General features: G+C 39.9%; 2 pseudogenes; both read right to left on the bottom strand.

Moving 5' to 3' along the window:
• Positions 1 to 36,929: 36,929 nt before the first annotated feature.
• LOC140596389 (abnormal spindle-like microcephaly-associated protein homolog pseudogene) lies at positions 36,930 to 38,942 on the bottom strand (annotated as a pseudogene).
• On the bottom strand, positions 38,363 to 40,904 carry LOC140596430 (abnormal spindle-like microcephaly-associated protein homolog pseudogene; annotated as a pseudogene).
• Positions 40,905 to 72,089: the final 31,185 nt, after the last annotated feature.

Here is a 72,089-nt window from a genome sequence, read left to right as displayed (position 1 = left end):
ACCAATACATTTTGGGGAGAGACCAAGCTTGGCCCTAAGGGTAGTTTCTGCCACTATGATAGATGGCACTGAATACTTTTGCTTATAAATTGCAGCATTGGGAAGAACAAAAACAATACGAGGATCAGTGCTAGGAACAGTAAAAGTTGTTTTCTATAGGAGCTTTAGTCTGATTGTCACATGAGCTTTAAGAACGAGCACATGAATGTAAGACCACGACAACTGACTTTCTGATCACTTAAGCATCTAATCCAAGAATGAGCCATTGGGCTTCAAACATGAATGATCGTGTCTAGAGTTTACTTCCTATAGGGAATAGCTTATACCAGCCCCTCAAGTAGGTGAGGGGGACTGGGTATGTATGTGCTGAAACAAAGGCAAACACTGGAGGCCTTCAGCTGAAGCTTTCAACACTACCTTCCCTGGCCATCAGCTTAGCTGTGTGGCTGTTACCAAAAGCAACACTGCTTGATGCCCTGTTTTAGATCTTTTCTCTTTCGGGTAAGTGAGGAGCCTTCTGAAAGCAGTGTTTTTGCCACAAGCTGGTGAAAAGATACCCTGTCCCTCTTTACCTTCATGCGGAGTCTAGCATTCCCCTTCCCCTGGGGAGTTCTAATATTTCTGGTTGTCTACACAATGGACTTCTTGGATCAATTAACCAAATGGCTAATGAATCTACCTACCAAGGCACTAAGTGTAAGGGATACATCTGTGAACAAGATGGACAAGGCTTCTGCTCTAGTGTGAAGGGAAGCCTAAGAGGGCAACATGACTTAATGGGGTTGGGAGGAGTAGGCTTTGGTTAGCTGTAACACCTTTCCCCTCAAAATCTTCCCTTTGCCTCTATACAAGTTGTATAAACTCAATAAATCTTAGCTGGGGTAGACCCCTTCCACTCCAAGTCTGCTGCTTCTACAGTAATGACTGATGCCATTCTAATTCACTTGCAATCAAACCTGAGCTCTGGCAACACTCTTGAGCAGAAGCAATTTTCCTTTGGCTTTTCCTACCTAGTTCTCCACATGTGACACTTGAAGAAAGGTTTTGCCTTAAAGATGAGACATTAGTTCTATCAATAGCCAGCATCAAATATTTTACTGTATTTCAGCAAAACTTTTTATTCCATGGTCTCTACTGGATTCCCCCCTAATCAGGCTCTAAGATAGAAGACTTTGAGACAAGGGCTTTGAGTGGGAAGAAATGCTGGCAAAGAAATTGGGGAGGTGATCTAGAAAGATGTGACAGCAAGCAGGACGCGGAGGTTCCTAATAAACCAGTTGCTATGCGGATAAATGAGACTAATCCTCCAGAAAAGTTTTAGGAATTAGTATAAAACAGACTTCAGAATTATCCTGGACTGAGAAATATGGGTTATGTATACTCCTGACACTTATTAGTCACTTAGAGTACCTCTGGTGAGCTGTTAATTCTAAGCTTACCATGTTAGACAACATGGGTTCTGCAGCCCAAGGGCTGCCTCCAAAGAAGATGCAGGATTCAGGATGTCAGCCCAGGGTGCATAGAACTTGACATGAGGATTCAAGGAACATGGTGGAGGATTGACCATGTATTTCCACTAAGGATTGAAGTAGTAGGTATTAAAAAGGCCTCTTTATATATTGCCCACAATGCAGAGTAGGAGCTGATACTAGTGGATTGTAGAGCTAGAGGTGGATTTTTGTCCTTTTGCATTAAAATGGTATCTTTAGAGGGAGGGGAAGACTCAAGTGTTAGCATCTTCCTCAGATGAAGAGGGGTGAGTAGTAGAATTGGCCTTGTTCTGTCTTGAATCAAGCAAGCGCTTCATGGAAATCTCTTGAAAGCCTAATCTCAGTCTCAGATATGTAGGAACCATAAGAAATACCTGGTCAACCTTCAGGCCTGCTTGATTCTTTGCTCAAGCATACTAAGAGAACAAGGAGCACGAACACTATTTTGAGAAATAGGACCAAAGTACCCCCAAATATGAAGAAAAACATGAATCTATTCAAAAAGTTCAATGAAGCCCAAGGAGGATAAGCCCAAACAAATCCATATCAAGATGTATTATCAAATTTTCAAGACCAAGGACAAAAGAATCCACTCATCATGTACAAGGGTATCCTCCAGTAAGATCAACAACAATCATTAGATTAAGAAGGCCAGAAGGCTGAAGGATAATACTTAAAGTACTGAAAGGAAGGAAGAAAAAAAAAAACCCTGTCACAGAATTCTATATCTGACAAAACTATCCTCCAAAACAAAGTCAGATTGATATTTCCAGATAAAAACTGAGTCTGTCATTAGTTAGCCCACAAAAAATACAAAAAAACCCACAAATCCTAAACAGTCCTTCAGACTTAAAGGACATTAGACCATAACTCCATGTAAAGAAATCATTGGTATGGGTTCCCTATTAGGATGACGTAAACATTGTGGAACAGAGCAGTGATGGCTGCACAAAATTGTGGATATCTAAATGCAATGGAATCATATATTTTAAAATGGTGAATTTTGTTAAATTTCATAACTTTGAAATGTCTTCTGGGAGAACAACTGGAGAGCTATATAGGATCCATCTGAATGAACTATTGTGTACTCAAAGGATCCTCCTATCAGTAAAACCAAGATGTTAAAACCACATAATCATATTTCTAGAACTTCTAAGAGTATTAGAAGATGTGTTTGGCAGAAATATGTGTGCATAATAAATGATTTTGGTGGAACTGGCTTCAACTCAACCTTAATGAGCCGATAGTAAAGTTTTGGCTCATTAGCAGTTTCAGATGGATGCAGTCATGACCCATACTGAGATTGCCTGGGAGATCCCCAGACACTGAAAAAGGTCAGATGCTGTCAATCTTTCCAGATCTGATTTAATATCAGGATTTAAGAATGAAGAGTAGACTTCCGGTAAACCCACTGACCCCTCTTTAATTGTAGTGGTCTTAGAGGGGGGCTGGAGATGCTTTGTCAGCAGGAGCCGTCTATTCTTTGGCAGTAATGGTCTCCTTCTGCTCCTTCACACCAGAATCTCTGAAGACAAGGTCCCTTTATTCTCTTATGCCAGGTCCTCCAGGGTGAAGCCTCTATGGCCACTGTTGTAGCTTCTGTTGTGGATCATTCCTGAAGAGGAGATATGTGCACTCTATGCAGTGTATTTGGGATTGTACAGGTTCTCTATCTGGGGGGAAATGATTACAGCCTGAGCCTAGGAGGTTGAAGGAGTCTGGCCATAGTCTTTCACAGTGAAAGCTGTTGTAGACTGAGCTTTTCAGGAAGCAGCTTTTGAGAGGGAGTTGAATATACAGAAAAGCGTACTATGGAGTGCTATCAGGAGCAATGTCTGTAAAAGAAGTGATCCAGCAGGACTGGGCGGAGAAGTTAATCTATCACTTAGGAACATAAAGGCCTGGTCCTCTCAAGCATCTTGGTGATTCAGAACTCTCAACTCCACTGGAATGTGTCCCTGAGAATGGTGCTTGGCCTTTGCTAAGTAGATCTTTGAGGCAATCCCATAGAAGAGTACAGGATTTTCCTCACGTAGCACTTCAAGTAGCTGGGCTGGGGTGGGGAGAGAGATCGGTTCTTTGCATCTAAAGAGGAATGTGGGTAACATATAACCATGTCCACTATAGCCTCTGCACCACCCAGAGCCACTTCTTGGAATAAATTCTAGAGGGAGTTTCCCTAAGTTCAAGTAGGTTTCTTCCTGAAGAAACTAAAGACTGGAAAGACAAATCCTGTGAAGGAGTTCTGTTGGAGTTTCAACTGGTACATAGCGGCCCCTTCCTCTGTCCAGATTTCTCTTACCCTTATATACCCTTTTGGTGGATTCCCTGGTGGCATGACAAGGTCCTCCTCTCTCCTGGACCTGAGCTGAAATCCTGTATTTCTCAGGCTATGGATGCTGTGTACTTTATCATCAAATCAGATCACCAAGAAACCTACAAATAGGTTGTCTCCTATCCCACTGTATAAGAGCAACACTGCTTCTTCCTGGTGACTAAAGCCAATTACCTCTGCCAAGACGATGTCCTTGTCTGATGGCCCGTTAACTCAAGGAGACTTGAGGGCTGAGGCAGCAACCATAGCTCATTTTTAAAGTAGGTCTTTGTCCCTTGATACAAGCATGTGCCTTTTGGGAACCAGTAACTCTAAATCTAAGTCCCAGAGATGTAGGATCAGGAAGAAATACAAAACCACAACAGGGTCACTAGGAGTGCTGGCAAATAGGAGGCATGCCTACTTGGAAGCCTTTTGAGTGACCACACCCTAATGCAGTATACTTTAAGGCTGAACCTATCTATAGGGGTGTACCATTCAAACAAGTGCGTTTTAAGTATAAAAAGGATGGATTGTGATTACTACTGCCATGGGCCTGGGAACCAGTATTGCCTGCAAACCAGTGCTTCAGCTTTGAGGAATTTACGGATGTACTGAAAGATTAACCCAGTACTGAGTTGTCTACTCCCTGCATGTTCTAAATAAGGGTTTGGCCCCTGCCTGGCTCTTAAGAATCTGACACCTTGGGATGTTCTGCCGGATGAGTGGTTTGTTATTTACTTGGAGCCCATGAGCCACATGAAACAGTCTGTTAACAATGTGACTTATGGGGGACTTGGGCCATGAGGTATTGGCTTGACCTCTGGAGAGGGCTAGGAACCACATGCAGAAGTAGACATCCCAGGCCTACCACCGATTAAAAAAAAAAAAAAAAACCTGGCTGCCAAGGCTCACATGAGTTGCCCTGGTTCCATGTGAATGCTCACACATTACTGGGAGAGCTAAATATCTGACCCCACAGGGAGAAGACCACTAGAAACTTGTGGCTGATATCTCCTGGACTCTGCCCCTTGTACATGCGGGGCATGAGTAACAGTCACTACAATGGCGCTTCATGTGAAATCTTATTCTTGGCTTCCTCTTTCTTATGCTGCTCATCCCCACTCCCTTGTTACTTCCTTATGGAAGCACTTTGCTTCATAAACCAGTTGCATGTATCTTATGTTTCTGGGATAATTGCAAGGCAGTTGCTACCAGAAGCCCTCCTTGGAAGGAGGGTTTATGGAATGGGATCTCTTGAAGGCGAATTGCTTACCAGTCAAATGATAAGGATCTCATCCCTGGAGATAAGTGGATTATTGACAGGAATGGTAAAGCTAGAGTGGTGGTTCTCAAAATGTGGTTCCCAGGCCACCAGCATCAGCATCTTCTGGGAATGTTTTTAGAAATGCAGGCTCTTGGGCCCTATCCCATACCTGCTGAATCAAACTGAGTGGGGCCTAGTCAGTTGTGACAAGCCCTGTAGGTATTTCAAGTACCTACAAAAAGGCTGACTTCCATCTCTGAACCTAGATGGGAGGGGGATGCATTGTGTTGTGACCTCTCTAGCATGCGGCAAAGAGTAAGGGAGGCCGAAGGAACAGCTGGAGTGAATAAGAACTGGAACTGGTTGAGTATGGCTGGGCAGGTCCTGTATATTAAGGCTCAGTGTAAATGTTGAAACGGCCCCCATGGTGATAGTTCTCAAAAACCTGCATTTCCTACAGCCCTGATCTCATGCAGTGAGCCTAGTTTACAGGGTTCTGTGGAGTTGAAGGCCTGTTATCTACAGACTTATTTCCAGACTTAACACCCAACAGAACACAGCTTCATCCCCAGCTTTTTGCATGTTGCTATATCCCTTCTAAAGAACATACTCACTATACTATGTTGACTGTTTGGAATTTGTTTAAAAAATAACAGAAGGCTGGATATGTGGCCTGACAAGGACTCCAAGCCAAATTTAAAAGCTAGAAAGAGACTAGTAGGATGAAAAAGCCCCATTCCAAGGGGAGATTTTTGATTGTAGGGAATTGGTCACCAATTCATATGCTGTACCTCACTGGCTTGTATTAGTTTTCTTTCTATTCACTTCAATTTGGTCCACATTAATAGAATGTCCAATATACTTGATGCTAAATAGAAGTGTCCATTTTAGCATAGCCCTTTGGACTCAGAAGGTCATGGGTTTCTGCATGTTTTACTCCACACTATTCTGAAATACAACTTCCACTTGTTGACTTATTTGCTTGTCTTAGAATCTACTTTCGAAAGGGTTGCCAGATAATAGTGCTCAGTGAAACTTGAATTTCAGAAAAACAGCTGTTTTAATAGAATGTCCCAAATATTACATGGGACATAATCATGCTATAAAAATCACTTCTCTTTTTTTTTTTTTTTTTAAATCACTTCTCATTTAAACTTGGCAAACATCCTGCGATTGGAAAGCTCTGTATACTTACACAAAGTAAGGTATGTTCTTGTGCTTTAAACACCTGCTACATCCTAGCTTCTAAACTAGAAATTCTATTCATTATTCTTCTAGCAATCTTCTGAGAAATAATTCCTAACTTATACAGGGACCGTGATAGAGCCAGGATCCATTGTACTAGTTCTACCTCTTAGTAGTTGTGTGGGCTTGAGCACAGTAGTTGGCCCCTCTGAGCCTCAGATTCCAAGACCAGGGAGTAAATATTCTGGTGCCTTCTACCAGCATAAATAAGTCTGAGTCCACTGGCGGGATCTTTGCTCAGAGTGGAGAGATTCCACACTCTGTCACTCCAGACAGCTCATCGACTTTGTCTCCGTCTCTGCATTTTCCCATGTTTCTGAATTCAAAATGAACATTAAGTGAATGTCCTGTGCCTGCATGAGTGTCATTCATGTGTGTGGTGTATACACATGAATGTCATGTCCCAGAGGGCATTTTAGGCTTGTTTCTTCAACTGCCCATCACGAACAAGCCCCTGTTAACAAAACTGAGTATTTAAATCCATTAGCATAGTGGAAATGAAGACCTATCTGCCTGATGTCTGTTTCCCTAGAACGGGGTGGGGGGGGGGGACTTCCTTCTACCCTAAATTCTAAGAATTAAACCTGCTATAAGACAGATTAAACTGAGACAGACATACAGATTTAATATTTTTACACATACACTGGAATTTTCAGAAGGAAAAAGAAAACCCAAGGATGATGTTAATCCTGGGGGCATCTAGGTGTCTTGGTCAGTTGAGCGACCAACTCTTGGTTTCAGCTCAGGTCATGATCTCTGGGTCATGGGATGGAGCCCCTTGTTAGGCTCAGCAGGGAATCTGCTTGGGATTCTCTCTTCATCTCCCTCGCTACCCCTCCTGCTCATGTTCAATCTCTAAAATCTTAGGTATAAATTCCAGGGACTTTTTTTCTTTCTATGCACAGAAAAAGTACAGGGATGTGACCAGCCAGTGTGGTTAGCCTGGGGGCCGTAATTTGTGGGACAACAGCTAGGATATACATGGACAAATGGAGGTTAAGGGCTCATTTAGTGGGTTGGTTTGTACAGGCTCAGACTGGTGTCATCACCTAGTCCCTGGTGACAAAATTCCCTTGAGAGAGGTGCTCACTCTGCCCTAGGAAGAGCAGAACATTTTTTAAGACTTGCTTTTGGGCAGAAATTGGGGGGTGGGTGGTCAGAAAGCTATCTTACATCTTTCAGGTTCCTTCAGTTCAAAACCATGTCAGCACAACATAGGCACAGAACCTCTTCACCAAGAATTGACTGCACTCATGGCAGTCCTAACGCAGGCCTTGTGGTCCTCTTGTCCCCATCCAGCTTATGACACTGCTGCAGCGTCTGAACCCAACTCCCTGCCTCCAGTGGTCTTACTATCCTCTGTGGGGTGAGAATGGCCAGAATGAACTAGAGTGGCTCCCAGTGCATAGAGGGTAAAGCCCAGACTCCAGCTGGCACAGAGGGGCCTTTTAGGCCTAACATACTACCTTCTAGTTCTCACTCACTTTGCCTCAAACACCTGCCCTGCCTCCTTCCTTCCATGTCTCCATGCCCATACTCCATTTTAATATCAGCCAACCAAAATTGGGAGAGGTCTTTATACTAGAGACAGGTTAATCCTGTTTCAAACTCTGCCCTGTTGTATATGAGCTCTGTGGTGATACTGGGCAAGTTGCTAAACATTTACTTGTTTGTACGATGGTAGTCCATGTATGTGAGAATTTGTAAGCTATCACAGGAAAACTGACAGGTGTGCACACAATGATGTGTGGTGTAAATACTGACCTAACCCAATTCTACTGCCACAATGAGCATGGTTCCAATGTCTTATTCCCACACCTCCTCTTCCAACCTAATTCTACCAATGCTATCCATTCTCCTGGATCTCCCAGTACTTTGTACCCTGTACTTGGCCTACTTTGCCCTTTCTTGTAGACTGATAGCACAATCCTCATCTGATTCAATTTTATATCCCCAGAGGACTTGGCAGCCAGGAAAGTCTCCATGAACACTTAAATGAACAAATGTAATGGATTGCTTTGGATTCCAGTACAGTCACTGAGTTGCCACCCCACAAGTGTACATGGAACAATGAATGACTCTACTCCAAGTTCCATAGGATGCTGGGGTTACAATAACAAATTTGCCACTACTCTATCAGCAAAGCCCACACAAACTCAGTTGCAATCCCACACATAGAGAACAAGAAACCTATAGTCATATTAGGCAATCTGAGGCTTAATCTCAAGTGTTTTATGAAGTAGTTATCTGAGGTTGCCTTGGTTGACCTTGCTCTCCAAGTGTCATCAGGCAAACTAGGTCTGTGACCAAAAAAGTACCAAATAATGGTGTGATGTCCTAAGAAAAGCTTTGTTATTTTCAGTTGAAATTATACAACAAGCTGGTTATAAAAGTAGTCTTTCCCGAAAACCTAGCCAGAATTTCATAATTCAGCATTTGTTACCAACTTGAGCTTTCAGTTTCTTGGTTCTCAAGATGTGGATCTCCTAGCTTAAGAGATGGGAATCTCAGAGACCCAGAGTTTAGCACTGTAAGGTTTGAAGTCAGTAAACAGCTAACAAATGAACAAGTGAATCTGTTTCCTCAGCACCTAGCCCCTCAGCCAGCAACCCATCAGAAAGTATGTAATAAGTGTTGGAAATCCTACACAAAACATAGAGAATGTTCTAGTAGGCTGTCAGAAGGGCAATCCCTTCCAAATATGGTAGAGATGAAATCAAAAGATGAGGATGTCCACCTTAGTAGATGGATTGTGATTGTAGTCCTTCCAAACCCTAGACTGATGTTTGGTTGAATGTTTGTGTAGTACCTACCAGGTACTAGCTGGGCTATTTGTCACATTCCTATATTGATTTAATCTTCAGTACATCTGAGGTGTGAGGAGTAGTCTAATTTTGAGGTGGGCAACTAGAGACCTTAAGTAGATGTCCTAAGTCAACCTCTTATAAGTAGCAAGGTCAGGGCGGTCTAGGTTTTTTTTACTCCAAAACCAATGCTTTCAGCATTTTGGAACTTCCTGTCACATGATTCCTATTATCTGAGCTTTCTGCCACCAAGTTAGATGCTGAATACCTTGGAAAATTCTGTTCCTTATAACACTGACTAGTCACCAACCAGCAAAACTTTTTCAGGTAGCCTAGATTTTCCTATAAAGAATAGAGACCTACAGCATATAAAGTTTAGCCAAAGTGGCAAGTAGATTCTTTGCTGTGATAAATCAGCTTCACTTTGGAATTCATCAAGTTAGAATTCATTGGATTTCACCAAAGCCTCTTGCTCCCTTGGCTGTAATGCTGCATGATCCTTCAAAACAAGAATTTCCCTGACCTAGAGAGAACCCCTGCCCATCTTACTGTACCCAGACCTGCATCTGGAGCCTGGAATGTGAGCTGGACTCTGCTTTCCTGGTTTTCTGAAATGCTGCTGAAGGAGTTCAGAACCTACTACCACCAAATCTCTCTAGCATGTTGACCATTTTGAGTTAGTCACGTTAAAAAACAGCAATCCCTCCTTTAAAAGCAGGATATAAATTCCAATGTGAAAGGCATCCTACCTGAGAAGGAATACCCCATTCTGATCAAGGAGGTAAAGCTGAAACCCAGAGAACTCTACACAAAGAGACCTTGTCAAAAACTGTTATCTCCCTTTAGCCTCCCCACAGAGTGGTTATTCTCCCACAGCTACCTCTTCATTCAACCTAATAGAAATTGTTTAAGTTTTACCTTTTTCTTTGGGCCTTTCCTTAGAAAGTCTCCATGGCAAGTAAGCGTTGTATTAAATGAACATACTTTTCTCCTGTTAATCTGTCCTATGAGGATCTAATTCTCTAGGAAGCCAAAAAACCCTGAGAGGAGAAGGTAGAGATCCTGTCCTTACCTGACTGCTGGGAAGCAGACCCAGGAATGGGTGGCAGCTAGCTCTCTCCTGAGGTGGCTTGCCCAATGCCACGTCTCTCCCAGGGGAAGATGAAATCTTCATTCTTACTAAAGTATAAGCAAAAATACCTGAGTCTGTCAGAACTGGGGTGGGGGCTGGCTTGGAGAGCATCTGGCACAGGATCCTAATTTGACAGATGGGAAAACTGAGGTACGCAGATGGGTGGATCCCTTTGTATCACAAGGCACTTGGATTGCAGAGCTGAGGGGTGCGTCCAGGTCTGGTGCAGCCAGGACTCCTGTTCTGCGTCATGATGCATCTGTCTCCCGGGGCATGGGCTAGAAGTCCGTTAATCTGGAAATGCTCATGTGCAGTTGGGGAAAACCACAAATCAGTATGGCTACTCCATACACATTTCTTGGGCTTCTCCACTTCTGGAGAGAATCTGACTTCCAGGGACACTAGATTCTGAAGCTAAACATAGAAAATGAGTATCCTGGACTGGTCAAATGCATGCAAGGGGTGACAGAAGAATGTAGATAAAGGAGTCTGACGGGGTGGATGTCTCCTGTGGCCCTTCAGAGGATGGAGTGCTAGATTGGCCCCCAAGGTCCTGTCCAGAGCTAGAGATGGAATGTACAACCTTATATTTCCTTCTAAATCAATGTGGCTTGAGTAGCAAAATATTCTGGGCCTCAGGTCCCCCATCTCTAAAATACGAGGTTTTAACTGGATTGCCCTAAACATCCTTATCAGCTTTATCATGCTCAGATTTGGGATTTTAAGACTATTTTGGCTTTTCCAATTGTATATGCATAGACTGGATTCCTGCACGGAGCCAAGAGGAGACATAAAAAGCATGCCCACCAGACTATCATCATGTACTACACATCCAGGAGGTCCACTTGGCTCTTCCTTCAGGGAGAACTCATGGCTTCAGCTACTGGAAGTCCCACCAGCAACAGCAGCTGTCTGCTGTCCCCTCCTTTTAGGGCTTTCCTGAGCTGACCCCTGCCTTGCCTCTCACCTGAACCAAGCATGTCTGTTGCTTATCTTTGGCACATGGCCTGATTCCAGGATATTTCCCTTTGCACACATGTTGACCATCTTACTGTTAGGTCACTAACCTGACACATCCTATAGCAAGAGTGTGCCATGGGACAAGGGCTGTGCTAGGCTCTGGGAGCTTCAGATGTGGCCCCTACGACCATTTGTGGCATCTCCTCTGAGGATGTCAGTCACTCCCACCGAGTCAGTGGGTATTGATGGCAGGGCCTGCTTCTCCACAGCATTAGACTGCATTCATGGCTGGTACTAGCAGCTGAGGCCAGATGCTCAGCAAACGCATCCCAGACAGAGCAAATGACTTAGGCTCCTGCCACACTACTCCACATTAGGGAATGAGCCCGCACCTTTGGACAGTGGCTTTCATCTCACATTTGTGATGTGAATGGCAACTGAGCATACCACGCTCCATAAAACCTGTATGTTGGCTCTCTTCCTACCTCTCTAACCATTCAATTCCCCATAGAGCATGAGGCTCACGTCCCTGCCCCACTATGTGGACCCCATATCTGTGATCACCCCTGCTGCCTTGTGCCTGAATTTCCAGTGATGCCAAATACCAATTAAAGATCTCACATGTAAAGAACACAGGATTTGAGGGAATCCCAACTATGTAGCAAATCTATAATGATGCCAAATCTCACCAATGAATGAAGACCTCAGAACAAGCAGTCCTTTGAGTGTCAATATCAGTGGTTAAAGGAGAGAACAACACTATTGCTGAGGCAGGGTGGGATAAAACCCTCTCCCTGCCCCTCTTTGGTGTAATGACTCTTCTGGAAAGCAATCTGACAAAGTATTTCCAGAGCCACAGAAATATTCAGTCTTTCACCCAATAATTCACTTCTGGGATCTGAGCCTAGGGATATAATTCTATGTTTGAGAAAGAAAAGCGACATCTATATAAATTTCCTGGGGCATTATTTTTTAATGGGGAAAAAACTAGCCAGATCCTTAAATAATAGGGAAATGGGTATATTAATTATAGTATACACACACAATGGACTGCTACTTATAAATGAGTCTAAAGCAATGTGGAAAAATACTTCTGGAGTAAGCAGGGGGAAAAACGGGTCACCAAATTTGTGCCATGATCTTACACAAAACCTGAAATGCCTAAGAGCGTGTCCTGAAACCAATACAAATAAGCTTTGTGATGTAATTGAGGGGAGGCTGTTAGACCTTATTTTCTGGCTTCCAAGTCTCCCATGTAGCTACACTACTTTAAAATGGTAAAAAATATATTTCAAAACTAAAATGCAGAAATGCATATTGAGGAAAAGCTGATTAAGGGGGTAAGAGGAAATTTTTACTGCTTGAAAGAAACATCAGGAAACTCTAATGACTACCCTCCTTACGGTTGACTACACAGGGAGACCCACAGCTTAAAATTTAGCTCTAGGAAACAACCCTGCCTCACCTTCTGCTGATCAGACTCAGCTGGAAGAAGCTTCAAAGAGTAATGCACTGCATCTTCTTGAACTAGAGGCTTTTTAAAAAATATGTAAGTCATCGTCCACACTTATTCTAGATCTTGGCAATGGAGCTACAGCTGCAACAGACCACTCTGTAAACAGAAATACCTACTCTCAACCCTCAGGGTATGCATTTGTCAGCTTAGAGCTCACAGGGAATTTTTACCTGTTAATGATCCTTAAAAATACTGTCAGATATAATTTATATATATATATACATACAGGTGTTATTGGAGTTCGATCTGCCAACATAGTATAACACCCAGAGGTTGGTCATACTGTTAGGGACGAATAAGTGACCCAACCGAGATCACTCAGCTATAGGTGAGAGGTGCTCCCAATCCCTTTGAATGGGCTCAGAGTTCAGTGAGCAATTTGGGTGAATAACTTGCATTTTATTCCCCCTTTACAATTTACTAGCGTTGTGTCCATAGCTAGTTGATTAGTCTCTCTTCAAGATGTCTATTACCCAGAGATAACATCTATTTCACTTGGTTGCTAGGATAAAAACAAACATTCTAACATCTTTAAACTTGCCAACACAATCATGTCACTTTGAGGATGTATTACAAGTGAGCTAAATCATGACCTAAAAAACATTTATTGCCTTAAGGAAATCAGAATATGCACCCCCATGTATGGGTGCTCAATAACCTTTATTTTTGATCAATATTCAAGGCTTTTCTAATATGTTTTATATGGAAAATAGGCATTCTTCTATGAAATCAGGGCAATCCATGAGATATAGTATAACTAAATTCTCTAAATACGTTTTCATAAGTTAGGTAAAAGAACCTAGAACCTTAGGGAATTTGACTTCCTTAAGGATTCAGGCTTGAGAACATTTGATCCCTAGTGACCAGTGGGTTGAATTGTGTCCCTCAAGACGATGATGAAGTCCTAATCATGGATACTTGTGCATATTTCCATATTTGGAAATGGCCTTCACAAAGATAATCTGAGGTACAATTGGATTAGGTGAGCTAGGATTTCCAGGTCCTAGTTCAATAACTCCCTGTATGAGAAAGGGGAATCTGGACACAGATGCATAAGGTCTGCATACATAGGGAAGAAATCCATAAAAGATAAAGGCAGAGGTTGGAGGGCACTATCTATAAACCAAGGGATGCCAAGGATTGCTGGCAATCACCAGAATCTGAGAGTCGACAAATTCTTCTTTGGAGCCTCCAGAAGGAACAAAGGTTATTGTCCACTTGATTTTTGAACTTCTAGCCTCCAGAATTATAAGACAAATCTGTTTTACCCAGTTTGTGTTAAGTTGTTATGGCAGCTTTAAGAACACAATAACCCTGTGTCCAGCACTGGGTAAAATTTTTGCTGTCTGCTGACCAAGAGGGTATCATAGTTCTATTTCTGGCATATTATTTGGTCTCCAGTTAACCTTGAATGCAAGGCATGATTGTACCAGCTAACAATAGAGAACTAGATGCATCCAGAGCTGCTGGCTGCCAATGGAGAGGCTAGTGATGGCTTCAGTTATGAGGTAGCGGTAATAGTGGCCATATCACGAGTTCTGTGAAGCAGTAACCAGGAAACTCCAGAGCTTTAGGGAGCTTCTGGTCTGTACCTTGTCTGTTGTACCTGTTTGCTTGTTTTGAGAAATGAAAAGCAAAGTGAGAGCTTTGTTTACAAGCAATGGCAAGTCCTTGTCAAATATCCCTTGTGCCCCAATCTTGGGCACACAAGACGTAGCTCTAAGAATGTTATCCTCCACATTCTTGAAGTTTTCAGAAGTCCCTGTAGACCCTCAACCTGCAGGGCCCTCACAGTGCTTCACTCTTTCTTGCAAGTCTCTGCTCAGATACCCCTGATACTCTCCAAAATAGAGCTTTGAACAGCTCCACCTAGAGATGCTGCTCTAGACCTAAAAACACATATGAGATAATGAGCACTCATTGCTCTTTGCCTGTGATGCAGGAGACACATGGGAGATGCTGACAAGTAGTTAGTGGCTCAGAGTCCCAGCTTGTCCAAAGTAGGTGCCACAGGTCAGGCTGCCAGCATGTGCAACACTTCAGGAGAGCTGTGAGCAGCACCTGCTTCAGAGAACTCCTTGGCATCCTCATTGTCTTGCTTCCTGTTTGGAGAGGGGTCTTTAATGGAGGCAGGGCCTGCCCAGGCCTGCTTAATGGCTCCAGGAGGATGCCTGTAATTCTTAGGGTGTCAAGTTCTTCAATCCTTCTTGAGTGTAATTCTGTTTGGCTTAAACACTTTTGAGCAGCTAGATGCAGTACAGGATCAGGAGGTCAAGAGGAATTAGCACTTAATGGGCAGCTACTCTGTACTACACATTCTCTATACCTCATGGCATCTTCTGTGCAGTCTTCTCTGCTGGTATTACATTCTCTGTGTTCTAATGTGGAGAATAAAGTGAGCTACCCAAGTACAAAGTGACTTAGTCTGTTGATAAATACCTATTAAGCAAACACCATGTGCTAAGCACTGTTATGTCTCGTCATTTGGAGCGTGTTAGCTCAAAAACTTTGGACTTTGGAATCCAATTGTTCTGCATTCAAATTCCAACTCAATCCTCTTACTAGCTGTGATTCCTGTGTGGAAGTTCCTTATCCTTTCTATGCCTTAGCATCATATCTGTTCATTTAGGATACTGATGCCTCTTTGACAATCATTGAGGTGTTTAAAGGAGATTGTGGTGATGTTATGCCAGGCACATAACATATTAATGGCATAGTAAGTGCTAGAAAGTAACCAAGTAAAATAAAGGCCAAAGCCTTTCTGAATGTTGTTGCAGACAATAAGAATTGGGGGGGGGGGGGCATTTGAGGAAAAACACATGATGTGGTATATTTATGTGGAAGTGCTTAATGGCACTGATGGTGTTTCTCAAAATTGTGCATGAATATTTCCAGTAAGCTTTTAAAATATAGGTCCTAGCTTTTCCCCTTAGATTAAGGATGTCTACTTATTAGGAATAAGACAAGGAGATGTAGTTTATGTATACAATGGAATATTACTCAGCCATTAGAAATGACAAATACCCACCATGTGCTTCAACGTGGATGGAACTGGAGGGTATTATGCTGAGTGAAAAGTCAATCGGAGAAGGACAAACATATGTTCTCATTCATTTGGGGAATATAAATAATAGTGAAAGGGAATAGAAGGGAAGGGAGAAGAAATGGGTAGGAAATATCAGAAAGGGAGACAGAACATAGACTCCCTAACTCTGGGAAACGAACTAGGGGTGGTGGAAGGGGAGGAGAGCAGGGGGTGGGGATGAATGGGTGAAGGGCACTGAAGGGGGGGGCACTTGACGGAATGAGCACTGGGTGTTATTCTGTATGTTGGCAAATTGAAACCAATAAAAAATTATTTTAAAAAAATAAGACAAGGATGTCTACTCTCACCACTTTTATTCAACATAGTACTAGAAGTCTTAGCCATGGCAAATGGACAAGGGGAAAAAAGAGCATTCACATTTACAACAAAGTAAAATTTTTACTATTTGCAGATGACATGATACTACATATAGAAAACCCTGAAGTCTTCAAAAACTAAAACGAAGGACACCTGGGTGGCTTAGTGGTTGAGCATCTGCCTTTGGTTCAGTGGTTCAGGGCATGATCCGGAGTTCTGAGATGGAGTCTGGCATTGGGCTTCCTGTAGGGAACCTGCTTCTCCCTCTGCCTATGTTTCTAAGTCTCTCATGAATGAATAAAATCTTAAACCTAGAACTGAAATGAATTCAGTAAAATTGCAGGATACAAAATCCATATACAGAAATCTGTTGTCTGTCTCTATACCCATAATGAAGTAGAAATTAAAACAACCTAACTTACAAAATATACCATAAAAAATAAAACATCTAGGAATAAACTAAGGAGATGAAAGACCTGTACTCCGGAAAATTATAGAATATTGATAAAAGAAATTGAATACCAAAAAATGGAAATATATTCCAGATTTATGCATTGAAAGAATATTTTTAAAACATCCATACTACTCAAAGTGATCTACAGATTTAATTCAAACCCTATAAAAATACCAACATTTTTTCCCAGAATTAGAACAAATAATCCTAAAATTTAATAGAACCACAAATGGCCTTGAATAACCTAAGCAATCTTGGAAAAACAAAACTGGAGGTATCACAATCCCAAATTTCAAGCTGTAGTAAAGTATGGTGCTGACACAAAAATACATCAGAATAGAACAGAGCTGAGAAGCTCATGATTATATGGTTAGCTAAATCTACAACACTGGAGAAGGCAAGAATACACAATGGGGAAGTCTCTTCAACAAACGGTACTGGGAAAACTGGACCACTTTCTTGTGCCACACACAAAACTAAAATGGATTACAGACCTAAACAGGAGGCCTAAAACCATAAAATTCCCAGAAGAAAACATAGGCAGTAATCTCTTGGACATCAGTCATAAATACTTTTCTAGATCTCCTTTGGCAAGGGAAACAAAAGCAAAATTAAATTATTGGGACTACACCAAAATAAAAAGCTTTGGCATAGCAGAGGAAACCAACAAAACTATAACCCATCATATGGGAGAAGATCTATCATTTGCAAATATCTTAAACTTACGAATGATACATCCAGTAAGAGGTTAACAACCAAAATATAGAACTTCTACAACTCAACACCAAAACACCAAATAATCCAATTTTAGAATGGACAGACATTTTTCCTAAGACCTGCAGATGGCCAACAGACACATGGAAAGATGCTTAACATCACTCATCAGGGAAATACAAATCCTAAACCAGAGATACCACCTTACGCCTGTCAGAATGACTAAAATTAAAAACAGAAGAAACAAGTGTTGAAGTTGTGGAGCAAAAGGAACCCTCATGTACTATGGGTGGGAATGCAAACTGGTGCAGCCACTGGGAAAGGTTTAGAGGTTCCTCAAAAAGTTAAAAGTAAAGCTACCATATGATCCGGTAATTCCACGACTTGAGCATTCACACAAAGAACACAAAAACACTAATCTGAAGAGATACAATGCCCCCCTAAATTGCAGCATTATCTACAATATCCAAATTATGCAAGCTAGATGGTAGATGGAGTATTACTCAACCGTAAGGAAGAATGAAATCTTGCCATTTGCAACAGCATGGACAGACTTAGAGGGTATAATCTTAAATTAAACAAGTCCAAGAAAGACCAATACTTTGATTTCACTCATGTGGAATTTAAACAAGTGAACAAATGGGGGAGAAGACTCTTAACTACAGAGAACAAACTGGTAGTTAAGGTGGGGAGGTCAGTGAGGGGATGGGTAAAATAGGTGAAGGGGATTAGGAGCACATTTATGATAAGCACTGGGCAATGTATATGATGTTTAATCACTATATTGTATACCTGAAACCAATATAACACTACATTAATTATATTGAGATTCTCAAAATAGCTAAAGATAATAAAATGCAGATCCCATGCCCCAAGATGAGATCTTGATTATCTTGTATGAATCCAAGGATCAGTAATCCAAGCAACACTTAATCATTCTCTGCAGGTGATCAGTCTGTATATCCTTTGAGAAACCCTAGTACAGACACATGGATTCAGAACAGCTTTGCTCAGTTTGGAAATCTAACCTACTTTGTGACTTGAGTGAGTCACTTTAAGCTGTATTGTATTATTGATGAGTCTGAAATTCAGAGCTTACCATTGCTGTCACACAGTCATGGAAGTGGACATTATTGGGGGCTGGTAAAGCAAAATGTTGCAAAAACATTTTGGCTATTTTTCATAATGAGTCTTGGCTCTGTCGCCCTATTAGAAACTGGACAGACCCTTTCAGCTGGGAGCATAGGACAGGGCCTTACAGTGCCACATGGCCAGGTTAGTCCTTGGTATTGGCAGAGATTGTGGCTCAAAACAAATACCTAGAACTCAAACCTTTCATTTTGAGGGATGTACAACTGACTTAGGGGGTTAATTTTAAGGTTACATAACTCTGAATTTAAAGAAATTAGCTAGAATGGTCCCTTGACCTCCCACATCTCAGGTTTACACTTGTAACAAAGGGATTGGAAATGCTTTCAGACTTGCTTGTATAAATATTTTCTGGATACTGATGCTGTAAATGACATCAGACAACATGGTAAGGGGAAGATTCTGAACCCCTGTTTTCTCCACTGTAAAAACAAAACAATTTCTAACATGCTTTACTCATGACTTCAGTAAGATGATGAAACCAGATATGAATGTAGAACTCTAAAAGCTAAACAGATCTATGCATATATTAGAGGGAAATACTCTCCTTAATCCCAGAGAGAAGGGGGCTCATGGAGTCTCTTGACCAGGATCACCTGGCCAGCTAGGATGCATGTTTTAGAACGTCTTTCCTCTGTCCATACCCCTGATCTTTCCAGGTACCCTCCCGTTCTGAGGGTCTACCTAGATCTCCCCATCTTCCCCACAGAAGCCTGATATCAAATTCATCACCCTCACTTTTCAGCACCTTGGGATCCAGGGACTGTCTACCTCAGGGGTGAGACCTAGGGGTGGGGGGAAAGCCATGTGGAGATGCTCTAGTTTCCTTCAGTTCACTGTAAATATTCATCGTTAGAAGCTCAGAGAAATCACTTCGTTATTAGTATGCAATGACCCTGTGCTAGAATATTTTATCTGCTTGGAAGAAGATACAAAGTAGGTCGTCTGAGTAGTGACTTGGGAAGATGTGAAGGTCTTCCATGTGATGCTGCTGATCAAAGGAGCACTAAAACATATTGGGAAGACAGATCTGGGGTCTGATCCAGCCCAGTCATTGGAAAAGCTAACACTAGCCGTTCAGCTTCAAGTGCAGGTCCCAGAGTCACGAACTCCCACCTGCTCCCCTGTAGAATGCAGTACTTATTTCTTATGGTTGAATTCAAACCACAGAAAAATAACCTGACAGTAGGCGCTAGGAAATAATTTATTTCACATCTCACAATACTATCTTGGGAAGAGGACCACATTCACAATGAGCCAAGGAATAGCATGCCTCTAAAACCCTGACCGGAGCATGTTTCCTAGCTGTCCTCTCTGAGCCAGGGCTTCTCAGGGTTTTACATGCATACAAATCACCTGTGGAGCTAGGTAGAGACGGATTCTGCTTCAACAGGTCAAGCTGGATCCTGAGATTCTACATTTCTAACAAATTCCCATGTGATGCCAGTGCTCCTGGTCCATGGACCATACTTTGAATAGTGAGGGCATTTTAACAAGATATCCACATGATTTGCATGTACAGCAAAGTCTGAGAAGCTGTATAGTACAGCTGAAGCTGTAGGCATTAAAGAACTTTTAGGAATATCCTGAGAGCTATGGCATGATAAGCTGTGGGCTAGCTTCTGGGAATAAGTTATTTTCTCAGGGGACAGCTGATGCCATTATGTGCATACAAACATTGGTAGTTCCCCAGGGTAGCAGACAAAGGATTATAATATGTGGAAGTATTCGAGATCAGCTATATTTGTTACTTAATCCTCACATTAACTCTGAGGCAGGGACTATTATAATTGCCAACTTCTAGATGAGGCTAATGGTTATGGTCTCAGATTCTACAGCTAAGTTTAAATAAACTTATTGTGTTCAAAGTTCACAGGTTTAGGCTGTCCTGAATCCCCTGGTTCAGCACTCTGACAACGATGAGAAGCAGAGGGGGGTCTCCATCGTGCAGGATGGCCAATGACCTTGTGCTAGCATCCATGCTGGGCATTTCTGGGTTCTCTCTCCCCTGCACTTGAAGCTGAATGGCTAAGCCTCGCTGCTCCTGCTGTCACAGGCCCAATCCCCTTTCTCCTTCCTTTCCTGTTCTGCTAGACTTGGCTGACACCTGAGCATCAGAGGCTGGAAGGAAAATGCAGGCTACCCTATTCTATCCCTGCCTGGGGCTGTGAGGTGTCTGAACTGAAAACTATGACATGCCCCTCAGCACCATGGACAGGATCTCCAGCACGATTATTCCCTTCGCATTTTGCCCCCCACCCCACAAGGCTACTTGAGGGCATATAAGCAACTAAACTTATTTTCTCCTAAACCCTTTAATTATTGTAAAAATAGAAGGCCTTCAACCACAGTTATCCAACTGGATAACCATGAATAATGCACATTAATGCACAGGCTAAGAATAGGAGATGGGGCTGCTGATTAAGTCAGCCATGAGCAACCAGGATGCAGGGGTTAAACTATGTGTGTGGGGACTTCTAAGAGCTATTTATCCAAATACACACCTCACCTACTCTTTCGATGTAGATACCATATAAAACATCAAATAGGTTGTTTAAAAATCCCTGGACCTGCAGCATCCCTTTGAATGCTGGGCTCCACCCTTCAGAAATTTCAATCTGTTTGAACAAATCCTCCAGGTGATTCTGATCTAAGAATCAGTTTTATTTCAACAAAAGGCTTTAAATATCAGTAATTTTACCAGACCTTGAAATGTCTCAGGATAATGGAAGGAAATAGTATTGGCCAAAAGTACTCAACTGGGGTTGAGTGGGGCGGGGGATGGGGTGGTGGTTGGGGGGGTGTGGTTCTAGAGTCAGTCCCACTCAAGTCACCTGTTAGTTGTGGTCTTGGGCAAGTTGCGTCTTTAAAGAGTTGAGGGTTTGGCAGAGGGTCTGCTAATGCTCAGACAAGGATGTCACATAGTAATAGCTCAATGAACAATTATAATTCTCTCCATCTGATGTCCCCTTTTAAGCAAGAAATCACTATCCTGTGCTACATGAAATCAAAGCATTAGCTAACCAGTTCCTCGTGGCCCACAAATCTTTGTCCTGCTATTGTTAATGCCCCCATTGTACGCACTCAGAATAAGTGAAATGGAATGTATGCCAGGTGTCCATTCCACACCACTTATTTTACTTGTATTGTTACTCCAGGGAAATGGAAATCCTCTCCCAGAGAATGGAACCCACTCACACCTATGCACTGCTGGGGGACAGTCTTTGAGGATAATAGCTACCTGAGTCCCTCTCTTCTCACAGCCCACTCACATACAATGGGTCAGTTGATAGCTTCTACTTCTAGCTCCAAAACTTCCTTGAATCTCAGATCTCCGATGGAAACTCACTTGAACCAACATCTGGATCTTTCTGTTTTTCAAAATCCCTTCACTCATGTGCTGCTCCCACTGTACGAGGAATCCCACGACTCTTTGGGATCTGACACACATCATGATATGCACCTAGCAAAGTAAGACCCAGGGCCTCCCTGTGGATGCTTTGTGGGTGTGCTGTTCGGAGGAAGAACAGCCTAGGGGTTGGCCCATGATTTCTGGTCTAATCAGAAGTTGAGTTGGCTGGAGACATCACCATCAGCTGCTGCCTCTGCCCTATGAGCCACAGACCAGCAGAGTGGCCTTTCTGAAATCCAATTCTTTTGTTTAAAGACTCCTCCACAAGAGGGCAGCCCCAGTGGCTCAGCGGGGGATGTGAGGCAATGTCTGGAGCTACTTTTGGTTTCTGTTACTGGGTAGAGGCCAGGGGTTTTGGTAAACATCCTACAATGCACAGGACAGTTTCCCTACAACAAAGATGTATCCAGCCAAAACTATCAGTGCCCAAATTGAGAAATCCTGAGCTAAATCCTGAACTCAAATGTCCTCTCTTCCAAGAAGCATTCTGGGCTTGTACCTTCTTCCCCAAGGGGCTTGCGTGCTCTTGCTCTGGGCTTCCATAGAGTAACCCAGAAGGCCATCAGAGCACTTACAACCTTTAAATTCATTAAATTACAGTAGCTGGTCACTATCTTCTAGATCAAGAAGTCCTCCCAGGAAAGGACCAACATTGGGTCTTTTTTTTTTTTTTTTCCTTTTCAACCTCAGATGCAGAGTGTTCATCATATCAACTAATAGAAATTACCTTCTCTGGTCTACACAGCATCTAACAGAGGTTTGACACAGTAGGTAATATTTGCCCACTCAATGATACATCTGGAAATTATAATGTACTTTAGTCCTGTTATAATCTCTTATGGTTAAAAAAAATTTTTTTAAGGGTACTGGGTGCTGTAGAAAATACAGGGCTCTCACCTACTGTGAGGAGTGGACTTCTGTCAAGGCTAAGCCGGGGGGTTGCCAGTACTTCTTGGTCACTATGCCAATGGCTGAATGGGGCCACTTGACCTTTGCTATGGACTTTGAGGCAGACAATCTTTGGGAACGATCCTTCTTTGCCTCTGATCTGAAGGCACTGAAGCAACACTTCAGTATTGGACAAGAAGTTTTTGGGACTTCAGGGAAACTGGATTTGGAACAAGTAGACCTAGACCCAGACTTATCGGAGTAGTGGCACCACGAATACTCAAGGGACAATATGAACCTACATCTTGCACAACCACCCTAATTTGAGCCTTGGGTTTTCTTTCCTCATTACATAAGTAGTCCCCCCTTACCTATGTGCTGAGCCTTGGGACCTGCTGTACAATACTCAAGCACCACACCTACCACCATGGACATCCAGCATTTTGTTGGAACACTTGAAAAAGAAGCACCCTCTGGGACACAGAACAGCCCTGACTGTTGTTTTACACTTCCCATCCCCTGTCAGGTTTATGGCCCCAGTGAAAACTGGAAAAAAACATAAAAGACAAACTTAAGGGTGTGCAATCCAAAATTCAGGCTGCAGCTGAGTCAGCTAACTCAGTAAAATTCAGCTGAATTTCTTTTATTTGCTTACCGAACTTTTTCCAGTGTCACAAGCATGAAATTGGAGCATAAAATCCATATGAGGTTTTATTCATTGCCATATGCATTTTAGAGAAGATGCTGAAGAGGTGGCTTCTAGGTAATGCTGTTCCCAGCCAAATCTGAGTTCTTGATCATTGACATAAGCATAGCTTTGTGGGACAGGTTATCTGCTTGTCCCCCCACATCTTCCCTATAAGTCTCTGGATGAATTCCAGAGTCTATTCAGGCACTCTTACACCCCTCCATAGATGTCCCTAGACCTGAGACTCAGCTGTGCAAACCTCAGGCCTGTTACTCCCCATTCTCAAATGTCAGTCTTGTCAAGGAAAAAATAGGATTTCATAAGCTCTCCAGCTGCTTATTTCAATGATTGTCCACTACATGTTACGGCCCACTGACTAGCTATGTGACAGCCGGCCATCCCTTTACCTAATTCTTAACATCTGCACTTGCCAAACATTAATGTTTTCCTCCTCCCAAGGATAGGGATCTCATAATTTAGAAGTTTAAAGTATTCACATTCCTTATAGTTGATTAGCACAGAGTAAGGATCTAATACATACTAGTCATAGATGAAATTAGCAAGAGAAGTGTTGGTAACAGAAAACTAAAATCGGAAATACAATTCCCTGGGGACATGAGATTCCACAGTGATGAATTTGCTTGGCACATCGCAACTCTGAGAGAGGCGATTCAACAGAGAAGCCAACTCTGAGATGTCCACACAAAGCTCCCCACCTGGAAGAGAGTTTGCCATTCTGAAGTCACATCATATTTTGTCCTCATTCTTGCACAACTGGGAATAAACTGTATCTTTGTTGTTCATCATGTATTAGGATTAAGATCTTCACATAAAAATACGTGTACACCTTCATGTAGAAGTACGATCATTTTCTTGTTAGCATAAGATACTAACCTCCCAAATCATTGTCCTGATGCATTAGTTTTTTCGATGTGTGTATCCTTAGATGCAAACAGGTACAGCTTTACAGTCTGCTCTTCTATTTGTACCTAATTGTGTATATTCCTCCACTTTTAGTATCCTCCTAACTCTACTTTTATGCGGCTGCATAATCTGCCTGACAAATAGAATTCTACTTACCGTTAGATGACTTCTAGCCTTTCATCTTCTTTATAAAGTCCTGTTAGATGACTTTTTTTCTGGATATGAACTTAAGAACTGTTATTTGCCTAGAATGACTTCTTAGGAGTGTGATAGTGGGTCAGAGAGGGTATGGCATACTTCTTTCTACTTCCTAACCATTCTTCTCGAGGTGCAGTAGACTTACAAAGCATTCTGGTTAACCCCTAGGCTACTTTGCTCACAGGACTTTACTGCCCCCTCCCTCCCTGGTGTGCCCTATGGCTTGGGTCTGGTTATTAGAACCATCACTCCTTTCCTATCTGTGAAGCAAGTATGGGATGTTAACTTCCATGCAACTATCTTGAAATAAGTTATTTTCTTGCCTTGCTCCTTCTCTTCTTGGGTTTATGAGCTCCTGGAGGGTAGGACAAAGTTTTAGAGACCTGTGAACCTACCACGCTTCAGCACTCAACTGGCAGCTCTTAAGAGAATAGACCCTTCACTTTGGGCGGGGGTGAGGGAGGGGGACTTTAGCCAATTTCATCTAGTAAAGAAAGGAAAATATTGAAGTTAATGTAACTAATTTTTTAATGTGAAGCTAGGTGCCAAAATCTATTGGATTTCCTCAGGCTACTTCTAACATGCATTATCTGCCCTCTTGAATCTCCAGATCTAATTCTGAAGAAACAGACTCAAATTGCTTAGGCAAATAAGTGCAAGTTATCCTGCAAGTTAGCCCAGATCTATTACATGAGCACATGCTTACATGACAGGAGTCCCCCCTTGTCCTGCTTAGCTCCTAGAGCTACAGGTTCCCAAGGGAAGTAGGATAGCTTAGATGATGGTAGTCTCCAGAACATCCCTTCATCAGGAATACCTGCATGAAGGACCCTGGAGTGAATACTTGGGCCCCATGCCACTAGAGGGTGCTGCATGCCCAGGAAGAGGCAACCATGCTGTCCTCTCCAGGTTCCTCTACCAAGTCTGGCTGTGGTCCTGAGAGCAGTGGGTCTCTCAGGATTCACTGGAATAGAACTCAATGGAAATAGCACAATTTAGAAAATGCAACAAAACCAGCCCACGTCTTTTTTTCTACTCCTAGATTCCCTATCCTAGTGGAATCCAGCCTCCACATCTAAACCAGAATGACTCAGCTGCCCCCACAAGGCAGCCTTGCATCAACATCCACCTGTGCTTGTTTGCTTATATTTCTGAGGATCCAGAGACTAAACATCTGGAAAGGGCCTACAGAAGGTCCTTGCATCCCATGTCCCCTTTCCCTGCCTCTCCAATGGACCAGTCAACTCAAGGCAGAGCTATTGACTAGATCTTAACTCATCATTTATCCTAAGAGAATAATATGAACAAGAGATAACATTTATCCTCCCAACAACCATGCAAGTAAGAACTATTATTACCCTTTTATTTTTAAGATCTATTTATTTTTAAAGGGCATGCATATGTATATACACAAGTGGGGCAGAGGGAGAGAATCTTCAAGAAGACTCCTCACTTAGCATGGAGCCCCACATGGGGGTGCGGGGGTGGCACTGATCCCACAACCCTGAGATCATGACCTATGCGACCATCTCCTGATTTCAGCTCAACAGACTGAGCCACCCAAGAGCCCCTTATTACCCTCCTTTAAGAAGAAACAGACTTAAAACAGTTAATCTCAGTCAAAGCCAGAATGTGAAGACCAGTCTGTTTGGTGCCAGAGTCTGGCCTTCCTACTGAGTCACTGAGCTGCCTTTTGGCCCTCTGACTACCCTGAGTTCAGTCTGATGTATGGAAGTCAAGATGTTCATTCGTTGGCTCGTTTATTTAGCAAATTATTTGCTTTATTGTGGTAACATGCTCTACAGAAACCTGCATAACTCTAGTGTATATACATTTTGAGCTTAGACTCATGCGAACACCTGTGATACTGTCATCACAACAAAGGTACAAAACCTACCCATCACCTCCAAAAATTTCCTTGTGCCCTTTTGTGGGTTTTTGTGTGTTTTGGCAAGAACACTTAATGTGAGATGGATCTTCTTAATGCATTTTTTAAGTACACCATATACTGTATTGTGAAGAACAAGTACCATGTTGTACAACAGAGCTCTAAAGTTATTTTGCGTAACAAACTTCTTACCTGTCAACCATCCTCTTCCCCTCCCCCACCATTCCATTCTCCGGGTCCTCTGAGAATCCTTATCTCTGTGGCATCAGCTGTAATGTTTTTCACTTTTGATTACATTTATTTGAATCTCTTGGCTGAGCTTCAAGTTTGTCAATTTTATCTTAAACAGCTCTTATTTCCATCCTTTTTCTAGTATTTCATTTATTTATGCTCTAGTCTTATTCCTTCTGCTAACTTTGGGCTCACTTTGTTCTTGCTCTAGCTCCTTGAGGTACCATGTTGGGCCGTTTGAGATCTATCTTCTTAATCTAGGCCTTTATTGTTTTAGAACTTTCCCCATGTACTACTTTTATTAACAGCTACTGTATGCACTTCACTCTGAATAGACCTACAACATAATCTGGCATGAAGACGGACCCAAATGGTGGCAAATCTCACACCAGGGTTGTTCCAAGCACTCTACTCAAGACCCCAGAGGACAGAGGAACTCCCAAACATGGGTAGTGAGGCCCTCATCGGCAGACACCACTGAACTCGGGAGATGAGATTAGTTTCCAAAATGAGGGACTAGACTGAGGCATTGAACAGTAGCCTTGGAGCAAAGGAGGGAGAGCACCAAGGAGGTCCAATACCCTGGATCTGGGGGAGACAGAGGTTCTGAACCCTAGACCTGAGACGCAGCTGTGCGAACCTCAGGCCTGATACTCCCCATTCTCAAAAGTCTGTCTTCTCACTTGTAAAGAGAAAAATGGGATTTTATAAGCTTTCCAGCTGCTTATTTCAATAATAATCATCCATTGCATTTTATGGCTCACTGACTAGCTAGCTATGTGACAGCCGGCCCTCCCTGTACCTAATGCTTAACATTTACACTTACCAAACGTTAATGTTTTCCTCCTCCTGAGGATGAGGATCTCATAATTTAGAGGTTTAAAGTATTTGCATACCTTGAAGTTGATTAGCACAGAGTGAGGATCTAATACATACTAGTTATAGATGAAATCAGCAAGAGAAATGTTAGTAACAGAAAACTAAAATCGGAAATACAACTCCTTAGGGGCATGAGATTCCACAGTGATGAATTTGCTCGGCACATAGCAACTCTGATAGAGGCGATTCGGCAGAGAAGCCCCCTCCATGCACATGAGTCACCAGCCGCCTCTGCTGGCCTGTGATGCCCCAGCCTCCACTTCTCCAGAGAGGGAGAGGGTAGGCTGAGACTGATCCTCGGGACCACAGGGTGATTGGGCTGGGGGCGGAGTGATTGTTCATCTGACAAAATGAGGAGTTTGGACAAGATGATGCATAAAGGCCCTCCCAGGTGGGGAGATCTGAGATTTGGCAGAGGCCCAGCCAGAGGAAGTGACTCACCCCAAATCATACAGCTAAGCCTAGGCAGAGTTTGAATTTAAACATTGCTTAAAACAATGCCCAACTACAAGTGTCCGTGGGGACCAGACTGGAAATCGGGGATTTCTGGACTGCAGTGTCTCCTGCAGTACTTGGAGCAGAATGTGCTCACATGCAGGGGGTGCAGGGTAGGGCCATGTCTGAGTGCCTGTGTTTTGAATGTGGTGACAAAGCAATGTCTGAAGCCCTCAGGAAGTTCCCAGAAATGAAAGCGAAGAATGAGGGGGAGCAGGGACCTCTCTGTTCATCTAAAGGAGGCAAGATGGTTGTCTGTGCCCTGGCTAGTCAGACATGCACAGAAAAGATCTTGCAGAGCAGAAGCGCTGGTCCTCGTAGAACATAGAAGAGAGTCAGAGACCAATGCTTGTGCCAGAAGGTGCTGCTCTGAGCCTGGGAGTTCTCACCCCAAAGACTGCAGAATTACCCTCTGAGGCTGGGCCGTCCTCTCAGCATCCTTTGCCTGGGCCATACCTGTACATGTCCCTGCATTAAGAAAACTGGAATGGTATTATAATTCCTTAATAATAAGGCTCCCGATTCTGAGCACTGGTGATGTGCTTGGTGCTTTATGCTTCTGAGTTCAGTTGATTGGAAATGAGGATGAAAACTACCTTACACAATTTTTGTGAAATAAAAACACAAACTGCTTTTTTAAATCTAGGATCCAAGAGTTAGAAATCGACAGTCTTAAGAAAGGTCTGCCTGACTTTAAAAGTGTATTTTCTAGAGTCGCCTGGGTGACTCGGTTGGCTCAGGTCATGAGCTCCCCATCATGAGATCAAGCCCCAAGACAGGCTCCATGCTCAGTCCGTTTTAGATTCTCTCTCCCTCTGCCTTCCCCCTGCCCCCACTCTCTCAAAATAATCTTTTAAAAGTTTTTCTAAGATACCAGTTTCTCTCAAGCTTCTTATCCTTAAGTCCTGGTTTAATACATAATGTGCAAATATACATATTATCAAGTATAGTCGTGTGGACATGCATTTGTGCTTATAGAAAATATATGTTCACTGTGAAGTAAGGAGAAAATTCAAATATTGGCACCATCACCCTCGGATAAATAATGTTAAAATTTTTGTCTCTGTGTGTGTGTGCACGTGCACGCACACAGTCAATGCATATTTTCTCAATCTGCGTTGTAAAATGAATATATGGTCTGTATGTCGCATATGATCACCTATTTTACCAAATACAAATTTGAATACTTGTCATGCTAGTCTAGTATGTGGTCATACAGCAGCTTATTTCACCCACTTCCCCCTCCTTTCTCCCCAATGCGGAGCATTTTAAGTGTTTCCAGTTTGATTCACAAATTAAACTGTAAAAAAACAAAAAACAAACAAACAAAAAAAAAACACTTGGGCAAATAAATATTAGTGTGCGGATCTCAGGTTATCTTCCTGGACTTGTAATTCCACTTCTGTGGATACATTTAAAGGTTTTGGGAGTTCTTACAGCTATTGGTAAGTCTGCCTACAGGAAGGGAATGGGCTCGGCCCATCAACCTGCATCTCCCCACTGTGACAAGACAGCTTCTTGCCATAACTTAACAAAGCAGTACTTGGTGATGTGCTCCTATGTGATTAGCTAACATGAGCGCCCCTATGGGCAGAGACACATGGCCCTGCAAGCTGTTGAAATCCTCTTGTGAACATACAAGTCTCTGGATGCCAGGGAATTATTCAAGGTGGAGGCTCCCTGGTATGACTTCCCGCAGCCTAGCCCAGCAGGGAACTAGCTTTCCTAAAGAAGATGCTCCTTCTCCAGGCATTTGCTGTCAGGTTGGAGCCATTGCCCCAAAAGAAAGCAAACACTGTCGGATCAGTGCAATGGCGAGAAAGAAATAGCATTCATCATGTGCCTCTGCCCTTTGTAAACTCTCATGGATGATTGGGGCAGCTCTTTCCCTCCAGGAGGAGCTTCCTATGCCCTGAGATCAACAGTCATGAATGGTGTACTGAGTAGAAAAGGGGTGGCATTCAGCTCAGGAAAAACTGACAGGCACCTCGGTCAGGCCTCTTGGGGGTGGATGGTCATGGCAGAACCAGAAGAAAGAGGCGGAAAACACATCCTCACGTACATCTATAAACTGTCATGTTAACCTCCTGTTTCCCAAACCCACCCCTACCACTAGGTGCTTCACTGTTTGCACTGTCCGTTGATAGGACCCGTCTCAGAATTTACGGTAACAGTGAAACTCCTTCAGTATTTTCCATTTTATGTGTGGGGAGGAGAACCCAAACTTTGTTACCCAAGATCCTTGAATCTTGGTGACCAACCATTTCCCCAGCTATATTTCTTCTCATCCCTCTTGGGTATCCCCTTGAAGTGCTGCTTCCAGTCATTTGGACGATTCTGTTCCTGAGTTCATTCTATCCATGTTCCTCCACTTGTTTTATAATTTGACTCTGCCTACAATCTGACAGCTGTGGTTCTTTCCTGGAGCTGCCAAACGACCTGCCTGTATCAGCCCCATTTCTGGAGTGTTTATCAGAAATGCCACCCCCTGTATTGATTTTTTGCATGAGGACTATGGAGTGGCTGGAAGCACAGAGCAGTGCAAGCACCAGGAGCTAAGAGCTAAGGGAGGCTGAATGAGATGCTAAGATCTGTTTGAAGGTGCCAGGTACCTATGGTGGCACCCGGGATTTGGAAGGTGAAGGTGAAGTTCTTGAGTGAAGGGAAATGGAGGAGAAATAAGCCCACATTCTGTACCTGCTTTTCCTTCAGTCTATTTGCTGATTCATACCTCAGGGTAAGCTTTTGAGAATCCCACATAAAGGAACTGGCAGAGGGCCGTTGCTAACAGGCTGAGAAACCAGCTGAATGAGAAATCTCACTTGTGGGGCAGAAGAGAGAAAAATAGTTTCAGGCTGTGGAGGCAGCCAGGAGCTGAGCCCACTACTCTCTGCCCAGTGTCTCATGAGATCTTGGATATCAAGGCTCAGCTTTCTCTCAGAGCATAGGTGTTCTTCAAGGGAGAAGGGCAAGGATCTAACAGATTCATAAAAATACTGAAAAATGGGCTAACACTGGGCATAATCTCAAGGTGCAGAGAAGATAATGCTTGGGGTTCACCATCCATGAAGGAGAATGGGTCCTGGGAAAGCCACCAGGTTATCAGCTGAGACCCATGAGTCAGGATGACTCTCAAGCTTAAAAGAGTCTTACAAGCCTACAGAGCCCCTGGCTGTCCTCAGCCCCTGGTTGGCTTGGGCAACTTGACCCCACTCTGTCTACCTATTGGGAGGGTGATCTTCTGAGTCTCTTTGTTCCGTAGGCAATGTCGGACAGCTCTTTGACACCTCACCAGATATGTCCAGAAACCGCATCAAAGGGGAACAGAAAGAGACCATAAGAGCAAGCTCGAAGGACTTAGTTATTGGAATCCTTAGACAAGGTCTCAGAAGGAGCTATAACAAGGATGATTCAGAAAATACACTGCACGGTGGAGAATTTCACCAGATAATGAATAGAAAAGAATAAACCTGAAATTTGGCAATTAAAGGAATTCCTTTAAGAATCAAAAGGGCATCCTGCCATTTGTAACAAGGTGGTTGAACAAGAAGCATATCCTGCTCTGTGAAATAAGCCAGTCACAGGATAGCACAGCATGACCCCACTTAGGGGCTGGAGGCTTGGCCCTGGGGGTTATTGCTCAGTTGAGTACAAAGTTTCATCTGTGCTACATGAACAAGCTCCAGGAGCTCCTGGTACAGCACGGCATCTGCACTTCACAGTACTGTTCCATGTACTTCAAATTAAGAGGGTGGATTTCCGTTAAGTGTGCTTCCCACCAAAACCAAACCAAAGCATCCAAAACCCTCCAAAATTTCCCTTGTGTCCCTTTTATGTTTTGGTTTTTGTTTTTTTTAAGTATGTTACCTTGGTCGTCATAATATCACTGGTGTTTGCATCTATCCAAACTCCTCAAATTGCACCTATTAAATGTGCAGTCCTGTGTACATCATACCTCTATGATGCTGTCAAAGAAAACCAAAAATAGAGGTGTTCAAAGGCACATTCAATGGAAAAATAAATGATCTGTAACACTCACTTCTCTCCAGGAAGCCATGAGGGAGAAGGGCAGAAGCTGAGATTTCCAACCAATTTTGGGCAGTAGCACTAGTAGTAGTGGGTCAGGGTCAAGACCACGCTTCTGGTTACTGTGGCAAGGGGTCCCGTGTTAATATTTGTGCCTGAGTTGGCCACCCAAGCAAAATGACGGTCTGCAGTTTTCTTTCCTAACTCTGCTTTCCTTTTCTTTTTATATATATACATTTCAATTCCCTTGAATTTTTCTTATTGTTTGGCAGAGTTTAAATGTCATTATTTTATAGAAAACAGAGGAATGGGAGAAAGAACTGTACTCACAGTTCTGCATAAAATGAAAAATAATCTTAAAATTTTTTCATACAGGACATACTGTGCATTGGGAGAGTGGAGTGATTGGAGCATCACGGCTTTAGAGAGGCTGGCAGGGAGTCGGAATGCAAGCACCATCTCCGCCTCACTGGGAGGTGCAACCTAGTTATGTAACCCCCCGGAGCTCGCTGGCCCATCCTGATGTGGAGCTGAGGATGCATCCCCACCCCTCCAGCGCCACCTGAGAATGAACTGAGATGAGCTGCACACAGCACCTAATGTACAAGTCAAAAGTGCAATGCCATCCCCATCATCATACTGTTGTTCTTGTAATGGACTGTCCTAATCCTTGTCGCCCCTCCGACGGGCAGGTGCTACAGAACTAGCCAAGGCAGGCCCGACCTCCCCAGGGCACATGAGGGGGCTGCCTGTCTTGAAAGAGTCGAAGTCCCTTGGCTTTATCTTCTGAGTGCACCTTGGGCTTGATGGGGCTGCTCTCATCACAGAGCTTGGGGGACACTCTGTGTTGAGAAATGGTGGGCAGTCAGCAGCTGGGGAAGGGTTGCAGCCCTGAGTCAGGTGCGTGGCACATCCCAGGTCTGTCACCCTCAGCGTGTGGTAACTTGATGAGTTTCTAGACTTCAGTCAGATGACACAAATTCCTGACTATATTATGTCTGAACCTTAGTTAACAGCCAATAAATCAGTTTTAATACATGACAATGATCTTACACTTATCAATATCACTGTCCCTTTCACAGAAGGAAGTAGCTTCTAACACTAAAACTTGGCCCAAGGCCTTGTTCTTTCATGTTCTTATTTCACCAGATATTTCTGAGTGCCTTACCATGGAGTGGAAGTGGGCAGCAAGACAAATTCCCTGCTTACATGGAATTTATAGAACTTATTTTGAGAGGAAACCAGAAATAAGCACAGTAACGAACACATGGATAATTTCACGCGGGGCTAAGAGCTGGCATCGTTCAGCAGGAACAGGGTTTTGAGATTGATCGGATGAGGATGGTCAGGGTGGACTTGCCTGGGAGGGGTTGGGGGGGTAACTATGTGTAGAGTCCTGAACACCTTAGGAGCAGGTCAAGCCATGATGATCCATGGAAGGGAGTTCTCAGCAGGGAGAGATCTGAAGCTGCTGGTAGAGGGAGGCCTGGAGGCTGCAGGGCCCCTTCCCATCACTGATTCTCTGAAAAGGACTACAAGCATCCTTTCAAATGGTCTTTTTCTAGATTGTACCATTTTCCAATGGAACTCATTATATCATGGTAGGTAGTTCTGGGACCACAGAGACACAGAACAAGGTGGGCTGTGTTCTTCTCCATCCGGCTCTGGGTGTGGGCAGCAGGAGACCATCGCAGAGCAGGGCTCCCTTCTGGCGGCCTCAGCCCAGGCACAGGACAGCTCCCCCTGGCTCTAAGTTCCCCTTCCCACAGGAAGGGGGAGAAAAGACAGGAAAGGCTGCATCTCTAGTGCATCTGACCACAATTTAAACGGGGGGGAAAGCTGCATTCCCTGCGTACTGAGCAGGAAAAGAATTGTAGACGTGAAAACCTTTGAATAAGCAATTAACTGGGTGGCAGCAAAGGGCAGTGAAAAGAAAGATGAATTGCCCGGAATAAAGGCCGGGAAGGAAGATGAAAAGTGTTCCTGCGGTAAAGGAACTCTGATGCAAGCCACCACGAGATAAAGAAGCAATTGTTTGATATGAGAACAATGAGGTGGCAACTCTCCAGGCCACAAAGGCAGACACCTCTCGTGGCTTCCAGAGGGACAACAGGTGCTTTCACTGCTTGTTGATGAGTTTTAGCTACGCTGTGCCCAGTGCCTACTACGTGCTCCTCTATTCCTCCCTGGACAGCCTGTGCTGAAACCTCTTTCCTGACTTCCTGGCAGGATCGGTTGCTCTAGATGTTCAGTGGCTCGGGATAAGGTGCCCAGGGGCGTAACTTTATTTCTCTCCCTCTTGCTGGTTGGTGAGCTCTGGAGGAGGCGGGAGTGGGTTCAGGGTTTTTACTCATTTCTAAAAGTGTGTTTTCCTTCTTGTTGGATGGAGACATTCTTTTTAAAAGGAAATTGGGAAGATAAGCAGATAGAGATACAAGAAAGGAATCCAACTGACAGTCATCTACTAAGACCTATTAGCTCAGATTCCAGTAATCCGTAGGACAGAAGTCTCTTCTCTCCAGGAGCTCAATATCTAGAGAGAGCAACAGATACGTAAAGCTGCCATTTCAGTATAATGGGTTAAAGGCTTAGCTGGGGGTGTCCTGAATGTTATTGGGGGCGCATGGGGTATTTTTCTTGGCCAGTTGAGAAATCAGGGGGAGGAGAGGCTTCCTGGAGGAGGCAAGGTCTGATCTGATTTGAATCTAGAAGAATAGATAAAAGCTGATCAGGCAAAGGAGTGGGGGGGGGGGCACCATGTAGCTGCAGGCATGTGTGCAAAGACCTGAGGGCCTGACTGAATCTGGTTCTTTCTGCCAATTTCAGGGAGGCAGGGGCTCCTGGTAAGTGAGGTATGAAAAGGGGTTGGCCAAATCGCCTGGGATGGAAGCAGAGGGAAGAGGTGTCCGGGCCAGATCAGCTCAGGCTGTTGGCCATGATGGGTTCCCACTCCCCACAGGCCCTGGGGAGGAGCAGGAGACCTGATCAGAGTGACATTTTAAGATGTCATTCCACAAGCCAGGTTTGGAGTGAACAGGGCAGGATGAAGCAGAGAGACCATTAGGACACTGTTGAAATATCTCCTGGTGGAATTATGGTGGCTTCATCCTAGGCAAGGGCTAGAAATGAGGAGAGCCAGTAAAGGTAGAGCAATTCAAAGCAGGGATCCATGGTGCAGGGTTGACAGTAGAGAATCCGTGATGTGTGGGGCTAAATTTCAGACTTTCATCATGTCTACATTTGTATTTAAACTTAAAATGAAAAATTTTAAATGACTCGCATTCTGCAAGTTGTATGAAATATGTTAACAACTACAAGTCAAAGAATTAGGAACAATTCAAGTGGAATCTTCTGATCTATGTAACTTTTAGGGCCTGATCCAAGAATATATGGGGCTCCTTGTTTTAAAAAAATATATATATTGGGATGCCTGGGTGGCTCAGCAGTTGAGTGTCTGCCTTTGGCTCAGGGCATGATCCTGGAGTCTCAGGATCGAGTCCCACATCGGGCTCCCAGTGAGGAGCCTGCCTCCTATGTCTCTTCTATGTCCCTGCTTCTGTGTGTCTCTCTCATGAATGAATAAATAAAATCTTAAAAAATATATATTGGGGAAACAGTACTAGTAAATATTGAGGAGTCTTATGTTCTGAGTGGGTACTACCAGGAAATATTCTAAAACATGAAACTTTTCTCCTGAGGTCTCTGCACAGGCTATGGTGTTTTTCCTGGCTTTTTCATTTTTTTTTTAAATTTTATTTATTTATTTTTTTTTATTTATGATAGTCACAGAGAGAGAGAGAGAGGCAGAGACACAGGCGGAGGGAGAAGCAGGCTCCATGCACCGGGAGCCTGATATGGGATTCGATCCCGGGTCTCCAGGATCGCGCCCTGGGCCAAAGGCAGGCGCCAAACCGCTGCGCCACCCAGGGATCCCTTCATTTTTTTTTTAACCTAGAACGACATTATTTGAGTGAATTTTACTGTTCATCTTTGTCATCTTTGCAACGTGCCATGCTAGTTTTTCTTTTTTTTTTCTTTTTTTTTTCTTTTTTTCTTTTTTTTTAATTAATTTTTATTGGTGTTCAATTTACCAACATACAGAAAAACACCCAGTGCTCATCCCGTCAAGTGTCCACCTCAGTGCCCGTCACCCATTCCCCTCCAACACCCGCCCTCCTCCCCCCTTCCACCACCCCTAGTTCGTTTCCCCGAGTTAGGAGTCTTTATGTTCTGTCTCCCTTCCTGATATTTCCCAACATTTCTTCTCCCTTCCTTTATATTCCCTTTCACTATTACTTATATTCCCCAAATGAATGAGAACATACACTGCTTGTCCTTCTCCGATTGACTTATTTCACTCAGCGTAATACCCTCCAGTTCCATCCACGTTGAAGCAAATGGTGGGTATTTGTCGTTTCTAATTGCTGAGTAATATTCCATTGTATACATAGACCACATCTTCTTTATCCATGCATCTTTCGATGGACACCGAGGCTCCTTCCACAGTTTGGCTATTGTGGCCATTGCTGATAGAAACATCGGGGTGCAGGTGTCCCGGCGTTTCATTGCATCTGAATCTTTGGGGTAAATCCCCAACAGTGCAATTGCTGGGTCGTAGGGCAGGTCTATTTTTAACTCTTTGAGGAACCTCCACACAGTTTTCCAGAGTGGCTGCACCAGTTCACATTCCCACCAACAGTGTAAGAGGGTTCCCTTTTCTCTGCATCCTCTCCAACATTTGTTGTTTCCTGCCTTGTTAATTTTCCCCATTCTCACTGGTGTGAGGTGGTATCTCATTGTGGTTTTGATTTGTATTTCCCTGATGGCAAGTGATGCAGAGCATTTTCTCATGTGCATGTTGGCCATGTCCATGTCTTCCTCTGTGAGATTTCTCTTCATGTCTTTTGCCCATTTCATGATTGGGTTGTTTGTTTCTTTGGTGTTGAGTTTAATAAGTTCTTTATAGATTTTGGAAACTAGCCCTTTATCTGATACGTCATTTGCAAATATGTTCTCCCATTCTGTAGGTTGTCTTTTAGTTTTGTTGACTGTATCCTTTGCTGTGCAAAAGCTTCTTATCTTGATGAAGTCCCAATAGTTCATTTTTGCTTTTTTTGCATTTTTTTATTGTTACATATATATTTTTTAATTTTAATACAGAGTCAGATTTTAGAAACTGTACAAAGGAGAGCCAAAAACACTTTACACATTCATGATTAGCTTTAGTATTTTTTACGGTACATACTGAAAATGTTATTTACTAGTAAGGAATGCCAAGTGTGTCCATCACCATTTGAATAGCTTGTAGGGGATTTGTGATTTCTTCCATGTTATCTCTTCTCAAAACCCAATCTGGTTTAAGTCTTGAAACTATTCTGTTTCTTACAGGTGTTTCTGGAATAAAGGGAGTACTTATAGAAGAATTCATCTTTTGTTTATAAAGTGTTCTTTCAGTATTCATTTTATGTTTACGAGCTGTAAGCTTGTAGAGACTATAAATACGGTCAACAACTTTGGACTTACTTGGAACACTAGAGGCCCTATTCGTTGTCTTCAATAAAACAGCTAACAAACAGTAGGTTTTTGTAAAAATGCTTCCACCCTTGTCTGCAACTTTGTCACCAGGTTTTTCTCGGTACATTTGCAAAAGGTCCAGCAGTGTATCTATGCAGTTTTCTGCATCAGAAACTGCTGCAGTAGTTTTCTCATATTTAGCGACATTAAGCAAGACTTGTACAGCATATCTGATGACTTCCATACAAGGAATGCTACGATTACAACTTCGGATCAAAACAAGTATTTTAGAAACTGCTCCACTCTGGGCCATGTTCTCGCAACAAAGTGGAGATAATCTAGTAACTACCTCTAGGTGCTTTAAGGCCTCAAGAATAGCAGAAAGGTGCTTCTAGGTCAAAAGATAATGAAGTGCAAGCACAGTTCTTTTGTAAAGTTTGTTTTCTTCTCGAATCTCCCTGTTAACAAGTTGAAGACTTAGTCGTATAGCTTTAATTTTTGTACAATCATTTTTCTTCCTCCAAGAGTATCCTCTCCATAATGCCTGAATTCTACTGATTGCATTATTAAATTTTTCCTGTTTTTTACGGAGGAGGAAACGGCGTACTGCTTTCTGTATTACTGATGCAGCTCTATTCTGCTGGCTCATACATTCTGGAACTTCATGCTGACTTGTGAGGATGCTAGGGTATTTCTGAGCAAACCTCTTTTGCTGTAATCTTGTTCGAAACCACCTCTGGATACAGATGACTGCATTAACCTGCTTGTTAGTATTCTTCATAGACATGTGATGTTTATATGCTCTTTGAATTTTAAGAGCAGACAGGTGATAATATTCAGGTGCTGTGAAGTGAAGAAGTCTGATTTTGGTTCTTTGTTCTAAAATTCTTTTTCTTACTAACCAACCATGCACTAGTGCTTGTAGAACAACTGTAGATTTTTTAAATTCTACTTATTTTATCCTTTGACATTTTCCAGCCTTCCTGGCTCGTATATATCTCTGTATGGTCAAAGCAGCAGACTTCTGCCGGAGAAAGACCTGCCTTGCTTTGTATCTTCTAAAATTCGCTTGGATCAAACAAGCAGCTTGATGTCTTTTCATCATTAAGAAGTGTTCACGAGCTATTCTTCCAGAAAGTATAGCTCTCCATTTTCTCTGAATGATAATTGTTGATGCTCTCACATTCAGAAACCGTGTTCTCTCCCGTTTGGTGTAGAAGCAACCTTGAATGATTTTAACAGCTTTTAATACAGCTAGATAGTCTTTACGTGCTTTCCAATACCTATACCAGGCTTGAATCTTGCAGGCAGCTTTCACTTGATGTAAATATTTCCTGGCTTTATAGCTCCTCTACACAGCCTGGATTTTTATGGTGCTATCTTTAATTTTCTGAAACCTCCGTTTCTGTATAAATCCTCTCGTTCTAGCTTGAATCATGATAATGCTGCTCCTAATTTGTAAATATACTTGTCTTTGATGTTTTGTAGACAAAAAGGCTCGGTGGTGATTTTGTAAGACGACTGCTGTCTTCCTGTACAATAAAAACTGCCTTCTTGTTTGCCACGTCCTGAAGTACTGCTGGAGGGTCACCGCAGCTCTTTTCTGCTGGACAAACCTTCTCCGACACACGGCCATCTGAAGGAAGTACTGAATGCGCAGGGCAGCACACTTCTGTGTTTCCAATTTCCTTGTGACCATCTCGCAGAAAGCTCTTTGAGTCGCTACTAGAGCCTCTCTCTGGGGGTACTCGGCCTCTTGTGAACAAGTGACCAGGGAAGCTCCACGCCACTTCTGAGTCCTAAGTGCTGAGCCGTGAACAGCTGCACACTGAGCTTCAGTTCTGCAAGAGCAGAAGGCAGACTGCTTAGCACTGGCTACCAGGTTTACCTCCGAGAGGGTTTTCAGTCTCTCTTTAACCTTCATGCCCCTAAAAGCAGCCTGAATAATTCGCACAGACTTCTGAACTGCCAAAAAATGTTCCCTTTCCACTTTTACTCGGATATAGGACCTAAAATAATTCTGTATTACAGCAACGGCGGTTTTCTTTGCTTGATAATCGAGTTTGGCTCTGTGCATTCGGTAGAATGACTGAATTCGTGTGGCAGCCGGGTGCCTATGGTGCATGTCCTCTTGCACCTTACAACTTCTATATGAAGACTGTGTACACACGACTGCCTGGGTGCACCCTGCAGTTACTGCCTGTATCGTCTTTGGACAAAAATTACATTTGCTCTCAAGTGGAGATAATGCTTCCTTACTTTGGAGGCTTTAAAATGCTTCTGAATAATAGTGGCAGCCTGATGCTGTTCCTGAATCGGTTTCCTTAGGATCATGTCCCGGAAATCTGCTTCAGTACAGGCTGCTGCTGCATTCCTCAGTGCACTGTGTAGAAGAGCTTTCTTTTTATTTGCTCTTTATTTTTCTTGTATTACTTTTGTAGCCCACTGGATCTCTTGGTAAAAAAGATACTGCCTATACATTCTGTATGTGCTTTGTATTATGATAGCAGCTCTGTGTTTTTCCCTTAAAAGCTGTCTTGCTTTCATTCCCTTATATGCAGCCTGAATGATCAAAGCAGAACGTCTCTGTCGAACAGAATTTTCTCTTTGCAATTTTGCAGCCCTGTATGTTCTGTAATGTTGCTGAATTAAAATGGAGGCATGTTTCCAGGTCTGAAATGTAACCTATGTTCTGTGCATTCTGTAAGTGGCCTGGATGAGAACCGCAGCCCTGTGCATCTCTTGCAGCTTCTTCTTTGCCACCAGCCTTGGGTAAGATGACTGGATTGTAATGACCGCTTTTTTTAATTTCAAGAATTGGTGCAAGTGATGCCTGGCACAAATGGTGGCCCGGGATTTTCTCTGAACAAAAACAGTAGCTCTTTTGAGGGAAATGAACCTTTTCTTCACCACTAAAGATCTAAACGTGCTTTGAATAAGGGTCGCAGAGGAATGCATGTTTTTCAAATGTTCTCTTTGCCTTTGTGGATGTATCTTGCAAGAAGTTACTGTGGCCAAGTTCAAAAAGTGTGCTGCCTGTGTTCTCTTCTATGATTTTGATGGACTCTTGTCTCACATTTAGATCTCTCATCCATTTTGAGTTTATCTTTGTGTATGGTGAAAGAGAGTGGTCCAGTTTCATTCTTCTGCATGTGGATGTCCAATTTTCCCACCACCATTTATTGAAGAGACTGTCTCTCTTCCAGTGGATAGTCTTTCCTCCTTTATCGAATATTAGATGACCATATATTTCAGGGTCCACTTCTGGGTTCTCTATTCTGTTCCATTGATCTATGTGTCTGTTTTTGTGCCAGTACCACACTGTCTTGATGACCACAGCTTTGTAGTACAACCTGAAATCTGGCATTGTGATGCCCCCAGCTATGGTTTTCTTTTTTAAAATTCCCGTGGCTATTCGGGGTCTTTTCTGATTCCACACAAATCTTAAAATAATTTGTTCTAACTCTCTGAAGAAAGTCCATGGTATTTTGATAGGGATTGCATTAAACGTGTAAATTGCCCTGGGTAACATTGACATTTTTACAATATTAATTCTGCCAATCCATGAGCATGGAATATTTTTCAATCTCTTTGTTACTTGCTCAATTTCTTTCAGAAGTGTTCTATAGTTTTTAGGGTACAGATCCTTTACCTCTTTGGTTAGGTTTATTCCTAGGTATCTTATGCTTTTGGGTGCAATTGTAAATGGGATTGACTCCTTAATTTCTCTTTCTTCAGTCTCATTGTTAGTGTGTAGAAATGCCATTGATTTCTGGGCATTGATTTTGTATCCTGCCACGGTACCAAATTACTGTATGAGTTCTAGCAATCTTGGGGTGGAGGCTTTTGGGTTTTCTATGTAGAGTATCATGTCATCAGTGAAGAGGGAGAGTTTGACTTCTTCTTTGCCAATTTGAATGCCTTTAATGTCTTTTTGTTGTCTGATTGCTGAGGCGAGGACTTCCAGTACTCTGTTGAATAGCAGTGGTGAGAGTGGACATCCCTGTCCTGTTTCTGATCTTAGGGGAAAGGCTCCAAGTTCTTCCCCATTGAGAATGATATTTGCTGTGGGCTTTTCGTAGATGGCTTTTAAGATGTCGAGGAAAGTTCCCTCTGTCCCAACACTCTGAAGTGTTTTTTTTTTTTTTTTTTTTAATTTATTTATTTATTTATTTATGATAGGCACACAGTGAGAGAGAGAGAGAGAGGCAGAGACACAGGCAGAGGGAGAAGCAGGCTCCATGCACCGGGAGCCTGATGTGGGATTCGATCCCGGGTCTCCAGGATCGCGCCCTGGGCCAAAGGCAGGCGCTAAACCGCTGCGCCACCCAGGGATCCCCTCTGAAGTGTTTTGATCAGGAATGGATGCTGTATTTTGTCAAATGCTTTCTCTGCATCTAATGAGAGTATCATATGGTTCTTGGTTTTTCTCTTGCTGATATGATGAATCACATTGATGGTTTTATGAGTGTTGAACCAGCCTTGTGTCCCGGGGATAAATCCTACTTGGTCATGGTGAATAATTTTCTTAATGTGTTGTTGGATCCTATTGGCTAGTATCTTGTTGAGAATTTTTGCATCCATGTTCATCAGGGATATTGGTCTGTAATTCTCCTTTTTGGTGGGGTCTTTGTCTGGTTTCAGAATTAAGGTGATGCTGGCCTCATAGAACGAATTTGGAAGTACTCCATCTCTTTCTATCTTTCCAAACAGCTTTAGTACAATAGGTATGATTTCTTCTTTAAACGTTTGATGAATTGCCCTGGGAAGCCATCTGGCCCTGGACTCTTGTTTCTTGGGAGGTTTTTGATGACTGCTTCAATTTCCTCTCTTGGTTATTGGCCTGTTCAGGTTTCCTATTTATTCCTGCTCCAGTTTTGGTAGTTTGTGGCTTTCCAGGAATGAGTCCATTTCTTCTAGATTTCCTAATTTATTGGCGTAGAGCTGTTCATAATATGTTTTTAAAATCGTTTGTATTTCCTTGGTGTTGGTAGTGATCTCTCTGTTCTCATTCATGATTTTATTAATATGAGTCTTCTCTCTCTTCTTTTTAATAAGGTTGGCTAATGGTTTATCTATCTTATTAATTCTTTCAAGGAACCAACTCCCGGTTCTGTTGATCTGTTCCACAGTTCTTTTCGTCTCGATTTCATTTAGATCTGCTCCAATTTTAATTAACTGTCTTCTTCTGCTGGGGGTGGGGTCTATTTGTTGCTTTTTCTCTAGTTCCTTTATGTGTAAGGTGAGCTTTTGAATTTGAGTTCTTTCCAGTTTTTGAATGGATGCTTCTATTGCGATGTGTTTCCCCCTCAGTACTGCTTTTGCTGCATCCCAAAGATTTTGAACGGTTGTATCTTCATTCTCATTAGTTTCCATGAATCTTTTTAATTCTTCCTTAATTTCCTGGCTGACCTTTTCATCTTTTAGCAGGATGGTCCTTAACCTCCACATGTTTGTGGTCCTTCCAAACTTCTTGTTGTGATTAAGTTCTAATTTCAAGGCATTATGGTCTGAGAATGTACAGGGGACTATCCCGATCTTTTGGTATCGGTTCAGACCCAATTTGTGACCCAGGATGTGGTCTATTCTGGAGAAAGTTCCACATGCACTTGAGAAGAATGTGTATTCAGTTGAGTTTGGATGTAAAGTTCTGTAGATATCTGTGAAATCCATCTGGTCCAGTGTATCATTTAAAGCTCTCGTTTCTTTGGAGATGTTGTGCTTAGAAGACCTATCGAGGGTAGAAAGAGCTAGATTGAAGTCACCAAGTATAAGTGTATTATTATCAAAGTATTTCTTGAGTTTGGTTATTAATTGGTTTAAATATTTGGCAGCTCCCACATTCGGGGTGTATATATTGAGGATTGTTAAGTCCTCTTGTTGGATAGATCCTTTGAGTATGAGATAGTGTCCCTCTTCATCTCTCACTATAGTCTTCGGGGTAAATTTTAATTTATCTGATATAAGGATGGCTAACCCTGCTTTCTTTTGAGGACCATTTGAATGGTAAATGGTTCTCCAACCTTTTATTTTCAGGTTGTAGGTGTCCTTCTGTCTAAAATGAGTCTCTTGTAGACAGCAAATAGATGGGTCCTGCTTTTTTATCCAGTCTGAAACCCTGCGCCTTTTGATGGGGTCATTAAGTCCGTTCACGTTCAGAGTTACTATTGACAGATATGAGTTTAGTGTCATCATGATATCTATTCAGTCCTTGTTTTGTGGATTGTTCCACTGAACTTCTTCTTAAAGGGGAATTTTAAGAGTCCCCCTTAAAATTTCTTGCAGAGCTGGTTTGGAGGTCGCATATTCTTTCAGTTCCTGCCTGTCTTGGAAGCTCTTTATCTCTCCTTCTATTCTGAATGAGAGCCTTGCTGGATAAAGTATTCTTGGCTGCATGTTCTTCTCAGTTAGAACCCTGAATATATCCTGCCAGCCCTTTCTGGCCTGCCAGGTCTCTGTGGAGAGGTCTGCTGTTACCCTAATATTCCTCCCCATAAAAGTCAGGGACTTTTTTTCCCTTGCTGCTTTAAGGATCTTCTCCTTATCTTTGGAATTTGCAAGCTTCACTATTAAATGTCGAGGTGTTGAATGGTTTTTGATTTTAGGGGGGGATCTCTCTATTTCCTGCATCTGAATTCCTGTTTCCCTTCCCAGATTCGGAAAGTTTTCAGCTAGGATTTGTTCAAATACATATTCTGGCCCTCTATCCTTTTCGGCGCCCTTGGGAACCCCAATTAAACATAGGTTTTTCTTCCTCACGCTGTCATTTATCTCCCTTAATCTATCCTCATGGTCTTTTAATTGCCTGTCTCTTTTTTCCTCAGTTTCCCTCTTTGCCATCAACTTGTCTTCTATGTCACTGACTCGTTCTTCCACCTCGTTAAGCCTCGTCGTTAGGACTTCTAGCTTGGATTGCATCTCATTTAATTGATTTTTAATTTCTGCCTGATTAGATCTAAATTCTGCAGTCATGAAGTTTCCTGAGTCCTTTATGGTTCTTTCTAGAGCCACCAGTAGCTGTATAATAGTGCTTCTGAATTGGCTTTCTGGCATTGAATTGTAATCCAGATTTTGTAACTCTGTGGGAGAGAGGGCTGTTTCTGATTCTTTTTTTGGAGGTGAGGTTTTTCTTCTAGTCATTTTGCTCAGTGCAGAGTGGCCAAAAACGAGTTGTGTTGGGAAAAGGAGAAAAAAAGAGAGAAGGAAAGAAAAGAGAAAAAGAAAAAAGAGAAAGTAGAACAAAAGGGGGGGAAAGAAGAAAAAGAAAGAAAAAGAAAGGAGAGAAACAAAGGGGGGTGGGGTGGGGGAAGCAATCAGAAATCAAGGAGAAAGAAAAAAAAAACACAAACCAAAACAAAAACAAAAAAACACGGGGAGTATCTTCTGATTCTGTATACTTTGAGTCCCTTGACCTCCCCTGGAACTGGTCCGTGTCGCTGGTCTTCTGGGGGAGGGGCCTGCTGTGCTGATTTTCAGGTATTAGCACTTGGGGGAGCTGCTCTGCCCCTGCCTGGTGCAGGGCTCAGTGGGGGGTGTTCACCCGGTGAGGCCCCAGGGGGAACAGCCGCAGTGGCGGGGCCAGCTCTGCAGCCCTGGAGTCAGCACCCGCAGTAACTCCGGGGTTCTCCGTCTGCAGGGCCTGGGGGCTCCGGGGCGGGGCCGCTGATCTGCTCAGCTCCGGGCAGGAGAGTCCTCGCTGTCCTAGGCCCTCCTGGCCTCTGCCTGTCCCGGGGGAGGCTGGATCCTGGGCTGTGTCCCGGGCCCTGTGCTCCGGGGCCTGCGCTGTTGGATTCGCTCCCGCCCGCAGCCCCCTCTGCGGAGCCGCCGCCCGAGCCCCTCCGAGCTGCTCCGGGTCCCGGGTCTCGCCGTGCGTGCTGTAGCCCTTAGGGAGCTCGGCGCACTCTCAGGGGTGCAGGTGCCTGTTAGTTTCCCGGCAGCCCGAGGGCATCCCCGCCCTCCGGGGTCCTGCTCTAATTCCTCGCGGCCCCTCCCCCTTGGAGGCCTTTTGTTTCTTCATTTCTTTTTCCCGGTCTTCCTACCTTGATAGAAGTGTGAACTCTTCTCACTGTAGAGTTCCAGCTCGAATCTCTTTAAATCTCAGGCCGAATTCGTAGATTTTCAGGATGATTTGAAGGTTATCTAGGTAATTTGTTGGGGACAGGTGACTTGGGGACCCTCCTCTTCCACCGTCTTGCCCCTCCTCCAGCACAAATTTATTTTTCAGAGTTCTGGAGAGGGAAATCCAAGATTCAGTGTCCGGTAGGTATAGACCTGCTTTCTGATTCATAGACGGCTTTCTCACTGTAACCTCACATGGTGGAAGGGGTCAGAAATCTCTTTGGGGTGTCTTTTAAAAAGGCACTAATGCCATTCCTGAGGCCCCTACCTTGATGGTCTACTCACCTCTCATAGCCCCACCTGCAAATACTATCATCGTGAGAATTAGATTTCAACAGATATATTTTAGAAGGACCCAAACTTTGTTTATAACACCTGCTCTGCCACAAATACCCCAATTTGAAAAGTGCCTTTAAATGTTTGATTAACATCTGCAGGAAGAATTAAATCAAAACTGCTAAATATTGGGACACCTGGGTGGCTCAGTGGTTGAGTGTCTGCCTTTGGCTCAGATAGTGATCCCAGGGTCCCAGGATCAAGTCCCGCGTCAGGCTCTCCTCGCTAGACTGCTTCTCCCTCTGCCTATGTCTCTGCCTCTCTGTGTTTCATGAATAAATAAAATAAAATATGTTTTCAAAAAGCTTTAAAAAAACCCTGCTAAATATTTTCCCAGTACTGTAATCCAGCCAAGAAAAGTTGAGGTGACATTTTTGATTAAGAAGTATTTGTTAGGTAAAGCAATGTTTTTTAAATGTCATTCTTCATTACAACTATATACTGTTGTTGAGATCATAAATTCTTTTTCCTTAGAATGCTTTGCTGAATCTGACATGTATAATCATCTAATTTCACTTATAAATAATTTCGATGAACTTCTGCCCTAATTATGGTCTATATCAATAATATCTTTTCTGTCCATGTTCTTTGCCTCCTTTCCCGTGTCTCTGCTATTTGTGTGTTCTATCCCCTGGATACTTCTCCTTTACTTCCATGGTACCTTACTATTATGTTCCTTGGTGGTTTTCAAGGTCGTACCTCCTGCTGTGCACTATTATGTACATTTCTGTCAGTGAGTGACAGCAAAGAGGAATTTCTGGACTCTTGATCTTGTTAAAGTCACTGTCACAAAGATCAGAATTAGAATCAGTTTCAGTTTATTGCCCACTAAAATCAGAAACAAACACGTTGTAAAAGCACACAGATTCATTCAAAAGAAGCGTAGGCTGACCAATTTTCAAATCTTATTAAAAAATTCTGTTATTCTAGAACTACAGGTTATTTAGAGAATAATTTGCTGGAGTACATACTTCCCATTTTGGGTCTTTGCTTTTTATTTCTTTACAACTTTGGTTTTCTAACAACTAAGCTAGTGAACATAGTAAAGTTGAAAGTGTCTTTGTGCAGGATTGTTTAACAGAATTTCTAAGAAATGCCTTTTACATGGCTTTCCTTTGAGGAACTTTATCACAAGAAATATGCACCTGATACCCACAACTCTTGGGGGCTATAAGCAAAAGGGCCAAATATTAAAGAGGATGTTCTAATTTTTCATTAAAATTATTTATTCCCAGTCTGAATTTTCCTTTATTCTCAGTGTATTTGGTATAGAATGACAGGATTTCTAAGAGTTAAAGGAAAATCCACTTTATTGTTTTTTAAATTTTATTTATTTATGATAGTCACAGAGAGAGAGAGGCAGAGACACAGGCGGAGGGAGAAGCAGGCTCCATGCACCGGGAGCCTGATATGGGATTCGATCCCGGGTCTCCAGGATCGCGCCCTGGGCCAAAGGCAGGCGCCAAACCGCTGCACCACCCAGGGATCCCGGAAAATCCACTTTAGATGTTTCCTTATTAAGATATAAATAATGTTCTTGCCACTGTGATCTATTGTTACTGGTTTTATTTCCAAAGGTGAGATTTTTTTGTTCAAAGAGGTTATGACTTACGGGGCTAGACATTTTGTGGAAAAGCTAAAAAAGTGATTGGAAGTATTAGATGAGTAAGATAGAGAATTCACCATATTTGGTGAAAGATAAGGATCAGACAGCAAAAATCAAATCGATTTTTGGAGGTATAGTCTTTTGTTGCAATCTGCTAGGCTGTTAGAATTAGAAAATTGTATTATTCCCAGTCTGCTACGAATGTGACTAGTTAGACTAAAAAAAAATAGTTTTCATGATTTTTCTGCTTTGATGTACATATTTCTTACATGATATTTTGCAATAATAAAGGACTCCCAAGGAGTTATTTGGTCTATTGTTATAATAATAGTTCTTACCTTACTGTTGAAAACTTTGCAAATAAAATATAACTAAAATCCTAATTTTAAGCATTAGCCATGGAAATGAGATGGGAATTTATGCATTTAAAATTTTATTATTAAAAAAAAACAAATAAAATAAAATAAAATAAAATAAAATAAAATTTTATTATTTACCTTATGGCCTTGAAATGGTTTAATTTACTTGTGTATGTGTGTTTCCTCATCTGTAAAATGTAGATAATAAGCTAATTTGAATGTGTAAATGGTAATTATGCCATCTAAGTTGTAAAAGTAGAGGTTTATAGTAACCATATTAATAATATTTGCAAATAGGATAAAATATTTTTTCAGTTCATAAACTTTTAAAGAAGCAGTTAAGTTGCCAGTTGCCCTTCTTATACAGAGTAGGAATATTGTGGTAACACAATATCTTATGTAGTTAAATTATTGATTGCTGACAATATGAAGAAGTTAGGATTTTTTTCAAGTTGGTCAGTGTTCTTTATTGTTTTTTTTTTTCAAAAATTGTCCAAACTACTTAGAGTTCTTGTTGTAGAAGAAAGAATGAAGGTGCAGTCTTTTGTTAATTAGCATTAGTATCACACAAATAGCCTTTTCTCATTCTTCTAGAATTCTTTCTAGAATTCTTTTCTTTTTAATTGTATTTATTTATTTGACAGAAAGAGTGAGAGAGAGAGCTCACAAGCAGGCAGAGCACAGGGAGAAGGAAAGGGAGAGTGTAGAGCTTGATCCCAGGACCCTGATGCTTAACCAACTGAGGTGGTTGAGGTGGTTCCAGGTGTCCCTAGAATTATTTTCTACTAGGCTCTTGAGTCTCACCAAAGACTCAGTACTCTGTTCATTTAATACTGAGTAAGTATTTTATTTGTTTTAAGCACTTAGAAAATGGAAACCAAAATCAATTAAGGCTGTATCCTCAAGAAGCTTATCCTTTAAATAACTTGGAGAAAAATAAAGAAAAACAATTACGGTCTAAAGTCATACTGTCACGATAAGGCTAGCAGGATCTTTCTGAGGTACATATGTGGTACCTAACCTATGGGTCAAGGTAAATTAAGGTCGTTTTATTGGTAGGCTAATATCTCAGTCGGTGCTTTGGATGAGTGAACATTGGCAGAGCCAATGTTGAATGGGCAACTACTTAAAGTCCATGAGCCAAGAGATGAATTTCACATAACCAGTTTATCAATTAGTTGGACCCAAGATTTGATCCATCTCATGGATCTTAAGCCTTTGTAAGTAGCTTGATTTTATCTTAAAGAATATTAAATGGTGCTCACAGATTTTACAAATTTCAAATATATACATGGTCAATTTTGTCTTTTAAAGCATTCCCTGGAAGCAATTTGGAGTATCTATTACAGGATGGATAAGACTAATGTCTGAGAGATGTAAAAGAATTTGGTAACTTGTTATGTCCAAGTTGAAGTGGCCAGTGAGCAGTTGAGTGCTCTGGTCTGAAGGTCAGAAAACATGTTGGCCTAATGTCATGCAAAACATTTTATGTCAGTGGTAAATTTATAGCCCCTGGAATTAATATCTGGATTATCTTTATTTCCAGTGCTCTTGGTATTCAAAGACAGTAGAACTGACTTGAGACCACCGTTTCAGATTCTAATATTCTGGAGAATCAGTCAGAAAACTTCTTAAGGGCTTTTAGTAAATATTTAGGCTTCTTGGCCTTATAGATTCTGTCAAAGCTACTCAACACTGCTGTTGTAGCTGGAAAGCAGCCACAGACAAATGTAAATGAGTGGATGTGGCTGTGTTCCAAGAGAACTTTATTTACAAAAGGAGGCACATGGGTCTCTGGCTGTAGTTTGCCTTTTGGAACATGGCTAATAGAATTAACCATAATACTTTAATTTCAGTATATTTGGTGGAAGGAGTAGATCTTTAACTTTATTACATACCCTGAAATTGTTTCCCTTTGGTCTCTCTTTTTTTTTTAATAGATATAATTAGTTTTACCATGGGTCATGGACAAGAAGACCAAATCATATGGTGATAACCCAGAACAAATATACTAGACATTTGGAATAACAGCATCTTAAACATTCATAATGATGAGCCAGTAGCGTTGTCTGTGCATGTGAAGTCCATAGATGCTTAACATGAGTTATTTTACCAAAAAAAACCCCAAATTATTCTAAGTTCTAAAATATATATATAGATTTTATATATATATATACATGTCTGACATTCATTAAACTGATTTGGATTAGGTCTTGGTTGAGGTTGCTATTATTTTTCTGTCTTTTTTAATGGAATAGTACATTCTATTTTTCAGTTACCAACTCGAAGTGGATTAGCAACAAATTTTTAATTTCTCTAGTTAAAATAGGATACAATTATGACTTTACCATTAAATTATTTTCTTCTGGGATTTTAACTGAGTAAGAGTCTAACATTAATTCTAATTGCAGCTCTATTAAATACCGAAGAGAATGCTCTCCTACTAGTATGTATAGATGTATGGCCAGCAGAGGTAATTGCAAACAGCCACAGGAAAAGAAATGCTTTTAAGGCTTTGCTGAAACACAGATGCAAACAATGTGGCATAGTTGGAAAACTGAAATCGAAACCGCCGGCCTATCAACCTTGCATGCAGCTTTAAGAAATATTCTTTGCTTAAAAACAAACCTGAGTTGACTCTAAGCCCCAAAGAGTTATGAACAGAAACTAGTCTTGAAAAAAAAGGCTGAAGGTTATAATCAAAGGGCATATTTTGTGTGTGCCCAGTGGGGAAAGCACTTTGGAAACTACCTTGGCTTTTGAGCCACACAACCTTAGATCACTTTCACTGTCAGATAGAATGTCTGCAAACCTGGGGAAAAACATCAAAAGGGTCTCTCTCTCTCTCTCTCTCTCTCTCTCTCTCTTTCTCTCTTTTTTTTCTAGTGGTATGTGAAAAAATAAAGATAAGGTTTGAAATGTTTTTCTCTGAATTAGAGTTAAACATATGACGGATTCTGGCTTGGAGAAAAAAATGAAATTTCTTGAAGTCTAGCTTTTTGAAATGTAATTCCTATGCATAGATCGCAGGATGTATCTTCATAACACATGCCAGGGACATGGTCAAGGATGGAAATGCCTGGTTTAGTTGTCCTTAGTTTGATTAACTTTTGCAGAGGGTGACAATAATATCTACTGAATGCCAGGCTAATACGTGTACATTAAGATACATAATCTGATCTTCACCACTATATTTCAAAGTTAGTAATGAGTTATTTTTATTAATGAATTATAATTATTAATACTTCTAAAGAACCTATTATAATAATAAAATATTAAAAAGATGAAATATAAAAAGGAAGTCACAAATGCCACTATTTTAATTTGTCTACTTTGTTTAAATTTACGAATGTCTTCCAGTGTTTATGAAGTTAGCAGCTTAATTTCTCTCACTTCATCTTGGCCATCCTACATCCTTGCATCAACTATCCCTTAAAGTATTTTTCATCTGCCAATTAGTGTCCAATAACATGTTGCTTAGATTTGAAAGTTTAATCAAATTCATTCTTTCTGCATATTTAATGTACATATAATTAGTGCTGGCTATATATTAGAGCACTAAAATCTTTTGATTTCTTTATGACAATGTCTTCTGTAAATGAGAGAAGCATAAATAAAATTCTAAGAAATATGAAAGAAGATCAAGAGAAATCCATTCACTTAACAAGAATTTTTAACCCCTACTCAAGTAGTTTGTGAGCTTATGGATATGGAAAGATGAATATGGCACAGTATATCTTATTTCAGAATGTCCAACTCTGGTGCAGAGCTCAGCAAGCTTTTCCTGAACAGGGTCAGATAATGAATATTTCAGGATTGTATTATATATCGCAGGTTCTGTGGCAACTCCTCAGCATTGCCACTGTTGCATAAAAGCATCCATAGACAATATGGAAACAAATGAGTACCACAATGGTAATATAAAAACTGCTTACAAAAACAGAGGGTCATATAGGGGCTAATGTACAAAATTTATCCACCAACCACTGGTCTCATGTGTAATAAGGAAATTATTAAATTTAAATGTGATAGTTCTAGAATAGAAATGATCAAAGGATGTAGAGTTTCAATTTCTCTGAGGGAAGGAATGCTTTACATAGAATGTGACATTTTAAGTACGTACTAAAATATGTGTTAAAATTAACTAACTCGAGAACATAGAGAGTAGCTATTGAAAAGTCCCGAACACAAACCCCCAAAAGACCATCAAGTTCTTAAATCTGGCAATAGAACATAGCATATGTGCCCAGAGGTGAGGCTGGCAGTATTGTCGGTGTCTCATATGGAATCCTCATGTATTTGGTTGGTGTTCACTGTCTAACCATCAATGATGTTGATTGACATCAAGAGAGTGAAATGACAGCTCTGTGTTAGGAGAATACTTCTGGTAAGACCTGGAAACTGAAGGACCTGGCAGTGGTCACCGGTCTGGCTGGCTTTATCAAACAAGATAATGGAAGTGTAGAATTTCTGGGAATTTGGAAGTAGGGTTGGATATTCCAGGAAACTTCAGAACAGATCAATATTTCTATGCTGTCTGAGAGGACTGAGCCTGGGAAAAATCCTTGCTTCTGAGATCAGCTGGTTCAGGTACTCAGGACACTGCCATTGGTGCTAAATTGTGTTTGCAGGCAATACCAACTCCAGAGTTTACTTGTTAGTTTTTAATGATGCAATACGATGAGACCCCTTAGCTAATTCCTAGCCATAAGTATTCATGTGTGAATTTTTCTATTACTTCTTATGTATATTATAAAAACGTGCATTTTGTTTTTATTTTATTTCAAGAATGCAAATGTGGAAGAGGAGCTTATACACTTTATTCCCAGGTAGATAATGGTCTCATTTGATGGCAACGCACTCATTCAATTTTCAGTTGGATGTTGAATTACCTTATATTTTATCTTTGCTTTCCATATCTGGTCCTAATTGTCATGATGCTTCCTGCTCAGCTGCACACTAAGCCTACTTATTCTCAGAGTCATTGCCTGACACTGTTTTAAACTTCATCGGGAAGTTCTAAAGGTGCATTTTTCATTATATCAAATAGAAGAAAAAAATAGAGAGAAGTGGGGGCAGAGAAAAGACCGATGTAGAAATCAAAAAGAAAAAAGGACCTAAGGGCCTACACGATAACAATAAGAGACAAAAATTAATTGACTTCAGAAGTTGAAAATGGAAACATAAGGAGTTAAAGATGATTAAAGCATTTTATTCTATATATTAGAATATATATACAACAAAATGCTTTTTTTTGGAAGATGCCAAGAAGAGTAGGCTTAGGCTCATGTTTTCCATCTCTGTACTTGTAGAATAGAGATAAGCCTGAATGAGGTATAGATAATAATGACTTTCTTCTGCATTTTAGAGAAAGGGTAGCAGGAAAAAGAGCAAGGAAGGTAGTATATTGAGATGAAGGGAAAAGAATATAAAGTGGGTGAAATTTCTTGTTGGGTTGCCCATAGTTCTAGTTTTCATTGCTTGTATCAATGGTTCTAGTGTATCTGCAAGATTGAATTAGACCTAGATGTCAGGAACATTTTAGGCCAGGGCTTCATCTCAGAATGTAGATAAGTGGGCCTAAAGTTTCTCTCCTAAGAACTGACATTTCTTCCAGTATGTGGGCTTCCAGGGCTTCTCTAGTCTGATATTTTTAATCCCTCCCTGCTTACGCAGACACCTAGAAATGGAAGTGATTTCAAAAGATTAATAGAGAACAATATATACAAGTTATCTGTGAGTGATGGGATCTAAGTGGAAGACAGATGATTTTTTTAAAGATTTTTATTTATTCATTCATTCCTGAGAGACACACACAGAGAGAGAGGCAGAGACACAGGCAGAAGGAGTAGCAGGCTCCATTCAGGAAGCCTGACATGGGACTCGATCCCAGGTCTCCAGGATCACACCCTGGGCCGAAGGCAGCACTAAACCACTGAGCCACCTGGGCTTCCCTGGAAGATAGATTTTATCTAAATGATGGACCTATTGAAGTTACAGCTCAAGAGAAGTCAGAAGCCCCAGGTTCTAATTTCAGAATTATAACTACCTGAATGTGTAGCTTGGGTAATTCACTTAAACCTTTCTGATCATGTGTAAAGTAAGACAGAGCCAGATGATGGGATTCCAATCACTTTATTTATTTCGTTTTGGGTTTTTGTTGTTGTTGTTGTTGTTCTATTCACATTCCAGCCAGTTAACAACAGTGTAATATTGGTTTCAGATGTACACTTGAACTTACAACACCCAGTGCTCATTACAATAAGTGCTCTCCTTAATACCCATCTGCTGTCTAAATACCAATTCTTGGGCCTAATATTTTAATTTTGAAGGTATACAATTCATTGTCTGGCCAATGTTAAAAGCTACTATATTCCTTATTTCAACCCCCAAAGGGTCACAGAGTGAGGTGTTGACCCTCAACAAAAGAAAAGAGTTACACTTTTGTTTATGGAGAACTTCTCATTATGTTGGTAAACAGAATCTATCCCAACATGGATTTTGAATAAAGTAATTAAAAATTCTCTTAATTTTTTAATGATTTTTTTTACAGACACTTTAGATTTATTTATGTGAGAGTGGAGGAGGAACAGAGAGAGAGGGAGAGAGAATCTTCAGCAGACTCTGTGCTAAGCACAGAGCCTCTCATGGAGTTTGATCTCATGACCCTGAAGTCATTACCTGAGCTGAAACCAAGAGCCATGCACTTAATTGAGTGCACCATGCAGGTGCCCTGAGAATCCTCTTTAAAATGTAAACATCACTATAGAGTTTTAGGTGTTAGTGAAAGTTGAGTAATGAGTAGAATTTGTATTTACTTTTTTTAAAGATTTTATTTATTTATTCATGAGAGACACACAGAGAGATAGAAAGAGGCAGAGACACAGGCAGAGGGAGAAGCAGGCTCTATGTAGGGAGCCTGATGTGGGACTCCTGGGTCTCCAGGATCACACGCCCGGCTGCAGGTGGCACTAAAGCGCTGCACCACCAGGGCTGTCCTAAATTTGGAAATTAAACACCAGGTGCATTTTGGGGTGATGAACTATATTAAACATAATATTTATGATTATTGAAATTTATAAAGGATTCAAGGCTTGCAGGAACCTGAAGAACTACCTTTTCCTTTTTTTTTTTTTTTTTTTTTTGCACCATTAATGAGGCTTATCTGAAGTCATCATTTTATTTATTTGTATTGGTACTTACGGTAAAACCCTCTCACAGTCAGAAGAAAAAGAATATTGTAACTGGTCCTAATTAGGAAAGAGGCCCCAGGAAACAACAGCAAACAGGTCTTTATTTGGATCAAGTAAACAAAAAGATAAGGATTTTGAGATTATAGCTATGGCTCACATAGAATTGAATTAGCTTGTGACGGCATAGTATACGTTTTAAGCTAAACTAAGACACACTGATTAGATATAAAAACCTCTTTTATAAAGAAAAATAGCCTTGCATTATACTATATCTGTCTATTAAGAGATGAAACTGACAGATAATTATTCTCTCCATTGACAATCTTATGATTAAGAAGTATTTTAATTGGTACTATCAACTGCCATTAAATATGTGCTTCTATTGCATTTTTATCCTAATCACTGTCAGATATATTTAGTAAGCATGGGAGATGTACAAGACAACTAGGGAAACTTGTTCATAAATGGGGATTTGTTGTTTACTTTAAACAATGATTTATAATATAGAAATCTGGACTATCTGAAATATCTATCTTAAAGATGAATATTTTCTGCGTAATTACTTTTGATTATTATTAATTGAAACTGAGCAATATTTAGACAATCCTGTGCAAATCTGATCTATAGAAGTTGCCCATATTCTGAAGAAATCTAATAATGATGCAGAATCTTGGGCTTTAAAAATGTGATTAGTTCTCCAAGCACTTTTATTAACTTAAAAAAAAGTTTTAGTAAATTTTGTCATTAAAATCTCTCTTCCAGAAACTAAAGACCAGTCTTGATTCCCTAAAAAAATTGTCCCATTTTTCTCTGACTATTTTGCAACAGAACCACAATGAAGTAATTTGAGTATTTAAAAACTTGATACAATGCCTCATTCCTCATATCCGAGTCATTTAAATTCTTTCCTCAGTGCCTCTTTTCCACCAGACTGTGTCCAAGTTCAGCAGTTTAGTCCAAAAGTTTATTATCAGCCGAACTTCTGACTCACATAAGTGATTTTCAATAAATTATAATTAAATGTATATCAGAAGATTAGACCTGGTCAGAGGTGCAGTCTCTCTCTCTTCTCATAGTCTTCCTCTTCAATGTTATTACATATTCTTTCTCTGTCTCTCTCAATATATGTTCTTTCTCATGGCATTAACTGCACTGGAAGGAGGTCTTTCAGGGTTTCTAAAATCAAAGCTCTCCAAAGGGAGGAAATATTGTTTACTGGCTAATGTACTGAAAAAGTCAACCATAAGTATCTTATTATATTAAGATAAATAAAATTAAATATAAATCAAAATTCATTACGTGGAGTCCTACATAGGTGCTTTTTCGGGGTCACAAATTTGTCTCTATGAATTCTACTTCGTAATATAATACAGGAACATTTTTTATAATATTATTTATACTATTCAAAATAACATTTTAAAAAATATGCAAAGGATAAATGAAATCTTGTGTTTGAGGAAGAAATAATTATCTATCATAGGTTACTTTAAAATAATGCTAAACATTTAAATTTCATAATGAAACTTATGTATGTCCAGGCCCCACAGAAGAGGAAGTAGTCGAGCCTGCTTGACAACTGAGGCAAACTAGGTGAGACAGAAATAGCTTAATAACTATGCCTAGTCTTGGTGCCAGGTGTGTAGTCAGTATGGTAAGAATGCATCCATCCTTAATATGTGATCACCCCCAATATTCAGTCAAATTCCTTATCTTCACTCTTGATACCAGATTACCTTGGGCTTCCTTCATCAAGAAGCCTGTTAAATTGCACTAGCAAGAGTCCCCCCTACTCTTGATGATTTCCTCTTCAGTAATTTTCTATCCACTGAAACTTCACTCTACAGTTGTCCATAAATCTCCAGCTATCTTTGCTGTATCTGGAGTTGACTCTGGTCTTTCTCCCATTATAATACTCCTATTATAATAATCTGTAATAAAGTCTTTCTTACTTTTTTTTAAGATTTATTTATTTATTCATGGGAGACACAGACTGAGAGAAAGAGGCAGAGACATTGGCAGAGGGAGAAGCAGGCTCCTTGCAGGGAGCCTGATGCAGGACTCAATCCTGGATACTGGGATGACGACCTGAGCCGAAGGCAGACACCCAACCACTGAGCCACCCAGGCGTCCCTCTTTCTTACTTTTTAACCAGTGTCAGAATAAATATTTTATTTAACACCACCATTTTTTCTCTCACCTCAATAATCCAATTCTCATTCAATATTATGATCGAATCAATGTACCTTCTTCTTTTGTTTCTATTTCCTGTTTTTACTGAAAACATTTTCACCTAATCTTTTAGTAAATTTAAGTGCTCCCTTGTCCTGTCAGTCTCCCATGTCTAAGAAGGAAACTTTGAATCTGTATATGATAGACTGGATGTCCAATGGTGGAATCTAATGGTGGAATGTCTCTTGTCTCACATCCATTCAATTTTAATGAAAATCTGATCCCACTACCACTCAAAAGGTGGTACAGGCTTTGTCACTGAAGTGTGGTCCTTCCTTTACATATATCCTGTTGGCTAAAATTCAACTATTATTTCTCATCAATATGCCTCAAGAACTGCCATGTGTTTCATATATCTATCTTCTAGATTTTCAAATAGATATTCAAGTCCTTTACAATTCTGAGATTATCAATAAAAGTGAAAAAAATCACTAAATTTAAGCTTGTCATATATTTAACTTCCAATTTTACATTCCATGAAGCACATATCATTAACAATGACTCTCTGTTTATTTTTTAAATCCAAGATATAACCATAATCAAACATAGACAGCCTATAGACATATTCCTATGAGTAGGATCAAATTATAAGAGTCAAGTAAAATCATAAAATTGCTTATTTTATGACAATGACCCAGTTCCTTTATTTCTAGATACATATTCGTAATTTTGTCTTGGGTCTTTTTTTTTTTTTTAATTACATGATACTTCAAAGTGTACCAAGAAAATACTTAAGGTTTGAAATATTACCTTGGACTTATGAAAGAAAAAATACGCATTATTTGTAGCTTACGTTCTATTTGTAAATGCTGATACTAAATATATTCTTAGGAAAAAATTTTATAAGCCAGTTGGAGACTGTCTCCACAAAGTGTTCTCCTTTTGTCCCTAAAATACTACCATAACTTATACAAGCACCATTTAGATCCTGCCTTTTAATCAGTGCATATTCAGTATCAATATTGGCTTTGTGGCATGTCAGTACAAATTTTGTTGGACCCTAGAGGAAGAAGTATGCGTGTAGATGACCACATTGCAACAGAACATTCTCATATTTGTAGGCTGAATTTGTACCTTATAATTATTGAAGACTAGACTTATGTGTTTGATTTTTTTTAGGTATTATGTATAAAACAAGAAAATAGCCTTTTATTGATCTTGTATTGAGTTATAATTTACATGCTTTTGTGTGCTGAATTGAGACTGCCTTAATTAACATGTTCCTTTGTACTGAGCAATTCCAAGATCCACAGGCAGCCACTTTTGTGCAATATTCAATGGTTCAGAAATGTATAGGAGTTCTAAGGGTACATTTTGCTTTGTAATAATCAGTCATTCATCATAATCCAAGAACAGATTTTTCCCTTCATGAAGTTTACCATATGCCGAACATTAGAAATGAAGTCAAATCATATCTCATTTCTGAGAATAGAATATTGTTTAGACATGACCACAACTTCCAAGTCTCTCTGATAAATCATCATACTGCATTAGGCAAATTAAAATATTAATTGTCTGATTCAGAATGTTATGATTATAAATCTTACAGCCAATTTTCTTTTGCATTCATCTCCTAATGCCCTAAGAAAGATAAAGCATCTGCTAAATGGAAACTGCTTTTACATGTAAGAGGAAATAATATTGATTTCTTTCTTTCCATCAGTATCTCTCATATAATATGAATTTGGAGACTGTACTTTATACTACATACTTTCAAGGCAAAAGATGGGTAGGAATCCTGGTGTCATTCTGAGAAAAAAAAAGAAAAGAAAAGAAAAGAAAACCCATAGGTAGTGTTGTAGTTTCTAGACTTAGAAGATAAATTTCTCATAGTGCTCAATTAGAAGACTAAAGAGAAAATGTTCCCAATGTTGGTTCCTTTTGAGTACTGTGAGGGGAAAATCTGTCTCATGCCTCCCCTCTAGCTTTTGGTGGCCTCACTCATTTCTTGGCTTGTAGATAGCATTATTCCTGTGTCTTCAGATCATCTTCTCTCTATGCATTTCTCTGTGCCCAAATTTACCCCAACTTTTATAAGGTCATAATACTGGATCAGAGTCCACTCTAATGAGCTCATTTTAACTTGGTTACCTCTATAAGGACACTCTTTCTAAGTAAGGTCACACTCATAGCTATTGGAGTTAAGACTTCAACATGTTTTTGAATGACACAATTCAATCCACAATAGGTAGTAAAAGGAAAAAGAAAAAACTGCTTAGCAATACACCCTGGGATTATAGTTGTCCACACCTTCTGAGAAAGGTCTACTGGCTTCATGAAATATTCAGGACAATATTTAGCAGACTTGTGTTCCTTATATTCCTAAATAATGAGGAATTTTGCTAGACAATTTTGAAAATTAATTTATCTTTTGAGTTAAAGCATAAGAAAAAAATAGTCAGGGGGCACTTGGGTGGCTCAGTCAGTTAAGCATCTGCCTTCAGCTCAGTTCATGATCTCAGAGTCCTGGGGTCAAGCCCTGCTGAGCAGGGAGCCTGCTTCTCCTTCCTTGACATTAGTTTTGCAATGAGTTTTTGGATTTGACACCAGAAGCAAAGGCAACAAAAGCAAAAAAAACCACATGTGTGAGGTGCTATCTCATTTTGGTTTTGATTTGCCCTTTCCCTATAATTCACTGATGTTCAGCATCTTCTCATATACTTTTTGCCCATTTATGTATCTCCTTTGGAAAAAAGTTTATTCAGGTCCTTGCACATTTTGTGATTGAGCTGTTGGTCTTTTTGCTATTGAGTTGTATGGGTTCTTTATATTTGTTGTATATTAACCACTTCTAGGATATATGGCTTGCAAATACTTTCTCTTTTTCCATAGGTTGTCTTCTCATTTTGTTGATTATTTCTTTTACTAAACAGAAACTTTACAGTTTGATGTAGTTCTATTTTCTGAATTTTGTGTTTGTTGCCTTTGTTTTGCATGTCAAATCTAAAAAGTCACTACCAAGACCAACGTCAAAGAGCTATTTCCCTACATTTTCTTTGTTTAGATGTTGCTTTTCAGACATTCTTGACTATATTGTAAACAAGTTTTTGTTGTTAAGATTTTATTTATTTATTCAGGAAAGACACAGAGAGAGAGGCAGAGACACAGGCAGAGGAAGAAGCAAGCTCCATGCAGGGAGCCTGATGCGGGACTTGATCCCTGACCCCAGGATCACACCCTGAGCTGAAGGCAGATGCTCAACCACTAAACCACCCAGGTGTCCCAACAGGTTTCCTTGTTTGTTTGTTTTAGTATATTGTAAACATGTGAAATGTTCATATTGACTGCTTTAAAAAAATGAACCAGAATTTTATGTTGTAATATATAATAGTTAATATTTAACAAAGTACTTAAATACAGATATTATAATCTATATTTGCATGGATAAAGAAGAAAAAAGAAATGATAGGAAGTCTATTAAAACTTCAATGAATTATTTTGGTAACCGGGAAAACACAGCTCATCTCCATGTCATTCAACCTATAATGAAGATACACATCAATATAATTTGTTGATTTCAGGAAATTTAGGTGATGGGATATTAATAAAACTATGTATAACACATATTGTGGCACACTCTCTGTCTTGTGCATTCTCAATACTGTAGGGACTCACACTTCTGGTCTTCAACCAAGAATTTTAATTGGTTTACAGAAAAGATAGCACAGTGATTTAGTCTCTGTTGTATACTACAGTCCATTGTTTCTCCATGTTATTGATATGAGTTGGTCTGCAACCTTAGTACAATCACAATCATTCATGTTTTTGTGTATACTGTGGTTATCCTTAGCATTCTCTCTCTCTCTCCATATATATGGGCCAAGATGAAAGTTGTTATTATAACAATGAAATTTGTTATTCTATTCTCAAATATAGTACTGATTTTATTAGCAAAAAAATTGATGATTCAACTTTCTGCTACACAGTATACCTAAAATTGTATTCTGCATAAGAATCAATTCATATACTTATGTAATTAATAAAAAGAGAGATTCCAATGACCCATAACAAATAAATTATATCAGTACATATGGGATCTAGGCATTGATTCTCTATATTAAACAAACTACCACAGTCGTTTGAGAATCAGAGTTATAAGAATAACTGAAATACCCCTTATTAAAATATTTTAAATGAAAGTTCACTGCCAGTCCTTAAATTCCTTCTTAAAATTAATCTAAAGAGCTCAGTAAAAAACGACAGATGCTCAGGTCATATGCTCAGATGCTTATATAGCATATCTGCATTCTAACTAGCCATTTGTGTGTTTTTTTTTAAGATTTTATTTATTTATTCTTGTGTGAGAGAGAGAGAGTGAGAGTGAGAGAGAGATAAGCAGAGGGAGAAGCAGCTTCTCTGCAGGAGCCCGATGTGGGACTTGCTCTTGGACCCTGGGATCATGACCTGAGTGAAAGGCAGATGCTCAACTGCTGAGCCACCCAGATGTCCCACAGTCTGTATATTTAAACGTTCTGTAGTGACCCCTTTGTAGAAACATGATTAAGAATCATTTTCTTTAAATAAAATTGTTGGGGCTTATGTGGAATTGGTGGTTTATTCTAGCAAATCCCCACTTTTCAATTCTATACATCACAGGTGAGTTAACAATTTTTCAAGCAATTATTTCCAATGTTGTATATAGTTAAGTACAAATATAATCAACAAACACTAACAATAACCAATAAGAACAAGAAGATATATGCATTAAAGTAAATCCTTTCTCTGTATCGGCTACCTCAATCCTTTACCAGAAACATTCAGAGTATCTACACATATGATTTTTTTTCTTTTCTTTTTCACAGAAAAAGATCATAATATTCCTGTTGTTTTGTATATTATCAACTTTCTGCATAGCCTGGCAATCTTCCCATCCTGGAACATACGAGTCTAATTGTTTTAATGGTCACATACTAATACACCCTACAATTATAAACAATGTAGTTAGCCATGACTTCATTAATAAATTATTCCATTGTTTCCACTTTTGAGACCAACATTTGACTAATGTAAAACTAAACATTTCTATTTGCATACTTTTGACTATATAACTGAAAGTTAAATTTCTATCCCTGCTAAAACTAAAGGTTTTTATACTTTACCTATGGCAACCTAATGAGAAACCACCCTCCAAAAATATTCCACAGGGATTCCACATTAATCCCTTCCCCATATAGCAAAATGGTTCATTTTTCCACATGCTCTCACCAATAATGATGATGGGGAATATATAATAATAATGGGGAAAATAACACATAAAAATTTCATTTTCAGTATTAGCATGGACTGTATATCAAACTCTTTAAACCTGTGCAAAACATAAATTAAACCTGTGCAAAACATAAATTGAACATGATTGTCCTCTGTGTAGCTCTAGAAAATCTACCATAATTCTCCTTTCTTTCTGGAATAAAAGCCAGTTTTTAAAATTATATATTTAAGTTTTAGACAAGTGATCTAGCCCTATGATCTCGTAAAGCATCATTCATTCATCTGGTCAACAAAAAATTTATAAATTTGTTGTGTGCCACATTCCATTCAGTCAAAATCTACAGAAGCTACAATACTCTTGCCATTATCAAATGTCAGACAATAAATAAGCATAGAAACATTTAATTGTCAGGCAGCCTGGGTGGCTCAGCAGCTTAGCACTGCCTTCAGCCCAGGGCATGATCCTGGAGACCCGGGATTGAGTCCAACGTTGGGCTCCCTTCATGGAGCCTGCTTCTCCCTCTGCCTCTGCCTCTGCCTCTCTTTGTCTCTCTCTCTGTGTCTCTCATTAATAAATAAATAAAACCTTTAAAAAAATAGTGTTATGTTGTAAGAAGAGCTAACTAGGAAATAAGCAGATTAGTTTTACATAGAGCACTGCAACGATGATCATGGGCAGAGAATCTTAAATGTTAAAGAAAGGACCCAGACATAGCAGGGGTAAGAGAAAGTGTATTTTAGGCAGAAAAAAATGAGCTTTATCTATTTGAGTGCTGAAATTCTGGGTAGCATGAGTAAAGTTCAGTGTGAAAAGGAGGAGTGTTTTGAAAGTTGAGGAGGTAAGAAGATGTTCAATCATATTAGGGATTATATTCCATAGAGATATATTTATATTTTGATCCACAGACATCTTAGTAATTTAAGCAAATAGACACTTTTTCAAACAATCCTACAGGTGCATTTAGATCTTATTGTGTATATATCTGTCAGGCTGGAGCGTTCGTACTGTTTGTTATATGGATAATGGATAGAGATGACAACGATGAACGATAGGTAGCTGAATAGTTTATAGATAGATACACATAGGCAGATATCTGTCACTTTTTATAGTCAATAAAATTGCAGGATTGCTTAGGTAAGATGTAAAATTTTATAACGATGGTACAGCTCCTAGGGTACTAGCACAGTGCTAAATAGCTCGTTGGCCTTATAATTAGCAACCGATTGATTAAGTTGCATACATTTCTGTTTATTTTATAAGCATTGTTTTTGGAAAAAAGTTACTTTTTGACTGTTAAGCGTTCACTTCTGATTAATTGAGGGTCTAATTTGGGGACTGTCTTTCTTGGCATACTCTTTGGGAAAGCTTTATCCTTTTTCCTACCCAAATAGAGCTGTGAATAGCCGCATGATTTGGGCTCAGCCAACTGGATGTCCCCTTCAAGTTCTTTAAAGGCTCTAATACATTCAGTGGCTGCGTGGAGTGCTGCTTAAGCCTCCTATAACATTGGTTCTTTGGTTCTGTGATTTCTCAATAACCCTGATAATAAACTTTGTGTTGCCAGATAACCACATGATTTTTATGACATATTAGTTTACCTCCATATATAAACTAAATCTATTTACTTAAATATCTAAACAAATATCTATATAGCTAAATACATATTTTATTAACATATATTAATATATAATATTATCCATTATATTAATGAGGAGGTGTTTATAAATACTTTCTAAGAAAAAAGTGCTAACTTCAGTATTGCAGTTTATTGGCAAAATAGGTTTTTTAGTGGGTTAGTGTATTTGTACCAATACAGAATTCTGTGTTTCTAAAAAGGCATATGTTTTTTCTATAAAAAGACAAACTGTTGAATAGCTATATAACTAAACACTTGGTTAAGTTGATATTTTAGAAGCTTAAAAAAGCAAACCTTGATCCATATTAATAAAATATATTTTAGTTAAATATTTGCATTTTGTTTATGCTTAAAGTGAAGCATATAGAAGCCACCAGTCGTTAATCAACTAATAGAGTGGATATCACCAGTGTAATAGAGAAAGCATAAGCTTTTCATCCACATGGATCCTCTTGTGTCCACACAGATCTTTTCTCTAACATAAAGTTTTACCCTATGAACTTCTTCATGCAAATTTCTATCTCCCCATCCCTCTTCTTAAAAGCAGATGAATTCTCATCTTCTATAGAATTTCATCGACAGCTAGAATTGAGCACTCTAACCTCAGAACTCATTTGGCATTTTTAATTTTTTATGTTAATTTGCAAGTATGATAAGGCTGGTGTTTCTGAGTCTCAGAATACGAGACAGTTGAGGGAGATATTATACCTTATTATATTTTTAAATTTGATTTACATAGTTTGCCTGAAGATTTAAGATGGTTATTAGAAAGAATTCTATGGACCTAGAAAAACAATAAGGTACAAGGCTAAGTGAAAAATGAGATTTATCGGGTGACGTTGTTACATAAAAGCAGGACATACCAGTCAGAAAAACCATTGTCTCTGACCTTCAAGTCTCCATAAATTTGTCCAGTGCTTCTGATAATCCCTGAACAGAGAGGGGATCTTGTTATGTCCATTAAGAAGTATGTCTTTTTCTCCTCTCAGGAATTCCTAGACAGTCTCCTGTTTCTTCTCATTATTTTGAAAACTGACGGCAGCCTGGTTGGCTCAGCAGTTTAGTGTGGCCTTCAGCCCAGAGCCTGATCCTGGAGACCCGGGATCAAATCCCGCATCAGGCTCCCTGCATGGAGCTTGCTTCTTCCTCTGCCTGTGTCTCTGCCTCTCTCTCTCTGTGTCCCTCATGAATGAATGAATGAATGAATAAATTCTTTAAAAAAAAAAAGAAATGACAACTTGTTTGTCCATTTCCAAGTGCAAGTAACAGATCACCAGATCTCTTCAATCCTGAGAAATTACTGAAAGACTGAGTGAATCAAAGGTAATGGAATTGGCTTTCCAATCTCAGTAGGTCCAGATTTCAGCCTGGGTCCATTTCTAGACTAGGAAACACAGTACTGTTAGCATATTAGAAGCTGAAAAGTCTGTAGGTTCAACAATAATATGTTGTTGACAGTGATTTCTGAAAGTTTGTTTCATAGTACAGTATTGCACACTTTTATTTGACTTATAATTTTTCCTTGGCAATTACTGAATTGGACATCCCTGACATATTAAGAGCCGGATCTACAAAATAAGGTTTCCATTTTTACTTCCTACCTCTCCAAAAGCAATCCAAGCAGGACTTAACTTTCTTTGGTTAAGTTCTGAATTTTTATTTCAGATAGTAAAAAATGTATTTATGTGAAAATAATGGGGCTAAGGTGTGTTGTGAGAGACTTGAGATAATAAATAACTTGAAAGATGTGGAAAATATGTGTATTAGTTTTCCTAGAGCTGCTATACCAAATTGCTGCCTTGAAACAGCGCAAATTTATTCTCTTAGCTTTCAGGAGGCTGTAAGTCTGAAATTACAGTGTTGGTGGAGCCATGCCCTTTCTAAAGGTTCCAAGGGAGGTTACTTTCGTGCGTCGTCCTCAGCTTCTGATGAATTCTGGAAATCTGGCATTCCTTGGTTTATAAAGGCATCATTCTAAACTCTGCCTGCCTTGGTGTTTTTATGTTTTGTGTGTCTTTATGTCTCTCCTCATAAGGGCATAGTTATTTTGGATTTAAAACTCGCCTTTTTGGAGCGCCTGGGAGTCTCAGTTAGTTAAGCCTCTAACTCTCGATTTTGGCTCAGGTCATGATTTCAGATACATGGGATCGAACCCCACATGGAGCCCCTGCATTGAACTCCACACCGGGTTCTGGGGAGCTCTGTGCTCAACGGAGAGTTACCCTGAGATTCTCTCCCTCTTCCTCTCCTCCTCCCCCAACTTGCACTCTCTCTAAAATAAATAAATAAGAACTAAGAAAAATAAATAAATAAAGCTCACCTTAACAAGCAACAATATGAGAAAGAAAGAGAGATGGAGGGAGGGGGGGAGGGAGTGAGAAAGAGAAAATAGAAAAGAAAAAAATGCTGCATAAGGAAAATTGGAGGACAATGTATGAGCCTGTGTAGTTAGAATTGCTTTTTGTTTTTGTTTTTGTTTTTTTAGTTTGAATTGGTTTTGCTTGATGTTTTGAATAGTTATGGTTTATTACAGAGGAAGGAAGAAGAGATTAGAAATTTCTATCTTAGATGATTCCCAGAGAACAGGAACTTCAGTATTCACTGCTCCTCCCTTAAGTTATGAATATCATCAAGATCATCTCTAGAATTCAAAAAATAACTTTATTTATTTATTAATGAGAAAGAGGTAGAGACACAGGCAGAGGGAGAAGCTCCATGCAGGAAGCCTGATGTGGGACTCCATCCCAGGTCTCCAGGATGACGCCCTGGGCTGAAGGTGGTGCTAAACCGCTGAGCCACCCGGGCTGCCCTTAATGTCACTTCATAAAATATTAGATTGGAAGATACCTAGAATTTAGAGACATTTACAAAATAGAGATTTAAAAAGATACCTCCACTTAGATACAAAAATTATTTCTGTTATTTAATATCTGATATCCTTTTATGGAATATATATATGTTTAGAGTAGTGATGTCAAGCATATTTTAGTGGTTTCTGAATATAAATTTTAAATTAAATTTAAGATTGTTTTATGGACATAAATATAATTTTATGTCTTATAAATATTGTTAAAATATGGGAAAATAGATTAATCTTCAAATTTATTTAGTTTGGTTTTACTCTAGTTGTTAAAGTCTCCTATTTCAAGATTCTTTTAATATCATTTAACAGCATATTCATGTTGTAGCAGTCAAATGAAGGAATGACATTTGTAACTAATTTGAAATTCTGATATTTTGTTCTTTATTATAGGTCATTTCCACAACAAAGAAATTTAGATTTTTAACCATGTGGCATTTTAGTTTTTCATCTTCTTATATAAAACAAGTAAGTTAAGGACACTCAACTGATCTTACTTTCATGGTTAAAAAATATTTCTACTATTATAGTTTTTAATAGATAATAGATAACTTGTATTGTAATATTGTAATATGAAGCCATTCTCTAAACTGTTTGAGATAATGTCTTGATATAATAGGTTATCATGCAATTAAAAAATAATATAGAGAAATCCCTCGTAACCTTTACCCGTTTCCCCAATAGTATTATCTTGCAAGATTATAGTACAGTATCACAACCAGGTAATAATATTGGGATAAATTAAGATGGAAAATATTTTCATCATCTCAAGGATCTTTTATATCACTCTTTATAACCATAGTCTTCTCTCACACCACCACCCATTCCTTAAATTCTGGCAACCGCTAATAAGTTTTCCATTTCTAAAATTTTTTTCAGATTGAGAATATTATATAAATGTAATCATATAAAATGAAGCATTTAGGAATTGGCTTCTTTCATTGAGCAGAATTCTCTGGAGATCCATCAGGTTTATAAATGTATCAGTAGCCTGTTCTTATTTTTTTCTGAGTGGTATTCCCTGTTATGGATATAACAAAGTTTGCTTAGCCATTCACCACTTGGAGAACATCTGGGTTGCTTCCAGCTTTTGGCTTTTAAGAATAATACTGCAATAAATATTCTTGTACAGGTTTAGATGGAAACATGAATTTCATTTCCCTGGGATAAATGCCCAGGAGTGTAACTGTGGGACTGTATGATAGTTGCATGTTTAGTTTAAAAAAAAAAAAAAAGCCAAACTATTTTCCAGAATGGTTATATTATTTTACATTCCTGCTAGAAATGTATGGGTGATCCAGTTGTCCACATTCTCTCTTGCATTAAGTGCTTTCACTATTTTTTACTTTAGCTATTCTGATAAGCATAGGATGATATTTCATTGTGGTTTAATTTGCATTTCCCTAACAGTTAATAATGTTGCACATCTTTCCAGGTGCTTATTTTCTATCGTATTCTTTTATTAAATGTCTTTTCACATCTTTTGCCAATTTTCTAATTAGTTTTTTTTTTCATTGTTGAGTTTGAAGTGTTTCTTATATATTCTAGATCCTAGCATTTTGTTGGATATATGATTTTCAAATATATTTTTCCACTCTGTAAATTGTCTTTCATTCTATTACCAGAATATTTCAAATAGTAAACATTTTTTATTTTAATACAATTTAATGTATAAGGCTTATCTTTTTATTAATCATACTTTAGATCTCAATTCTAAGAACTTGTTACCTGGCTCTAGATTCTAAAGTTTTCTCTTTATTTATTTATTAGCCTCATACTCTAATAATTTTGCATTTTGTGTTTAAATCTATGATTGACTTTGGGTTAATTTTATATAAGGTGTGATACTTGACTGAGTTGTTTGACCTATGGGTGTCCAGTTATCCCATTTATTGAAAAGACTATCTTTCCTCAATTGAATTGCCTTTTTTACCTTTGTCAAAAATTAACTAAGAATATTGGTGGGATATGTCTGAATTCTTTGTTCTGTTTCATTGATCTATGTTTCTTTCTCTATGTTGTTACCACAAACTCTTGATTACTGTAGTTGTATAACAAGTTTTGAAATTTAGTAGATTGATTTTTTTCCTTTGTACTTATTTTTTTAATGATTTTGCTACACTTATCTCTTTACCTTTTCATATAGATTTTATGATAAACTTGCCCATATGTACAAAAAAAAATGTCTTGCTGGAATTATCCTAGCAATTGTATTAAATCTGCATTAACAATTTGGAGAGAATCAACATTTTTACTATGTTGAGTGTTCCAATCCATGAATAGAGAATGTCTCCCCATTTATTTATATCCTTCATTTCTTACAAGAGCTTCATGTAGTTTGCCACGTACAAGTTGTAAACAAGGTTTATTAGATTTACATTTAAGTATTTCATTTTTTATGTGGTTGTAAATGATACTGGATTTTTTATTGCAATGTGTATATGTTAACTGCTAGCATATATTAATACCATTTTTAAAGATTTAACAGATTTGGGAAACACAAGCAAGATCATAAATTAGGAAGCTTCAGGCCTTATTCTCCCACCAAAGCATTAAACAAACAACTTGAGACTAGTAGAAATAACTGTAGAAGTTCTAGAAGTGTGTCAAAGACCTACAGCAACAACAACAAAAAATGCCCAACCAAGAGAAAGCCATTTAAAATGGTAGTAAATGTTGTGAGATTTCTACTCAGACTTAACTAAACCATTCTCCATGATGGTTTGGCATGGTTTGGAGGAATTGAACCCTGCAGTGTATTAAAAAGATTAGAAACCAAGTAGGATTTATTCCTGGAATGGAAGAATGCCTCAGCATACTAAAATCAGTCAGTGTAACACAGTAACAGAATGATGAAAAACAATAGCAAAGATGCCTCATCACCTGAATTGACATTGGGAAAGCATTTGACAAAATTCAACACTCTTCCAGGATAAAAACAATGAACAAACTAAGAATAGAAGAAAATTACATCAATACCATAAAGGTCATATTTGATAAATTTTCAGCAAACATCTTACTCAATGGTGAAGAGTTGAAATATTTTCCTATAATCCTATAACATCAGCAACAAGACAAGGATACTTGCTTTTGCCACTTTTATTCAATGTAGTATGGGAAACCTTAGCTAGAGAAATTAGTCTATAAAAATAAAGAAAATTTAAATTGGAAAGGGAAAAATTCACACTATCTCTGTATGCAGATGATATGGTCATTTATGTAGAAAACTGTAAAGGCTACATTCACTCACACACCTATTAGAGAAAATTTAGTAAAGTTACAGGATACAAAATCAACTCATAAATAATCAGTTACATTTCTGTACACAAACTATGAAAAATATGAAAATGACATTAGGAAAGCAATTCCATTTACAGTAGCATCAAAAAAGAATAAAACATTTAGAATAAAACACTTCATTGGTTAAATGAATTTAACCAAGGAAATAAATAACTTGTGTACAGAAATTACAAATTGTTGTTGAAAAAAGTTAAAGAAGATGCAATCAAGTGGAAAGGCATCCCTTGTTCATTGACTGGTTGACTCAAATTCCATAAGATGTCAATACTACCCAAAGCAATCCATGATTCAGTTGAATCACTACCAAAATTACAATTACATTTTTTTGCAGAAAAAAACCATCCTAAAGTTCATCTGAAGAGTCAAGGGAACCTAAGTAGCTAAAATCACTTTGAATTAAGAAGAACAAAGTCAGATGTCTCACATTTCCTGATTTCAAAACCTCCAACAAAACTACAGTAATTCATAGTAGAAAATAGTGACATATAGATAGATAAATGATAGATAGATAGATGATAGATAGATAGATAGATGATAGATGATAGATAGATAGATAGATAGATAGATAGATATACCTCCCCCCAATGGAATAGAATGGAGATCCCAGAAATAATTCCTTACATATATATTCCAATGATTCTGATAAGGTTTATAACATAATTCTGTGGGGAAAGAACAGTCTTTTCAAGAAATGATTTTGGGAAAATTAGATATCCACATTGAAAAGAATAAAGTTGTACCATATACAATTTTTTTAAAAGATTTTATTTATTCATGAGAGACACAGAGAGTGAGGCAGACACATAGGCAGAGGGAGATGCAGGCTTCCTGTGAGGAGCCTAATGAGGAACTCCCTCCCAGGACTCCGGGATCGTGCCCTGAGCTGAAGGCAGATGCTCAACCACTGAGTCACCCAGGCATCCCACCATATCCAAAAATTAATTTGAAACGGATCAAAGACCTAAATGAAAACACTAATACCATAAAAATCTTACAAGAAAATATGCAGGATACCATCACGACATTAGACATGGTGATGATTTCTTGGCTATGACACCAAAAGCACAGGCAACAAAAATAAAAATAAATTGGGCTATGTCAAAAGTAAAAACTTTTGTGCATAATTGTACATTATCAACAGAGTGAAAAGGCAACCCATGGAAGAGAAAAAATTTGTGAATAATATATATGATAAAGATTAATGCCTAGAATATAAAAGAACTCTTATGACGACAAAGAAAAAAGAAAAAAAGAAAAGAAAAGAAAAGAAAAAGAAAACAAACCCAAACCCCCATTTTAAAATGAGCTAAGCATCTAAATAGATGTTTCTAAAAGAAAAACTAGGGGATCCCTGGGTGGCTCAGTGGCTGAGCGCCTGCCTTTGGCCCAGGGTGTGACCCTGGAGTCCCGGGATCAAGTCCCACATCGGATTCCCTGCATGAAGCCTGCTTCTCTCTCTGCCTGTGTCTTTGCCTCTCTCTCTGTCTCTGTGTCTCTCATGAGTAAATAAATAAAATCTTTAAAGAAAGAAATAAATAAAAGAAAAACTACAAATGGCCAAAAGCATATGAAATGATGCTCAAAATAACTCATCATTAGGGAAATACAAATCAAAAGCACAAAAAGATACCACTTACCATGCATTAGGATGG

The sequence above is a fragment of the Vulpes vulpes genome, unplaced genomic scaffold, assembly GCF_048418805.1.
Source record: "Vulpes vulpes isolate BD-2025 unplaced genomic scaffold, VulVul3 Bu000000642, whole genome shotgun sequence".
Taxonomy (NCBI): Eukaryota; Metazoa; Chordata; class Mammalia; order Carnivora; family Canidae; genus Vulpes; species Vulpes vulpes.
Note: the sequence above shows the minus strand (reverse complement) of the source record. Positions and strands in the feature narration are given on the sequence as shown.